Source organism: Chroicocephalus ridibundus, chromosome 1, assembly GCF_963924245.1.
Source record: "Chroicocephalus ridibundus chromosome 1, bChrRid1.1, whole genome shotgun sequence".
Taxonomy (NCBI): domain Eukaryota; kingdom Metazoa; phylum Chordata; class Aves; order Charadriiformes; family Laridae; genus Chroicocephalus; species Chroicocephalus ridibundus.
The window spans coordinates 36335126-36396073 of NC_086284.1; the positions used below are offsets into that span (position 1 = coordinate 36335126).

Consider the following 60948-nt stretch of genomic DNA (forward strand, 5'->3'; position numbering starts at 1 on the left):
AGCCATTATCCTATTTATGGTTTGTTGTTCAGACTCCCAGCCAGCAGCGCACCATCCTCTGTGAATATATACATTCTAATGATATGACGGGGCAGGACACAGATGTTAGGGGTTTGTCACACAGTCCTGCAGGGTCTGGCTTTGACCAGCGTGTAATCAGCGAGCATAAGAAGCATTTGCAACTTTTAACGACTGCCAGGCCAGCGTCTCCTAATTGCTGTAACATGATTGCACATGACAACAAGAGAGAGGGAGGAATAAGAAGGAAGAGATGGAGGGAAGTGTTCGGGGGACCAGTCCGAGGAACAGAAAAACTGAATTCAAAACAATGCAAGTTGAAACCACGTAGCAATTTTGTTCTGTTCTGTTAAAGCAGAACTGCGACGAATTTGATTGACTAAAGGGTAAAAGAAGAGTTTGATCTCAAACACTGTCAAAGACCACCCGCTGCTTTTCTCTGGGGATGGTCAGTGAATAGGAAGCCGTAAAGACTAGGATTATGTATCACTTTGCCTCTTCCCAGCAGAACCGCTGAGGTGCAGATGGGTTTCCGAATCACCGTTCTCATCCTCCTTTGCTTGTGTGCTTTTGTAGTCAAAGTTTTCAAAGATTTTAGAAATTTGGGCATTTTAAATATGGGTGCCTTGCCTCTCACACCCACCTAACATGTGACATCCTGAGCAATGCTATTAAAGGTGGTAACTATTTGCATTTCCCCTTGACTTTGATTGCAGATTCCTTTAAATTCTCGGTCTCTAGGCAGTCCTCCAAAGACAGGAGGCACTGAAAATTAGAGGCCATTGTTGTCAGTTGAGTTTTTCATGAATAGTCCAGGACTACACAACATGCCAAATCAGACAAATACTCAGAAGAGTTTGAGTAGAAGACAAAAGCTGAATTGTTGACACAGCACAAGTTGGGATTTGCTTGTATTTGGTGCTGGATTTCCAAAGAACATTGAGTTTTGCAACATTTGAATGTTAGATTCCCACCTCTTCTGTACAATTTTGTCTTGAGAGATAAATGAAGGAAGGCCAGGCGCCTGAACTGGGATCTGAGGTCCAGATAGGCCTTTGTCTGCACAAACCTAAGCCTTCTTTATGGCAGGTTTCCCCTGAGACAGCCTCTGAGGGATGTCCAAAACAGCGCTGGAGAGCAAGCCAACTCTTCAGCACCGTGGCTGGTTGGGGCTCAGAGCTCAAGCTCACTTCCCAGCTCTTTTTTATTTGGCAACATAGACATACCATTAGAATCTTTCCAGTGTCTGTAGAAACGGACAAGTACATCCGGAAGGCAATTCAAACTGGGAAAGTTGCCTCATCCTCTTTTGGAGATGCCTCTGTCCTTCCATTTGGTATAGAGGGAGACGAGGCAATTTGGTGATTAAATCCTCTTGTAAATCTAGTCATTTAAAAAAGAAAGGAACAAACTAAGATTCCTGTGTGATTTTAATCTTTTTTTTTTTCACGAATATTTGAAGAGCCAGCACATATTTATGAAGATGTTAAAAAGTTAATAACATTTCGAGCGCTTCAGAACACGTTAGCTCATCTGAAATTTTACATAGAAATACATTGTTTTCATTATTATCTAAGTGCTTCTAATCAGAAAAATAAACATTTGGTATGACTTTGATGACTAAATACATATTGTGAGAGTGGGAAAAATGAACAATTTTTCCAAAATCTGTAACCAGAAATGTCTTCATGCAAACAGCTACAACAGTACTTAGGAACACAGCTGAGCAAAAATAGGAATTTCTGTCTAGTGAGAAAACTGGATATGTCCAAATCTTTTCACGCTTCCAAACACGGGAAGAGGCTGAAAACTGGATTTTAGGGAACTTACAGCACAGGAAAGCATCTAGGCTATCAGGTCAGATTGTACCTGAATGCTGTGATGCATCTCATAGAGAAGACAAATTGCAGTATGTCATAAACCTTGAATGGCGATTGGAAAGTTCTGCCCTTTGAAAACAATGGGGCTTTAGGACTCAAAAAAGAATCTCTTTAGCACTTCAGAGGATATGGATTAACATTAATACTAAATTAATCTTTTTTTTTTTCAGTTGGGTTCTATCAAGCATCTTACCAAGCATCCTGGGTCCTCCCAATTCGAGGCAACAAATGCTACATGTTGATGGAAACACTTGAGGAAAAAAAAATTAAACCATTTTCCTGTGGTAAATTTTGATTTTTTATGAGAACCACATTTTCCATTTTTAAGATAGAATTTCCAAGCAACTCTTAACTATGGCTAACAAACATATCCATAATCATCAGGAATCGTTGGTTAGCAAACGGAAAGAAATCTCAGGTTCAAAATAAACAATGTGGGTTTGCAACCTTTTGTGGTTTCATCATAGGTATCACGATAACTAGCCTTTTTCCCCCCTAACACCCAACAGCATGAATTCATTCTCTGTCTCAAAATCTTACAAAGAAAACAAAAACGCGAGCCCTGAATGCTCAACCACCAGCAAGCAAATAAAAAAATATACAAGACACATTCTTTGTACGTCTCTCAGTTTTGACTGGTTGGGGTCCTGACTCATGAGTGTCGAAAGTCTGGGGTTGCCAAAACTGCTTTTGTTTGTCACTAATAATCACTCATCCCAAGGAACATGTGGTTTACTGTCTCATGCCAGGCCTCCAATGCTAGGGGCTGAGGTTCCTTGGTGAGACAGCCTCTCCCAGCTCCAAGACATGTTCTTCCGCATTATCGGAATACTTTTTTTTTTTTTTTTAAGCATCAAATGTAAAATAAATAGGTCTTTCCCTTGATAGACATTATAATTTTTTTTATTTTTTTTAAGATTAACTTTGTCAGCCACAGAAGTTTTGCAATACTTCAAGACCACTGATAAGTGAGCAAGATGGAAAAGAACACAAGTACAGCCAGTCCGCTGTTTGTTTGTTTTAATTATTTTCTCTGCTATGGCTAGAGACTTCTGGAATTGTGCTCTTGGTGGAAATAAAGTTTAGCAGTCGGGCTTTTCTATCAAAACACTTAGCTGAGTCATAAGGGTTGGGGAAAAAGTAATGCAGGATGAGCTGACAGTTGTATTGAGTTGTCTGGTAACCAAAGGTACATTCTTCAGAAGTGCCCAGATAAGTTGCATTTTCTAACGTGATTTCAGTCTCTACCCTCTCCTTGCTAGAAGAGCCCCAAGACTAGTCACTTGGTTTTCTATATTGCCTCTTGCAAGCGGATTCAGGCTGTCTATAAATACCACTTGCCCCGGAAAATGCAATGTAGAGTCCTTCTATGGCAGCCATTCTAGGAAGAAGGTCCCACAAGAAAAGACTCCAGTCCATTTTCTGCCTGACAATATCTCTGCACTAGCAAGTAAATCCACTTCAAGCACCGACCACAATCGATGTCCATTCCCTCCTACCAATTTCTGCCAGGAATATGGTCATCTCAGAACTGGCCTCAAAAATAACCCTACAAGCAGGTCGTATAGACAGAAACGTAGTGCCAATATCTTACTGAACTGAGCAATTGAGCCAAAGGGACGGGATGGCCAGAGTGGGATTCAATTCTACTAACATCAAACAACTACTATATAATCATCCCAATATAAGAAAGAACATCTTTACATTGACTAAAGTCATTCACTGGAACAACCTCCACAGGGACGTGGTAGAGTTCCCATTACTGGAGGTTTTCAAGATGAGACTGGACAGGGTGCTAGATAACTTCATTGAGGCCCCCCTTCCCATGAAAGGTTGGACCAGATGATCTTTTGAGGTCCCTTCCAACCTGGGCTATTCTATGATGCCTATCAACATATTAGTTAGCCATCAAGACTCATCAAGAAATAGATCCCAATTCATTTGACCTGTTTTCAAATGTCTACATGAAAATCAAATGAATCATGCCCTAGAAGAGACTTTTCTGTTTGTTTCCACTGTCTGCTACAGTGAACTTATGGCAACTGATTCCAACGCATGCTGCAGTCCTCTAGCAAGATTAATCATCCCTTACATGCCTACATTTCTCACAAACAACACTTCAGGTCTGACAGGACTTGGCTTTTCAAGTAGGAGTCCTTCATTACATTGCAGGTTTTATGGTCAGAGTCTCAGCTCTACCCTAAATCTCTGCTGCAATTCCAAACTGGAGAGGGAAGGGCTCCAAAACCTTCCTACATTCACTAAGGAGGCCAGATACAGTCTGGTTAAGCAATGCCTAAAGGACCTGGACTCATAGAGATCCTTTCAGAAGACAACTGAGATGCCCCTCGCTTTTCACATTGGTAGGAACATTGTTCCCAGAAAGCATATGTCTACTACAAGGCCTGTCTCATCTGAGGGGTGTTTAAATTGCGAAGGTCTTGAACTCCAAGAGGTGGTCTTCGCTGCTAGACTCTATACCAAAATTCAACTTTACAGTTTTAACCAAGCCTCATCTACTTGCTGCGAAATATCCTATGGATATCACAGAATAAGCAATAGAAATAGGAAGAGCAATCTGACTGTAACGCCATAAATCAGCATCTTCCCTAAAGACAGGGCATGTCTTGGCCTTTCCTCTAGGCTTATGCAATTTTACACTTTCCATTTAAGCTGCTTTGGAGAAAATGCACGAACTGTTGTAATAGGGCTGCCAACAGGCGGTCTCTGGCCCACTTCTGAAAATAAGACTTAAATTCTTTGGGAGATGTCTTTCCCTGTCCCTCTTAGCAAAAAGATCTTGGCCTAACTATTCATCAGGCTGGAACTTTACTGTAGTCAGCCATACCAACATGAATGAAGAGGAGACGTTACAAGAAAATTAAAATATCCAGCAGCAGAACAGGCGTTTCAGCCTCTCAGCCCTTCAGACGTTCACTGCAGAAGCTTTCAGTGGGGATACCTGTCTGGACTGGACTCACGGCAGATCCTCCTCTTGTCCAGCAGTGGCCTCAAGCTGCCCCCATACCTCAGGACAAATTAACCGACAGAGGTAGTCAGCGGTATGTCTTGGGCTGGGATATGTCTGCTTTCCTCTAATGGGCTGATAATGCCATCTTCAGCATGAAGCGGTGTGGGCTACTACATTGTCAAATACTGATATTTATACACAGGCTAAGGACATCGTCCCGCACGTTTCTGGAAAGTAAAAAGTGAAGTGCTGTAAAATTAGCCTCTAGCAGAAGAAACAGATTTTGTCTACATAAACATACTGCTTTTAAATTCTGCTAGTAATTTTTCAGTCTCATCAAATAAATCTGATTACATGTCTGTATGTTTATTTCTTACTCTGAACCTCAAAAAACAGCCAATAACCCAGTAAGGAGTCCTAGCTATTTATTTTCATCTGGATTCTCACCCATTAGCGTACCAAAGTGGCCATTTCCCAAACAGGCATTCATTTTGACAAATGCATTTTGCTGACCCCTTTTACAGAGGCCAGACATTGGAGGACATGTAGAAATTTCTGTAGAAAATTACCTTGCTCTTAAGTAGTAGGGACCCTGGACGTCTCTGTCTCAGCCATCCGTAAGTCATCTTGATTTGTCAGATGCGCTGGCTTTTAAAACAGCTCAAGATAAGAACATCCACTGGAAAAGCAAGCCTTCTCAGCTTCATTCTAATATGGTCTTAGCAACAGTCAATAACAAAGGTGTCATCTTCCCACAGGATTCCTGTACTTTCAAAAAATCTTCCTTTATTTACATAACGCCATCAGTCTTAAAAGATTTTCAAATAACTAAGAATGATCTCATAGTTTAAATAATTGCTAATTGGAAATCAGTACCAAAATTTTCAGCATCCTATTTTGGCTTTGAAATATGTAGACTGCGACCATCTGTGGTGCCTACACAAACGCATCTCTCCAAGTAACCCAAAAAGCTCTGTGAAACTGTGAACTTGAGAACTCTGTTTATCTTCTTTCTCTATCTAAAAAATCCTGCCAAAAGCTGGACCTTGCGACACTGCACATGTTCTCTAAAGAGCTATAAACTGTGGTCCACTAAGCTTCCAGCCGTAGAGTCTATGCCCTAGAGTGAGATATGCAGAACTGTGTTTATACTACGCACACATCTTAAGCTGGGCTTAAACCTGGGTATTTGCACATTTCTAACAATTCAGGTGTTCGACTAAACACGAGCTTACGCTCCTAGCCAATTTGAAGAACAAGCAGGCAGGCATACGGGAGACAATGCCAAATTTGATGACATAAATAAGCATGTTCATCTTTGAAAATCCATTACTACTATTGGGTTTTACTAGGCCTGTAGTTTTAACTTAAAACCTCTATCTGGACTTTTATTTCTGGTTCCACAAACTGTGACATTTTCTTCTTTAGTTGTACAGTGGCTAGAGGTGTGCATGTACAAGTTAAAAGATCCATACCTTTCTCCGAAGGTTCATGACCGAGCACTCAGCTTACAGCAAAGGTGCCTGGTTTCGTTTTTGCATTACGACTCTGACATGTTATATTGCCTATTTTTTTTCTGTCACTTAGATTTCCCCGGTTCCAACACCTCTTCGTTGTTCCAGTAATCTCCACCTTTTTGCTGACCCATATCCCCGCAATTCGACAATCGAGCCATACTGGGTGCACCACTGGTGCTTGTGGGTAACCTCATCCACCTCTCAGCCAACTGCTCTTCTCACCCTCTTGCAACACTAATCAAACTGGAAAACCCCCTTTGCAGGAACCCACCTCTGTCATCTTTGCAGCTGGGTAAATGTGCATTTTCTTTTAAATCCAGCATTGAAATCACAACCTTAATCATAACATTTGCAACAGTTTCCTATAATCTGGAATTGCCGCTCTTACTGTGGCGAGGAGAAAGGCGACAGGATTTTAAAACAAAGCAAGGATTTTAAAAGTAAACTCAGTTGTAAGCTAGGTTTTCCTGTCATTTCTAGAGCAAAGTGATTAAAAGGAGGTACAGAAGGACGTAAAGAACTAAAAATGGATCAGTATTTAGAGGCTATATGGTCCCTGAATATTGCTCAAGGGACGTTGCTGACGCTGAGTCTCTTTGATACTGTTTTCTTCAAGGTCAAGTGGAGTGTTTCTAATACAGGGTGGGAGGCAGGTGGAAGGCACGGAAGATCGCTTAAGGCTACTGAAAATAAAGATGCATCTCACAGATACAGTTCATGTGTAAGGATTTGCTTCTTAAGATGCCAAAAAGCACAACTTTACCTTAGACTTCCAAGGTTGTAAATTCACCCTTAATGTAAGAAACATGTACATTTGAAACTTCCAACCTACTAAGAGATTATAACTCCAAAGAAAAAAAAAAAATCTGAGTATAGACAATCTTTCTATAGCTTTAAAATAAGTCTTAGTTTTGTGCCATTCTTCTCCTTAAATGGCTGTTGGGATTGTCAGCGATTAGTGCAGAGATTAAAGCTGAAGCAGAAGAACTGGTATAAAACCATGTACAAGCTAGAGAGGTACAGACAAATGAAGTAATATTAAAACAATAAAAACTGGACCGGACGTACTCACTCATCACTAGACATGTTAGATGATTAATCACTTGTCCTCATTGTAGCAACGAAGCCAGGAAATCCACAAAACCTCAGTATGTATGTAATAGTGCATTTCTAGCTAACAAATTACAGCTATCAAGCTACAGAAAGAAGCATGCACTACATTTACTATAATTTAACATACTGGCCTTCCCTGAAAACCTGGCAAAGTTTGCCACCATGCAAGTCCATAGCATCAAAACTCCATATCTCAATGAGGGTAAAAATTCCGGTGTTTAGCATTTACGTGAGATTCAGCCAGAAAGACCAAGATGGCTCAGGGCAATTTGTATAAAGTACTTTGTCGTGAAGGTGCTTAACGATGGTCCAGCTAGGCCAACGCATCCATCGCCAACCATAAAAACAGAGCAAACGTTATAAACAGGTTGTGGTGGCGTTACCTGGAGCCAAAGCACAAGCCTGGCTGCGTTTCATGTCAAACCACTGACCAGCCCGACTGCCGTTTGGAAAGTATGGCTGACATCCGATTGCGGGCCGCCCCATGAGGTTGACCAAACCACCAGCAGTAGAGTGGTTATGCTGCTTTCTTCAAAACATTTCTGTGGCTTTCTTGAGAACACAGTATTCGTCAGGTGAGTAGCAGAGCCAGGATGGTTTTATCTCCTTGTTGCTATTATCTGTGCCTCAGTCGCCTTCCAAGGGCCCCCCTTCCGCTCAGCTGTGTACAGAGTGTATGAAGAACCATTCTCTGCAGGGGCCGCAGGCATCAGGACAAAATTTAAGGCTAACAAGGAGTATTTTCAGTCTGAACTCCCATACACCAAGCCAGAAATAGCACCCAGTTATTTATATAACTCTACTTACAGTATATTTTTTTTATTTCTTTCAAACATAACTTAAATAACACCTTTAAAGCTGCAATTTTGTGGCAATCCATAACCAATACTTTCTCAATGGGAGAGGACTGCAATCCTGAAATGGTTACCTTCAGGTCTCCTCAAGAGGTGGTTAATTAGCTGTTGAATTAGCTGTGTGCACCTCAATTAATCCATGACCAGCTCCTAACATGCCTGTTAACATCCATCTGCTGCACATCATCCTCTGCTCCTGACCCGAGGCTCCCTGGAGCCTCATCAATCAAATTCAGCTTGGCAGGAGAAGAGTCCTTCACATGGAGAGGAGAGGGAGACCATTCCCACCAGCTCACTGCACAAAGGGCAATTACAGTCAGCTTCACAAAATGAGAAACGAAGAAGCTTAAGGAAGGAGACTTACGCAAAAGACCTTCCAGGTGCCCCAGGTCAGAGCTGGGTAGGGACTTCCTTTATTCCAGCCAAGCACAGTCTTGTAGACATCACGCACCTTATCGCTGTCTTTACTGCTCTGGCTTTTATGCCAACATAATGCCCTTAGGAAAATGACACAAAGAGGGATAACATCATACGGAATTTCAGATCCTGGCATTTCTTGTGTTATCTTGGGGAACTCCTAGACTTTCTGGCCGTGTAGCCATGGGTTTGCTACCACCTTGAAAGTAAGTCATCATCTAGAACAGGGAGAGAGACATTTCACCCTTTACGGCTCACCACAGAAAGGTTTCCAAAACAGAGTCACGTACTTGCCTTACAATGTGATCAGATTCCAAATTATGAGGGCCTTTCTACACACAACCAGTTTGGGACTGTCTCTGAACGATTTCTGGATTTGCACACAATTTTCAAGCTTTATGAAAGAATCTCAAATTGTAAAATATTTAATTACATTTGGGAACATGAGAAAAATGCTAACTATTGGGGGATTTGGCAAATACAAGGATTATTCCTCATTTTGAAAGTTTGAAACTCTTCAGAAGAGCCCGGTTTCATTGTTCCATGTTACAGAGGGGAACATAGAAGGGCCTTCGAAGGGCACAAGTTGCCTCAGGTCAAAACAAGGCATCAGCAGAGGTAGGTATCAAACCCAGGCTCGCAGTCAAACTGAAAAGAGAGCCCCTCAAGTCTCACGTATCTTGTCTGTCTCTCCTCTGACACAGTAAGGTGTGATTTTTATCAGCCATGTGACAAAGTCTTGTTCGGTGGCAGTTCTCTGTGCACATTTCAAGAGAAAGGGAGAGGCTGAACAGTGGAGGGCTGGCTGTTTGTCTTCTCCTGTCTGCTACGCTCCCATCCAGCCTGACTCTTCCCAAAGGAGATTTCACCTTCTTCGAGGGTATCAGACCATCTTCAGGGTTGGAGAAGTGTTACGAGTATAGGACCTGAGGTTGGGAGACCCTTTAGGCGCAGCAGAGAGCAGCACTGAAGTCAAATCAGTGAAGCAAAAGGCAGAGAAATTCTAGGTCCCAGCATACGATGTGGGGTCAGTGCCATCTACAACCCCTGCTGAAAGGGAGGTGGGACTGGGAAGATGGACTGGAGAAAAAGTCCCACCCAGCAAGGACACCACAAGCAAGAAGAAAGAGAAATCTTTGCAACCTTTACTCTTCTCAGCATCCCAAGACTGTTGAAACTGCAAATGTAAAATCAGATGTTGAATTTGTGACATGTGCGTTTGAACATTGGACTTGCAAACATAAGGCAGTTGGTAGGCAATTAATTTCTGTTCAGATTAAATGAGCTGCCAGGGTCAAGACTGTGTTATGACCACAGTTCATTCTCTTTCTTTTTCTCCTTGTTAATTAGGTACAATTACATGAGCTTTAGCTTTAGCGGGCTTCCAGTCTAATTACCAAAAAAAGGTTCACATTTTAAGAAAGAGAATTAAAAATGAACAATGGTAACGACCAGCCTTCTCATTGCTGATGTGTATTCAGATTAATGTTTTTTTCCCTAATTAATCTAAATCACTCATCCAGTGTAATTTGGATGACCGCAGCGAGGATGATTTCTTTATGTACTTCAATTTTAACGGTTGCGGCAAGCTAATACACAGAGAAAATAAAATAAGACAAATTTTAAACACACAAACTTACAAGCTGGGCGTATGCCACAAGCAGTGGCATTCCAAGACTTCAAGAAGAAGAAAAAAAATCTTACAAAATAATTTTAAGCAGAAATTACCATTATTCCTTCTCTGAAACCCTGTCCCTAGGAGCCTCTCAAAAGCACTTTGATCATAACTGATGAGGGCCCTCCAGACTCCTTGGGGAATTTCCAACACCCACCTCTTTATTTTCTCAGGCAGTCACAGGAAAAGAGGTTTTGTTGAAGATGCCAGCGTGCACTGGGCTTGTCAGAAGGTCTCAGGCTTAACCCTTTGATGGCTCTGACCACCCCAAAGATACGATCTTCACAGCGTAGTTTACAGCATTAAATTAGGACACAAGTCAAGTCTCAAACCTCCTAAGCTAGCAGGATGAAAAACGTGTATCATCTGTTGCCGCAGAAATACTAGCTAAAGATCTCACGGTCCTGCAACAGTTAGCTTGGGACCTCTCCTATGCCCAGTGCCTTTTAATTCCCATACATTTGGTTGTGAACTCTAACTCTTCTCTGATACAGACTCCATAACATATCGTAAAGAGTTCAGTTCAACAGGACAGCTGGGTATTGCCGTTTCTCTTGACATAATTTCTCTAAACAACTGCATTCTGATGAACTTCTTTCACAGTTTGCTTTCCAGAGTCATATTCCAGTTTGCTAAAGAAACATTATGCAACTCCTCTAAATTCACGACTTCCAGCATGAGGAGATGGTTCTTTGTTGTATTTCTGTCCATACCGCGTTAGCGTTTTTGTAGCAGCATGAATAGTATGACTGATTTTGTGTGGTTAATCAATCCAGCCGCAACATCTGCTCAGAGCACCGTATTCCAGGGCAATAATTATGAAAACACGTTCTTCTCAGAAAGAGAGACACTATTTGTTATTAAAGGTTACTATCTACCTAAACAGAGACCTGATGTAAGTAAGGGAGACAACTAGGATTTTGCCATCAAAAAGAATTAGTTTTGCCCTGTCTGTGTCTGGAAGCTGCTGTTATGGAGCACATATGAATACACATCCACGTGAATAATGCAGTATTTTAGACTTACATTATATTTCAGTATCAGCTTAAAAGTTACTTTCAGATCAGCACAAAACCTAAGGGTTTTGCAAGCAGTAAGTTGGGTTCCAAACCAAAGCAACCACAGATTACTTTCCTACAGAAGTGAAAATCTCAGCCAAAAGCAAGTTTAGCTCTTCTTCACTGCTTGACGATTTCTGGTAGGCAAGCCTTATTCCATAGCCTCTCAGCTAAGAAGACTCCCCTTGCTGGTTTTTAACCACTTCCACCGGCCAAGAATGAGAAGGCCAGAAGTCACATCAGGACAACAGAGTAGGGTCAAGAAAGAAGCAGATGACAGCCATACTACAAGACTGGACAAGATTCCAAAAAAATAAGTAGACACCGGCAACAGCCACAACGAAAGTGTAGGAGGAGACTCGGAAATTATATGAGGTGGAGACCGTACAAAATAAGAGATCGGCAATAAGTGGGCTACAGAGACAGATGGCAGAAAAAAACCACCACATTATCACACCATTTCTTTTCTCGATATTCATCTGATTCCTGGACAAAGCACTAGAACTTCAGGAAACTAAGTCAAGTGATTTGTACAAGCGTTCTCTTTTGCCCATTCTTAATTAAAAACAAAAAAACCAACCAAACCAAAACCCCACACGCATACACCAAGCTCCTTCACAGTCCTAGAAGCAGCAGCAACTTTTGTAGGAATGAAAGCAGGCTACGTATTTTGACTATGAAGAGGCCCCAGTTTCAGTCCTTGCAATTCCTGTGCAAAGGTGTTGTGTGGTTAGGGACTAGATGGCCAGTACCTCGACCACAGACATGGTCTCATGCTTGTCATGGTTAGTTCCCTTGCCCCAAGTAGTCACACGCTTTGTGGTTTGCCTTAACAGTAGGGGAAGAGACAGCATTTGATTAATATGGTGCTCAATAACCAGTAAGGTTAGTACTCTGGGTACAGTTCTTCAGCCTTGGCATGACTCACTTTCCGTAGCCACCTTCCAACCAGAGGCTCGGAGCAGTAACCAGCATGGAATTCAGTCACACCAGAAGCTCAGGCTACGGAGCGAGAGGAAGGTCCGAGCAACAGCAGCGGGAGATGGAGTAGCACACATGCTGGGCGAAGACTACGGAATAACTGGAGACTTAACTCTCAATTTAACACACCGAGGTTAAACTAAGTGCATGGATACTGTTCTGTGGTTGAATAAAGCCAGCCAGAACCAGACTGCTAAAAGAAAGAAAAATAAAGCCCAGGCAGGAAGAAAAAAAGCTTAGACTAATCTTCCACATGAATATCCTCTTCTTTCCCTTTGCAAAAATCAGGTTTTTTTGTTCACAAACTCACCACCCGTCTTTTTTTTTGGCTGTATAATATTTTAAGTTAAATGTTTACTTGCTTCAGTTAATATATATTTTCTACATGACTGAACATGAGACATTACCCAAACAAAACAAAAAAATCTTTAAATAAATATGGTAATGAAACAAAAGAATGCTCCTTTTGTAAATAATCTCATAAATACTATAGAAGCCTCCTTTAAACAACCATTGCAAAAATAAAGAATCAAGGAGAGCTGTGATGCTTACTAGTTTAAAAGTAACTTCAGCAAAAGTTTCCTAATTCTTGAAATGAAACCCTGCTGAGATTATTAGAGTCACAATATATAATATAAGTGCTACAAAGATGATTAGGGGACTGGAACACCTCTCTTATGAAGAAAGACTGAGGGATTTGGGTCTCTTCAGTCTGGAAAAAAAGATGACTGAGGGGGGATCTTATCAACGCTTATAAATACTTAAAGGGTGGGTGTCAGGAGGATGGGGCCAGGCTCTTTTCAGTGGTGCCCAGTGACAGGACAAGAGGTAACGGGTACAAACTTGAGCATAGGAAGTTCCACCTAATCATGAGGAGGAACTTCTTGACTTTGAGGGTGGCAGAGCCCTGGAACAGGCTGCCCAGAGAGGTGGTGGAGTCTCCGTCTCTGGAGACATTCAAAACCCGCCTGGACGCGTTCCTGTGCAACCTGCTCTAGGTGACCCTGCTCTGGCAGGGGGGTTGGACTAGATGATCTCCAGAGGTCCCTTCCAACCCTATGGTTCTATGATTTCTATACCAAAAAACATTAAGACAGCTATTTACAACAGCAGCACTTTTAAGTCTTAGAAACCTTATCTGGGCATAACATCTCTGCCCAGCATTACTATTTTGGGGTACTTGACAATATGCTGTTTGGTAGATTTCACAAGATACCAAAACACTTGAGGATTCCGAATAAGCCTACAAAACTTCATGTTTCATACAACGTTTTCATAAGCAGTGTATCCTTGCATTTATCCAGAAGACTCTAAAGCTGGCTTTTACACCGATTCCCCAAATACTGTACAATGTGCCAAAGATAACCACAGTCCACATGGAAATATCAAGCCAACCTCCCTAACCCAGCTCCCAGGCAAGATGAGATTAAGGTAGATTGGTTATTACATATTACTTGTGTTGAGATATTAAGAGTGAATTTCTCGCCCGGTCTCTCCTCACAGAATCCATGCAATGCTTTACTTCATGTAAACAGAACTACGAGTTTACCTTTCTACCCAAAGACAGTAAAACAGTGTTCTTGCATTCTTCCTGGACACCAGTTTAATTCTGTAGGAAGTATGCCATCTACTGATGCACTGTTTACTGTACCATTCTTCAAGCGCCTTCACACAACCACTGACCAAGACCCATCTTAAGCTGCGTTAGCTGAAAAGAAAAAGAATATTCCATGAATTTACAAGAAATGAAGCTCTCAAAGCCAGTGAAATGTGTTTTATTTTAAGCCACTGCTAAAACAAGGACAAATTTAGTGCAACCTGGAGTTCATAATCTGAAAACTGAATATAGTTAAATTACTAAAATGGCAAAACTCGTCACCATTATACAGTACAAGACCTTCATATTCATTGAGTACAGTTACATAAACATTGATGGTTATTCAAACTGCTTTTGGTACACAATTGCATCACTAACTGGGCTGTGAATTACTGTAACACTGCACAAATAAGCAGCAGTTCCAGCAAATTATAATAAATTTCAGTATTAAATACTATTCAGACATTACAACAGAACAAAGGCCCTCTAAAACTACAACTCCAGCTATACAACAGGAATGTACAAAGATGGTACAAAATAAAGTGACTACAGTGGCTGGGCTCTGTACTTGCCTCTTCAGAGCTCAAGTACAGTAAATGCTCGACAGTAGTGGCTCTTGCTGAAAAGCCAAAATTCTTACACTAAAATCATTCCTGAATCTCGTATTTTGCTTTGCAAATCAACTGCGTAAAACTAGGGGGTTTTGCGCTGGTGACAGTGTTTACCACTTAACTGTGTTCCCATCTCCAACAATATGTGACTATAGAAAAGGTCCCGAAGTTACGCTAGTAAATGTAATGTTTAAAATCTGAAACCGTTTTTGAGAGACCTAATTAGTCTCGGAATGTGGTTTGCTTGGTTTTTTGGTTTTTATTTGTTTGGTTTTTTTGTTGGTTTTTTTTTCAAAAAGCTTACACAATCTTTTAAAAGTCAAGAACAAAGATACTACACAAATTGCATTCAAGTGCATCATCTTAGCGACTTTTTCACATCCTCATTTTGAGACAGCAAATCCTCTTTAATTTTAGCACATGACTTTGACTTTTGTTTGGTTTTTATTTTAAGGCTTTATGCATACTTCTGTATTATTTATGCATCCCGTTCTGAATGTTTAAACTTGTTTTAAATATGGCCACTTTTAATTGTTAATTTATAGAGGGACTATTTTCAAAGTGCTTTTTCTACAGAACCTTAGGAAACATCCAAACGCTTCCATTTTTCAGAACATCAAATGTATTTATGAAGTGTTTGAGTCAGGGTGTCTTATGGAACAGTATCACCATTGTATATATTTTCCTCAACTTAAAAATTAAATTACCAAGTCAGGTTTCCCATACAGAAAAAATGCAAGATGAAGCAGACTCTACCTTACTATGTTTGTTTATAAAGCAGAGTTGTCTGGTTTACATGGACCAAAACATGGTCCTTCATGTTTTTACAGTTTTCATTTACACATTTCTGTATTTGTGGTCAGGAGTTTTAAATATACTCAGTAATAGCACAACTTAAGACTCGCATTAGCAAAGAACAGCTTTCTCGCTAATATGCCAGACAGCATCAGTTAAATATAGTGAGAGTAAGGTTTCCCAAAGATTATTAAAATTGTTAAATTATAGTAATTTTGCCAGGCTAGTTTAATGCTTTCCCAATTTTGATACCCAAGGATAGAAGTCCAAAACAAATTTAAAACAATTTGTGTAGACAAAAAATCAAAACAGTTTTCTAAGTAAAAATTAAGTATTTCATAACATTTTTCTCATGTAAGTTTGGAAACTATACTACCTTCCCCAAAAGCTAATAAATCAATTTCTTCCTTAATATACCAACAATCAATAGTTACATAATGTATTTGATCGAGTCTGGAAACAAGATTCCATTCATAAAAATCATTTTTAGTGCAACTATTGTCTACTTCGCTTTTTGAACAGTTGTAAGCTTTGGGAATCTCACAATCTTTTGCCTTTCTCCAGAAAAGGTCCAGAAAAGAAAAACCACTTCACATCCAATATACTGAATAAATCAGTTAAAAATTGGCTGTTCCGTTTTGTTGTTTGGTTGGGGTTTCTTTTGGTTTTTTGTTTTTTTTTTTTTGTTTGTTTGTTTTTTTGTTTTTTTTGTTTTTTGTTTGTTTTTTTTTTTTAAATATATAGCTTTATACATTTATAATGCCTTCAATATCTTTATCAATTTGGTTTTGGACAGGTACAGAAACACTGTACTAGTACTACCGTATCCTTGCGTCCTGAAATTCCTCTTGGTGAGAATGCAAGGGTGCAAAACCCAGAGCAAAATTTCATCCTGAGGGCACTGTTTTTAGTATTTTATTTTCTTCACATTTCAATTTTATAGGCAAATTTGTACATTATTGTTGTGTTAAAGGGAAGATGTTACAGCCAAAGAATGGTTTCAAATTTTTGTCTGAAATAACTTCGAAAGTCAACCTTAAAAAAAAAAAAAAAAAAAAAGGAACAAAGAAGTACGGGGGCTGGGGCAGAAAAAAAAAAATCCTGATGACTTTTGTGCAACTCTTCAAAAATATTTGTTACTAGCCCCATCTTCCAAATACAGGAATTACGCTAACTTTCCCCCCTCGCTTTGGGTTCTAGAGAAAAAACAATTCCTGACGCTTGGCCTTATATTACCTATAACAAGACAAAAGACCTTGTAATGGCTGCTGGTCTTTTTGTCACATGGCATACATAGATCAATCAACGATACATGAAGTGAGGCAATAAACTATGAGCATAACAGAATTTTAACTTATTGGTAAAACTTTACATTGTAAGTTCATATTGGTGAGATCTCATATACACCGAGATGCATATACATATCTATTTGTGTATCCACATGTGTAAACACACCTATGTGCATGTACAAACATGTTAAAAAAAAATTTTTAACTCAGTGAGAAAGGTGAGCTTTGTGAGATCCAAGGCAGAAATCCAGGTGATAAATGAGGACTATATCCAGGTCTCTGTAAAAGGAGCAGTGGAATGCCTTCCTGAAACACAAAAGACGTTACAAGGAGCGTGCTCTTGAGTTACCAGTGTGACACCTCACAGTAATTTAGGGGGTAGGGGAAATCAGAATGGCACACATTCCAGTAAAATTCATTAATAAGTTTAGAGACTTTATCTCTCCTTGTTCGGGATCCGAAACTTGTGCACCATATCAACAGTGCATTTTTCTTTGAAAAAAAAAAAAAACTATTAAGATTCTTTTGTTCATCCAGAAGATGACTCCATGATGCTCCTGCAAGTGATATGAGTTTTGAGGTGCCAACCTTGTAATTACCAGCACATGGCTTTTTCTTTCAAAGGATGTATAAAAAAAAACCCAAAACCAAATCAAAATCCAAAAAGCACTTTCAAACCACAAGATACGTAAAGGTCCAGATTTCCCTTCAGAGGCAAGTCAGCAGCATTGGTGAGAAACTTGACCAGGCTGTTAAGACGACCTGATTAAAAGTGCCTTTAAAAAAAAAAAAAAATTCAGTGAAGGTAGTTCAGAAAAATGAAAAATCAATTTGCAAGAAATTTCCCCTTTATGTTTTAATTAGCTTTCTTTGTTAAAAGCTTAAGTGCTCACTGAGTAACAAAATTCTCTTTATTACTGAAAAGAAAGTTCATATATAGAGACTAAGAAATGAAGAATTAATCAAGAAGATGGCCAAAATCCTCAGAGGAACAAGTTTCAATCTGCTACTTTTAACACATTTACTGAGAGACTAACATACAAATTCTTCGACACAGAATTAATGTCATAGAAGTATTTGCATACAAAAAAGCTTCAGTAAGAAACTTAGCAATTTCAACTTGATTGGCAAGCTTCAGGAAACCTGGATGAAGAAGTATGTGTGAAATTATGCTCAGCTACCCACTCTGCCCTTCTACCAGCTCTATAGTAGTCAACAAAAGGGAACATGTATTTGCACCTCAACAATTTCGGAGCAGACTCTCACATCATCACATAAAGTTAAACTTGATAAAGGTGGCTGTGAAGCCAGACTGCATTAAGACTGCCACCATTTTCTGGCAACAGTGCCCTTGGGCACATAACACCTGGCCAACTTCGGTAATTTTTTTTTTTTCATTGTCTGAAGCAAGGTATTGCAGAACCGATTTTTGCAGAACGTCAGCGCTCTTACTCCCACAGCGAATATAGCACATATACAAGTGGGAAAAAGAGCTATCCTGGCACAGTGGGGATCCTGAATATCATGTCTGAGACTGTCTCCTCTGAACTACTATCACAGACAAGGGATTTTTTCATAAATATTTCAATGGTCTGAACACAGCAGTAAATACATGTTATGCGTGGGTGGACAATACCAATTACGGACTGAATAAACATACCATGTGCACAGTATCACAAAGCACAGCACAGCTATTTTGACGTTCACCTCAAAGTCTCTTAAATGCTGATAATTACTTGAACATTTATTAGTTGAATTTTACTTTACATATCCGTGTTCTTTCTATCTCCTTTCAAAAGAGGAATGAAGTGAAGAGAGTTGCATCTTTGGATTTTTCAGATGTTTTCCAGAAGCCAACCAACCAAAGACTTATTTAGAGCTTGCTCTCCATCAGACACCTTCTCCATCATTTCACAATATTTCAGCACTGCTTGCAAGAGATCTCCAACTTTCCAATTTCTTTCTCGCAGTCTTCTGGAAAGCTAAAGGGGAGACAGGAGAACACAAAACAAAACATTTTGACCAGCACATCCTGATTAACAGTTACATAAGTTATTCTTGAAACATTAGCTCATAAGAGATCAGTTGTAATGAGTTAATCGTTATTCCCACATCTATAAAAACAAAAACTTCCGCAAGAATCAGGCACTTCTCTTTAGGGCAGTTTTCACAAAATTTTCTTCTGGTGGGAGCGACATTTTCAAATGACGTGGTGCCACAGGTATGAGGGCTGTGGTTCATCAAGACTGCAAAAAACAGGAAATTCTGAACGCAAGATTAAGACATTTGCCACCCCTCCCATGCCAATAATGCACATATAAAAAGACAAAACTCAGTCTTAATAAAAGGATGTGGATTTTCCTTTCACAACTTATAGTGTGGTTTGGGTGGCACGGATGCTACCCTCAATGAAAACAGTGTCTTCAGAGTTGGGAAATTATAACAACTTGGGGAAGAGGAAAAGGTGAGGGTTAAGTTAAGCTACCACTTGGGAGCAGAGATCAGTGTAGCTGAAAACATTTATTTTCCACTCAGGATCCAAGCAAATAAAATCTTCCTTTGCTTATATGTCAAGCTCAGCTACATACGGAAAAAAGCCCACCCTAAGACAAGGATGAATTTACCAGTTCGCCCAGAAGTAAAAAAAAAATAAAAAAATCTTTTATTAAAAAAAAAAACAACAAACAAACAACCCCAAGCAAAACTCAACCCAACAAACTTTATTCCCTGTAACTTTCTGGACAACCGTCAGTGCTGCATTTAATAAATGCAATTTAGACACCCTACTTATTCGTTGGAACTGTAGAATTTTATTGCCTTTCACAGTCCCTACCATGACATTCTATGTGTTAAGTTCAAAAACAAAAAAGTCATAAATAGTGTGCAGTGAAATATCTGCCACAGATACAAAATTTAAAATTCATAATGTTTCTTCTACGAGACCTGTCAGATTGCAATACGAAATTCTATTAAAAAATGAAAAGGAAGACAATCTCTCTCTGCTTCTTTACCTAGATGATGGAACTGACAAAGAATGTGGGCATAAAAGCATATATAAAACAATTAATTTCTTGAGCAAGCAGTTAACTTGAACGAGCAAAAAAGATCGTCTCTAATTTCAAATACAATACATCCTGAACACTGAAACTTTTTTCAGTGAAAAAAAATATGGCTTTTCTACATAAAAAGAACTGAAATCTGTAGTTATTTCTGTGAATTTTAAAACAGAGGACAGGAAGCAAGAGTTTTACAGTCTACGGCAGGCAATTTTGTAAATACTGTTTGTTGGTTTATGAAATAGTCATTTTTCTTATACCAGAGGGAAGTTTTGCTAATGTTCAAAGACCTACTTCAGCAAATACAGTATAAAACCTTTGTCCAAAGAAAAAGATACCACCATTCTAAGACGACAGAGCCAACACCTGGCCTTCACTAATCTTTCTATTTTAATTTAGCATTCAAACTTCAATCCCACTATTCCTTTAGCAGACTGATCCGTTTCTTACTGTCAGACAAATGAAATATTGGAGTTTATTCAAAATAGACACCGGAAATCCTAACAGCGCTAGATAAGGGCTGATTAAAAATTGCATATATATCTGTTTTTTTTAATCCAGGCACCTGTAAAACCATGCCATCAGGCTTCGTGAGACCCCACCTGGAGTACTGCGTCCAGTTCTGGAGCTCCTTTTTAGGACTTTTTAGGATGTCGAGTAATGGTAGGACTAGAGGGAATGGATTAAAACTAGAGATGGGTCGATTCAGACTGGACGTTAGGAAGAAGCTCTTCACCATGAGGGTGGTGAGGCACTGGAACAGGTTGCCCAGAGAGGTGGTGGAAGCCCCATCCCTGGAAGTTTTTAAGGCCAGGCTGGACGGGGCTCTGAGCAACCCGGGCTAGTGGGAGATGTCCCTGCCCATGGCAGGGGGGTTGGAACTAGATGATCTTTAAGGTCCCTTCCAACCCTAACAGTTCTATGATTCTGTGATTCTCAAAGAAGTCAAGAACTATCAATTCTAATTAACTGGTTTCTTGTTCTAGCTCCTAACATGTATTTTCTTTCCTACATATGTATTTAACTTCTTTCTGCCTTGCTAAGCATAACATGTGTCCTTAAGTAAGAGTTCATACCCAGCTGCAGCAAGTAATACCTTGCTTGATACATGCTAGGAGTATTTTTGTCTTTTATACAGCCACATCACATCAGTGGCTCATTACCCTGCTGTGATCAGCTAACACAAGCCTTTCCTCCCTTCCAGAACCCACTAACTGCTTATAGAGAAAATTACTGTTTAATGTAATCTAAAGCCCACGTAACTGAGGTAACTTACCAAAGTACCTACGAGATGACCAAAACCCCAGAGCTGGCGAGTGAGCAGTATGTGGAGGTCAGTTTAGTTTTCTGCTGGGCTGCAGTGCCCTCTGGAGGTGCTTGTCTAGCTTTACTAGGGACAGAACTAAGAATGACTATTTATAATTTCAGAACCTCAGTTTGGGTCAGAGATCATTCCAATTAGGAAACGGGATGGAATTATGGAATTAAAAAAAAAAAAAAAAAGGTAATCCTACCCTGCCTCTGGCGGGGGGAAAGCAGGATTTCAATTCATTTTAACATAACTGCATTTAGAGAACTAAAAATTAATCTATACAATTACGTGAATCAATTAACTATCTTAACTTTTTCATGACTACTGCGTGCCTGAAGGTTTTACGTTTTATCTTTTGGTGTCAACTCAATGTCAATTTATGACTCAAGTGTCAATTAGAAAAATCTTACAGTTTCTTAGGAGTGCATACATAACAGACATTGCTATTTGCCAGAAGGGCTCTTCTCAGTATATTCTCTTATTAGGGTAGCTAGAGTCGTGTTCAGGTACACAGCCAGCTAATAATATCTTTCCTACGTTATTCTGTGTGTTGGCTCGAAGAGTAGCACCACAACTTTGAAATCTGCTAAGTCAGACCTGGCAGAAGAATGAGAAACTCGAGAAAAAATTGAAAGGAAAAAAAAAAAAAATAATGGCACCTGACATCTATTTTTGACTTACATGATTATGTTGCAGTGTAAGATGCAGGTGTGTCACACACACACACAAAGGAGAATACTAACAACACTTGTGGGTCCTACCAGTAGCCTGCCTGAGTATTTGCAACACTGCAATTCACATACAAGCAGCATGAAATAGATGGATTGATCTTCAAAAGATGGCAAAAATGGCTCCCGAGGTCAGAATGATTGTAGTCACTAAACCCAACTCATTCACATCAAAAGAACTTCAGAGAATGCTGAGGCAGGCATGTGAGAACAGAAGAAGTGAAGTACTTTCTTCTTCATATTAGGACACTTACAAGCTGTAACGGGGGAGGAGTATATGAATATAAGCATTAAACCCACCAGTTTAAAATAAAAACAGAAATAGAGAAAAGTACTCTCAAACTGCCTTCTAGTTTATGAAAGCTTGAAGTCCACTCTAAGTGTCAGAACTAATGTACAACAGAATCATGGAATGGTTTGGGTTGGAAGGGACCTTAAAGACAGTCTCGTTCCAACCCCCCTCTCCTGGGCAGGGACACCTCCCGCTAGACCAGGCTGCTCAAAGCCCCATCCAGCCTGGCCTTGAACACCTCCAGGGATGGGGCATCCACAGCTTTTCTGGGCAACCTGTTCCAGTGCCTCACCACCCTCATACTGAAGAAGTCTAGAGTAACTAAGCACCATAGGTGCCCACATTCATCTAAGTTTGGGAGACTATTTAGTCACACTGTCCTCTACTTCCTGGCCACCCCCCTTTTCTCCTGAAATGATGATTTTAACTTTGGAAAGCACCAAGTTGAAGACTCATTGCTAGATTTGGGAACTGAGAGCAAGCTTTTCCTTCCTTAATATACTGATATGCACATTAAGTTGTTTTTGCCAAGATCTTAATTACTAAAAACATACTAATGGTGTCATGTTAACACTTTTTCACGTTACCAAGTCACAACATAAAAATCTTTGATAATTTATCATTCATATCAACCTCATCATTAGAGACAATGCCTACATATCTGTTAGTTTAGCCTTTCAATAGCCAGGTAATGTAAAAATAATTCCTTGGAAGAAGATTAAAAAGAGAATAGGTCAAACGTAATAAATGCCAAATCACCACGTGCAGTTTGGTGCGTAGCCACAAAGGAATAATTTTTATGATTTTATAGGAATAAGAATTTTCACTTATATGTTTGTGATGGAAAAACTCAGGTCAGTGCATATACCAAAATTTTGACCGTTCCCTAAGAGATGCCAATTGCTAAAGCCTAACTTTTAAAACTTCCGCTTTCTATTTGGTCACATATTAAATTCAATCTATAAAACCAAAACAAAGGCACGTAAAAATGAAACAATCTTACTGAGCCTTCTTTCTTAATAGTTTTAGTTGCAGTTACTTACAGAATAAAAACATATTTAATATTTAATTAGAACCTAAACTTTCTTGTGATAAGAAAATGTACATTTGATAGCAAAAAAAAAAAAAATGAGGCAGAACATCAAAATATTGTTAGAAATTAATTTGTATGAGAAGTTCTCAGGAAGATTCAGTTTATAGATAATTAAATACTAAGTAAAAATGCTCGAAAAAATACATTTTTCACTAAATAAAAATGCTGTAATTGTGTCCTCTTTGGAGTAAAACAAGGAGAACAACTAGTGTAACAAGTTAACTCAGCTTTGATTAATACTGTTTTCTTTATTGTACATACACAGGCTAAACAGGCTGTTCCACTTTGACCTCTCAGGGTTTAAATAATGATTTTCCTCAACAGCAAATACCTCAGTATTATGGAGTGGCAAATGAGGCAGTAGCAGCTGGTGCATCACAGCAAATGGAAACAAAGCAAATCCTTTCCCTTCCTCACCACCCATCAAACCCAAGTACGTACCAAGACAAATTCCCTTGTAGCAGTGTCATGAAAGTGAAGATCAGACACCTCTGTTTCAGAAGCTGCCAGCCACTGGAGCGCTGCTCTGAGTTGGGGGTCCACTAGATTTGGTTCCAGATCGATATTCACTATTGCTAAAGTCTTCCGTATTCGCTCCGAACCTAACATTAAAAATACAAATCATCAAATACATAGCTTCAAATTGTTTCCAAAAAGTCTCTGTAGTTCACTGTTTAAACTATATTTTCTTAAAAACCTCAATTTAATACACACAGATAATATAAAAGGAAAAAATCATGCTGGTCTGAAGTGCTTCTGTACTTTCACATAAGGAAGCACTGTATATCCCATTTACAATTGTACGCGAATATAGCTGAATACTAAGAGACATCTAAGCTATAACATACATTCCAAACAACAAGGAATTTAACACAGGCTTTCATAAACTTTTTGAACAGCAATGGCTCTCACATTATCCATCAGTCATTTCTGTTTCCAAACTGCTATTTTTCACCATGCCTTCATCTACTAAATTTTTAAAAAGTGTGTATTTCAGAATTCTTTCCTGTACAGGCAGACTGATCAGATCGCCTCCAATTTTTTCCAAAATATAGTGCTGTTTTTACTGAGGTCTATCCAATTTTTCAAAACTTCCTTTACAGCATGGGTTCCAAAAATTAACATTAGTATCGAAAAAAGCAGTTGCATTAGAAACACATAGAAACTACAGCATTGTCATCTTCTGTTCCCACTCTGAATTTCTGTATCCAGCTGTCACAGTAATCCACTCTCAGAACCCACTAAGCATGTGTGTAGTCCTCTCCGAGTTGTTCTTGAAGTCTCTGCTTCCAGACTACTGGACTTAACTCCCTAGAAACATAGAATATATTTGCAATAAAAACATATGTTCATGTGCAGTTTACCTCAGCCTCACTACTCTTCCAATCAAGCTTATAAAAATTGAGGTACATAAGGTATTCATTCCTCACTGAAGAAGTTAAGGAAGATGAAATAGATCCCCCAGGAGGAAAAAGACAGAGAAAATTAACTAGTGGAACTGTCAACATAAATGTGCTATTGGTGGACAACAGAATACTTGTCAAGGAGCCCCAAAATCTAGTATCTTTATAGGAGAAAGTCCCAATTATAAAAAAAAAATATGACACTTAGTGGATAGAAAGCACTGTGGTAATGTATCACTGGGAGATTTCTATATATTGTTCAGTTTTATAAAATAGATGTACATTTGGTAATAACAAGGCTGTGTTTCAAATTCTTTGGTGAACCAGGTGCAGTCAGCTTCGAAAAATTCCTAGGTATGGCATGAACAGAACTTCCAAATGTATATGAGCAGGTACAAAGGTTTTCTACTTGGAATACTCAGTCAGTCTCACCTCCGTGCCTGGTAAGATTATAGAGCAGATCCTCCTGGAGGCACTGCTGAGGCAGAAGAATAATGAAGAGGTCATTGGGTACAATCAACACGGCTTCACCAAGGACAAATCATGCCTGACAAACCTGGTGGCCTTCTATGAGAAGGTCACAACATCAATAGACAAGGGGAGAGCAACTGACGTCATTTACCTGGACCTGAGCAAAGCCTTTGACACTGTCCCGCATGACATCCTGGTCTCCAAGCTGATAAAATATGGGTTTGATGGATGGACAATTCAGTGGATAAAGACCTGGCTTGATGGCCGCAACCAAAGAGTGGCTGTCAATGGGTCCATGTCCAAGTGGAGGCCAGTGACGAGTGGAGTCCCTCAAGGATCAGTACTGGGATCGGTCTTGTTTAACATCTTCGTCAGCGACATGGACAGTGGCACAGAGTGCACCCTCAGCAAGTTTGCCAACGACACCAAGCTGTGTGGGACGGCTGACATGCTGGAGGGAAGGGATGCCATCCAGAGGGACCTTGACAGGCTGGAGAAGTGGGCCCATGCCAACCTCATGAAACTCAACAAGACCAAGTGCAGAGTCCTCCATCTGGGTCGGGGCAATCCCAAGCACAGATATAGGCTGGGCAGTGACTGGCTTGAGAGCAGCCCTGAAGAAAAGGACTTGGGGGTGCTGGTGGACGAGAAGCTCAACATGAGCCGTCAGTGTGCACTAGCAGCCCAGAAAGCCAATCGTATCCTGGGCTGCACCAGAAGCGTGGACAGCAGGTCGAGGGAGGTGATTCTCCCCCTCTACTCCACTCTCGTGAGACCCCACCTGGAGTACTGCATCCAATTCTGGAGCTCCTACTACAAGAAAGATATGGACGTGCTGGAGCGTGTCCAGAGAAGGGCCACGAGGATGATCAGAAGGCTGGAGCACCTCTCCTATGAGGACAGACTGAGAGAGTTGGGGTTGTTCAGTCTGGAGAAAAGAAGGCTCCGAGGAGACCTTAGAGTGGCCTACAAGTATCTTAAGGGGGCCTACAAGAAAGCTGGTGAGGGACTTTTTAGGATGTCAGGTAATGGCAGGACTAGAGGGACTGGATTAAAACTAGAGATGGGTCGATTCAGACTGGACGTTAGGAAGAAGTTCTTCACCATGAGGGTGGTGAGACACTGGAACAGGTTGCCCAGGGAGGTGGTGGAAGCCCCATCCCTGGAAGTTTTTAAGGCCAGGCTGGATGGGGCTCTGAGCAACCCGGGCTAGTGGGAGATGTCCCTGCCCACGGCAGGGGGGTTGGAACTAGATGATCTTTAAGGTCCCTTCCAACCCTAACAATTCTATGATTCTATGAATACTATTTAAATGGTCCTACAATGAAAGTAACAGAAAGACTCTTTTCAAAACAACAGCGAAATGGTGAAGAAATTAAACTGGAAAAACTTCACCAGAAAATCCTTAATACACAATAAAGCAGTCTGTTGGACTCCCGGAGACACCAAAACTGTGTAAAGAAATAAAATCAAGCACTATTTTAACTGAGCAATTTGAGCATTTGAGATGCTTTTTTAAGTTGAGACCAAAAGAAAGCAATGGTATATTGGTAACCTAGATGAAACCTACAGAGCAGAAAATATTTTAATTATAATTATTTCCTAAGGAAAAAATACTCAATAATTTAGTTTAGTTTTATTTCCTTATAACCTTACAGTCAGATCTGATTTTTAAAAAAATAAATTTAAAAGATGTGGTTCACTTCCATATATTTTTCCAAGAGCTTAAAGAAAAAAAAAAGAAATGACCACACATCTTTCTGCTTACGTCAAGACTATTTGAAGATGTGTAACATGACTGAATATCCTCTGTAAGTGGGCAGCAGAGGTTTCTTGAAACACTTATTTCATCTTCAGAGTATACCCAACACAAAGAAAAGCTCCGTTACCACTTGCTCTAACATCAGCTCATCTTTAAATCCGCCTCACACACTGTGTATTCAGGCTGTCCTCATTTGAGTTAACAACCTTTGGCACTTCTATCAGACCGGAACCAGTGCAGAGATCTTCTAAGAACCATGAAGTTGTAACAAAATTTTGGATAGACCCTATTTTATATTTCACTAAGAAGAAAGAGATTACAGCAAACGTATTGAATCCAAGTTTTTTCACTGTTTCTCATGACTCCTCTTCCAAGGTTAGTATGGCCAATTTGAGTAACTTCTTCAGTATCTCAAACATAGCCATGCAGATGCATTGCCATGGCTCCTTATTTTACAAAGAAGTTATTCTATGCATACAAATGTATGCTTTCAACAAGCTCATCTGAGTTCACTACCTTACATTATTAAGTACATGTACGAGCATCAGAGACATCCCAAAGGCTGTAAATTTCAGTGGTGTACCAAGAGATGTATGTAGGGTACTAATCTAAGAATATATTCTGACACTTGATTGACATGCATTATGATGTATAAGGATAACAGGGCTGTCAGCTTGTTTTGCAGACTACAGAAGCAAAGAATTAACAAAAATAATTCATGTAGAGCGCACAGGTCAAGCACAATTCTATATGCTGGAACTGACATTACCTTCTACAGCATCCTTGGAGTCTTCATCTTTATCTTCTGTTCCATCACTGTATTTTAAAAATAAAACAAAAATATTAGTACAGTCCAATATATGCAAAATAAATGTAGTCAACCCTAAGACTGTAATGAAGGTTAAAGGACAGGAAGATCATAGAAGAATTATGAAGTGATCATGAAAAGAAGCTTTGCTTCTCACACCATTTCATGTTGGGAACAGATTTATTGTCAACTTCACAAGATTTGCTCTTAGGGAAAGAAGGGAGAAAAGAGAAACAAGAGAAGGGTGTTAAAAAGAAAGATTTTAATATGAAGACTTTGTAAAATAAGAAGAAAACTTGTTGATTTTAATTAAGGAAGACAGATTAGTTTTAATTCATATGTGAAAAGGCTGAGCCGTCTTATGTCACAAGTATGAACAGCTATAGATTATTCAAAGCTGTAAGTCATAAGCGTTCTAGAAAAACCAATTACCAAGCAATTTTGCAAGTTTCCACAAGCTAAAGGAAAAAACAGAAATCCTGTAGGAAGCAAGCTCTAGTTTGCATGAAAAAGTGAATCTAAAGACTTGTAAAACTGCAAGCAAGAACATGCACAAAAAGGACCTTCCATTTTGCAAGCAGAACACATTTGTCAGTTTAGCACAGCAAAATTTAACCATTCCGTATGGATTAATTAATGAAGAAATCATATTGTGATTAAATGAGAAGAGTGCGAATAAAGTACCAGCATAAAAAAAAAAGCACGTATTTTTATTTTCCAAAATGATGATTTCATGCATTAATTATGAGGAACCCATCTGGTTTATATTTCTCAACTCAACCAACCTGTCTGATGTTGGAAAGGATAAATTCTCCTCATACATATCCCCTTCTAAACCAAGACTGCTCCAGCTACTGCTGTTACCATTACTGCCAGGAGAAGAAGAGAACACAGCTGAACTAGAAAAGAACAATACCTCAAACTAGAACCTTCATTTTCCTTAGAGCTGTTTTATCAAGACATTTAATGCGAGAGCATTGAAACTTCCTAAACAGGTTTGCTGGAACCGAGTACAAACCCGATTGTCAGTGCTATTCACAGCGGCTACGTGCACAACAATGCAAAACTGCTAAAGTTTCAGTACGCAGGTGAAAGTATTAATTTTTACTCATTAATTTTCCATATCAGTGCTAGCAGTAATTCTGTCCTCAGGTCTAAGCACATTGCTCGTTATTTATACAAGCTCAACAATTTCAATATGATTACTCACAGGAATATGGTTCCAACTATAATATTTGCTTAAGGACTAGCTAGGAGTTATTAAAATTATACATTGTGAAGACAACTGCACAAATAAAATCCTTCCAACTCACTCCAAAAATCCAGCAATGATCGCCAACATCTGATGAAACAGAATTCTTAGAGCAAATAAAAAAATCTTTTTAAAAAAATTCTGAATATTGTTCTACAAGCTCATTTTTTAAAAATGGGGAGGGGGTTATAGATCAGTGAAAACAATACTAAAAAGATGAATTCACTCACAGTTCATAAACATACTACTTTTATTCCATGACTACATTCAAGCCAATGCAAAGAACTGAAAAAACTGAGCATGTCCTTACACTGGTACATTTCAGGCAAGATAATTAGCAGAGTTTGTTAAGTCTGTGCTTATGTACACGACTGAGCCACTCATATGATTAAATCTCCTGTTCCTCAACTTTATACCTCCCCCAGAGTATATCCGGAAGCTTTCCAAAATAGGATTTCAAGATAACCAGCATTCTTTGAGAAAGCTAGATTGTCTACTATAGATGCTGTATGACGAGCCATGAAGCAACTCCAGAGAACAACTGCTGCAAGAAGATGCCTTCTTCACTTAAGTTTTGCGTGACTGTTAAAGCTCTTCTTTTCCACTCATTCCACTCAAGGTAAATACTAAAATTTAAAACCATGAATGGTGTAAAGAAACATTTCAAGAGACAGTCATTAATCTATTTCAAGAGTCTGCCAGTAACATCACAACCTATCAGTGTCCCTTGCTTTCCAGTATGCCAGCTTGGATCCTAATTTCAAAACAGTAACAGCAGGTTAGCAAGCCTGTAATATGAACACACCCTAGCAGACAAATATATATGTGTGTGTGTGTGCAAAGAATAATCAAACAGTTCTCTCGTTATGCAAAAAAGAAAAAAAGAAAATTAAAGAGCAGCAGCTTCCAAATCAACCAACTTGATCTGCACAGAGAATGCAAACCTGGTCTTAAGAACATGTCTCAAGCTACTGTGTGAGACTATCCGAAGTATTAAGTTTGGTTTGAATTACGTGGATAGAAGAGATTTAACATAGCCTATCGATACCAATACTTTGCACTCAAACAGCCTCTTTCACTTAAAGTTATAGATGCATAACGTAAGTGGAAGTAAAAGCTGGCCCAATTCTCCGATCGAAGGAAAAAAAGTATTTGCAACCTAACAGAATGACCTCACACATACTACTATTCTGATTAGATAAGAGATTAATGTATTTTTAAGATGTCAAACTTAGTCTGAAATAATCATATATTTAATCATATGATTATAATGCATAGCAATGTATAAGACTTTTTTGTATAGTGATCTTTATTTTGTTTTAAGATGGCAAACTAACAGTCTTAAAAGTAAAGTCCTGCAACCACAGAACAAGCAATAGACAAAGGCATTATAATGCTTCTGTAATGCTTCATGCAGTTCTTCAACATGAGCCAGCAGAAGAATCAAAAGAAAAGCTTTCCACTTTGGGAAACATATGACAACTATAACTCAGATCATCTGCTTTGAGATTCTGCATTATGTACATACAGCCAAAGGCAAGAGACTTCTGCTCTGAATTATAACCTAACCTGGATGCTCCGATTCATGCCCTGGAAAAGCCTACATCTATGCCTATACCTATACATTAACTATAGAGAAAGCCTAACACTATTTTATTTCTCAATTAAAGTAACTAACATTAGGCACGCAAAGCAGAAGATACAAGAACTCCCCTGCATAACTAACTTTACCAAATCTGGTAAAGAACTTTCATTCCTATTTCCATTCAAATGGAACTGCAATGACTGTGCTTTGATAATTCTTTCCAAGTTGTCTCGCTGCCTTGTTTACAGATAGTTTAATCCTCTGTGAAGTACTGAAGTATAATTTTTATATTGATCTGAGACACAAACAGCATATACCATTTCAACAGAGCCACTACAAAAAATGTTGTGGGTTTTTTTTTCCCCCTGAAGTAAAGCAACTCAAGGTAAACTGAACTAGACCACTGCAGCTTGTACTGTTGTGTTGTTTTCTGGAGATTGCGATCCTGTGTTCCAAAAAAATTTCAACTACCGTAAATAGAATCTCTGGGTTTATCATTACGAAGATAATTTCCAAAGTGTCAGCTAAAGGAGTCTCAAGTATGAGCACTTTTGAGTGCTCACTTTTGAGCACTCACTTTTGAGTGCTCAATACTTTTAAGTATTGAACACTGCAAACAGCTTGGAAAATACTGGGGGAAGGGAGATGTCCTCTCTCACCAAGTAAAACTTGTCTAACGTTCACTATGCCACTTAATTATATTGTACCAACACTACTAAAAAATTGGTATAACGATATCTAGTACCTCAAAGATAGTACAACAAGACTGCTGACAGCTGCTTAGACACAAGGAAGCCACCTGCATTAAGAAACAGCTGCCAGGGGAGCAATGTTACCTGATAGTACATTTAAATGTTTCAAATTGACATGGTTTACATATAACCATCCCTAACTATAAGGAAAAAAACCAAAACCAACCAAACAAAAGAAACCCCAAAACGTCAAAGTTTCAACTGTTGTAACTGCATAATGAATGCCCCTTCTATGACTGAATGGCATTTTCCTGTTTAATAAAACAGTTTATACTAAAAAGAGAAAATGAAAGCAATAAGTTTTCATCAGTGCCATGCAATTTTTTATTTCTTTAGAAGACGATAACACTGTTCTAGAAACAGTGTTATTACTGAACCTTGTTTTGTTACAGAAGGTCTCCCCCCAAATATATTTTTACTCAGGGCAATAACCCCAGGTCCTGTCACTTCCACCTGCTAAACCTCAGCAACACAAATGAACACATGTGCTGCTACCAGTCCACAGCTGGCTTTGTAAAACTAGCTCATCAATTTGTGCATGCCAGTTTCTTCTGCCAACACCTTGCTGTCCAAATCATGCCTCCCCTTCTCTGAGTAAAATGCTAATTTAGTTCACTCCTCTTATGAGCCACAGATTTTCTTGCAAGTTATAGAAATTACCTTTTTTTCATTTAAATCTGTTTTGGGGATGATAAACACACAACAAATACAACATGAGCACTTCAGGTACAGCAATATTCTTAAACGTTTTTTTTCTAGCATCAACTAACCTATATTTTATTCACTATTTGTAACTGCCAGTATACTGAATACTATTCCTTATACTCTGGATTTCGTCATGTAAGTCTGAACTCATTTTCACTCATTCAACAACAGATGATATTTCATTAAAATAACTTTAAGGCAATGTATTCTCTTACAAAATTATTCAGTTGTATGAGTGATAAATCATAGTAGTGGTTTGATTAAATTAGTTCAGCAAAACATGAAGAATATCGTACACATTTAAGCAAGAAGTTTCACTTTGATACCAAATAACCCATCTGTACATTACATAAGGAAGTATATCCCCCATATTTTCTCTAATCTCAGTGATGCTGTAAGCACTAACTAAAAAGAAAAAAAATATTTCTCCCCCGTTTCTGCTGTTCTTCAACAGAAATGCTGATCTTTCTGCATTAACGTAAGTGGTATATCAATCATAAAAAACTAACCTTACTCATTCCTCATATATTCCTTATATAGAAGCTTGGGCCACAACTCTCAATATAATTTTCCCTGGCAACAGGCAGAGACATTGCATATCTTTAAAATTCCCATTCTAATATTTGTTAGTTATCAATCAGCCGGGGTAAGTGTTGTGAGAAGCTCCATGGAAAATGTTACTACCCTGAACAGGTAAGTTACAATATTACAGACCTGTAAGCTCATGGCTAGTAGTACATAAATATTCCACCAACATCAGTTAGAACAGCTTATAAATTCAACTCCCAAAAGAGATAAAAATTGCTGTTAAAGCTCCTCATGCAAAGTCTTCAAGAACAGATGATACTTAATGATTAAGTTTTAGTATTTCAGAGCAAAACTAAAAAACAATACTTTCCAGTTGTATTTTATGCATCGTGGTTGTTTTTAAAAGGTCTGTATCTTTCACTAATATTTAAATTATATATGTACAGTTTTACTTGATGTGACTTCCTGATATCAATGCACACTCCACACATTTACAGAGTGTATAATTTGAACATTCCCGGGCAACAACATTTTGTAAGAACACACAAGCATAATATCAGAGCCCTATATAATAAAAGGGTCATTGTGAAGAAAAAATAAGCTCTTCTCCCCCAGCCCCCAGGAGAAAACCACTTGATGCCAAGTAATTTGACATCAACGTAACAGTTTAACTATACTAACGTGTTTATAATTACCTGTCACTGAGGTGAAGAAAACTGCTGCTCTCATCAGGATGTTCATCTTCAAAACTTAGATTGGACCAGCTGCCCGTGCTATCATCACCAATACTAAGACTCATCTGCTGGCTAACAATAGATTCAACGGAGTGAAATCCTTCTCTTCCACCAGAGCTAAACAAAAATTTAAGACAAAAACATCACTGCATTTCATGCTGATCTGTGTTAGTTCATTTACAGCAATTTAACATCATTTCAAAGACACTGAAGTCCAAGGGGAAAAAAAAAGAGGGGGGGGGGCATTAATTTGTACCCTATTCTCAACGTAAGAAATGGACCACCCAAATGAATTTGAAGTTTCATTGCTATTTGAAATTTCATTGCTATTTGGAATTCTTCCACAGAGGGAGTGGCACAAATAATTCTCTCATTTGGAAGATTATTTGCTATAAAACACAGAAGGCATTTTAGTCTTACAGACTGCCTTACAGAAACTTTTTAAGCAAAAGACTTAACATTTTTGAACTTGTTCACCATAGCAGTTTGGCTGCTTCTCCTCCCTGCTTTCAGGACAACCACCTACATGGTCTGCTATTGTAGGCAAAGTGCTGAAGTACCCACTTGTGTTTAAAACATTAGGATTCCGTTTTTTAAAAAGGCCTTTCTGTAGATAAAGATTTGTCTTTCTGCTTCAAGGAAGTGTAGCAACACATGACCCATACAGAATTTTTCCCTCAGGAAACAAATTTAAAATCTTACCCAAAAAACAATCAAGCAAGTATGCTCAATAGAAGGTAGCCTTTAAAAGGCAATTCAAAAGATCTAAAAAGGTTACAACGTGAGAACATGCAAACTGTGATTACCTACATAGAAATTAAATGGTAGAAAGTTCAAGAAAAATTATCATCCTACTACCACCATAGCAAGGAGCCACTATTTAAAAAGCTACCCTTAACCACATCACAGGCAACACCTTGCTCCAGCGAGCATGATTTTTTGCAGACAAACATGTAGCTTCGAATAAATAGTTTAACTGTTTGAACTAGAACCCATTTGGGCAATAAAAAGGTGGTTTTCCCCCATTTTTAGTTACAGTTATGCCAGCACTAGCAACGGTTCTTTTCTCCACATAAGGCAGCTTCTCAAGAAACATGTGCATTACACACCATATATTAGATGATGATGTAAGAAACAAATTTTGTCATGTTAAAACTGTAATATCGCCTCTTTGCCACAGATAAAATAATAAACAGCATCTCTTTGAAACCTGTATTTTATTGCTGTTATATTCTAACTAGAAATTTTAAATAATATTTTAAGTAGTCATTCAGAAAAAGTATCTTTGATACTGCAGGTATAGAAAACCAGCACCACATTACTACTATTTTTTTGGTCACACACTAAGGACTCCACTCTGTTGTACAGAGAGACACAATATACATCTTATTACCATTTTTACGCTGCTAGAATTTTTACTTGAATGCTTTCATTGAAAGGTCATAGAAGTTAAAACAGATCTTGTAGTTTTCTGCAAAAGTTACCCCCACACACAAAACAAAAACTTTCATTCGCATGTATGGAGCACAAGCTAGCACGTATGGGTTTCATATCAAACCCCGAAAAATTTAATTCGTTCCCACTGTGGCCATTCATCTACTGAACATGTAAAAAATAATTTTATTATTCATCATGATGCCCCTTCTAGAAACCAGGAAAAGAAAACTTTAGCTATTGTGAGGAATTCCAGCACAAAAATCATAGGAAAACAAACATTACTATAAATTGGAAAAGACAACATGGTAAAGACTGCTTTTGGACCTGAAGAGACGGAATTTCAAGTCATTCTGATCACTGCAGTCTGTTTTAAGAAACAGTTGCCGTTTGCCCCAAAGTCACTGTGGCACATATTTCCTATTTATAGGCCTATTAAAGGAAACAGTATATTAGCGTTTGCTAAATACACGAGAATGTGAAAGTCAGTTCCTTGTCTGCTGTATTACTATCGTATAAGCTAAAGTGTGTTTTAGTAAGTTGTTTTTTCTTTAAGTAAGAGGGGCTTTTTTTCCCCAATAAGGACACTGTCATCACACAGCCATAATCAAAATAAAGCCTTCATACTATAAAGCAATGGCTAGTTTGGACAGTACCAGATGTTGGTCTTAGTGACAAATGCAAAAATAAACTTTTTAGAACAGAAGAGGAAATACAGGTAGGGAACAAACCTGGATTCTGTCATGGCTCACAGATCAATAAAACACTTAAGGGGTACTATTCTCTACTGTAGGTAAAAATAACAGCATTTCAAGTTGAAATAACAAGTTCCACTTATTAGTCACCTACTGGAATATATGCACACTGATATACACAGAAACCTTGGTTTCAAGCTCACACAGGTAGAAAAAAGACTTTTTTTTTTTTCTAGTTCTGAATCATTTAAACATCACCAGAGGAATAAAAAGAAAACATGCAGAACATAAAGTGTAAATTTCTAAAAAAAAATAATTAAAAAAAATTCCTTCTGAGCACATATTGGTATGAACAATCCTTCTTTTTCTGGTACAGAATGCAACAAGTAAGAGAAAATTAATATTACCTTATGTTAACCGCCTGACCAATATTAGTCATAGCTGATGTCATTATTTCAGTAGTAAGGCTTTCAGCAAAACTGACTCCATCTTGTCCAATACCACTGTCAGCTGTCAGACTTGTGTAACTCAGCTCTCCTTCTGCTTTCTCTACGGCTGCAGTAGCCCCCTTGTCAGAAAACACTATCTTCTGTTCTACATCAACGTGAATTTTAGGAATATCAAGCTGAAACACTCTTGATTTTTGACAGGCACCACCTAATCCAGAATGAAGAAAATGCCTCACTGGAATGGAGGATTCTTGCGCAGGCAGGTGACGAGATGTACTTTCTGTACAGTACCGATGTTCCTTCATGCTGCAGCATCTACAGACAGTTCCAGAAAAAGGAGACAGTTTCTCAGTATATGAGAGCCTATCCCCATTTTTTCTGTTTTCCGCCACATGGAGAACAGCCGACTCTAAACCCATTTCTAAAGTATCATCTGCTACTTTCCTAGCATATTGTTCTATAGTTTGAATTATGCCTTCGCTGTAGCCACTTTCATTTAAACTGCCTGTACTATGATACAGTTTATGATCTGGGGAGAAAGGAAGAAATGTCCTAGAAAATCTTGTTTTAATAAGATCCCCTGTGACTTCATCAAATTCAGTCTTTTTATATAGACAGGAATCTGTCAGAGACTTTGGTAAACACGTTCCCGACGTTTTCAATTTCTTCCTGACATCATAAGTGATACTGCGAGCAAGGGATTCTGAAAAATCTAACAAGTCCATGCATTCTGTTCTCTGTGTGCCGATACTCCTTTCGCACGTTTGGTCTTCACAGCGATGAATGCTGCTTTTCGTTAGCTGTACTGCATCTTTATTCACCATTTTGATCAGCTCCAGCTTACCATTTACCTGTGCGTTTTGCCCAGGAAGTATCTTTCTGTTGTATCTCCATTTGGTTTTTCTAGCAGCTTGCTGTAAGCCCGATTTGATAGACCTGTAAACCAGTCTGCTAGCATACTGATCCATCAACAGTTCAGCATTACCGCCTTCTCTTTTCAAAACTCGAATAATATGATCCGCGTATTCGTCAGTCACACTTTCACAGCTTGGGTATTTGGAAGTCAAACCTGTCATGCCTGAACCTTGCGGTAAAGGAAGTACAGATGCATCTCTCTCCGCCAGCCACTGGTCCCCGCACCGTTCGTTTGAACTACGCTCTTTATCACCTTTCCTCAGATAAAGGCAATCCACCTGACAGTTAACCCGCTTCAACCTCAACAGTTTACAATGCCTTGATTTCACCATCTTCTTGGCCTCGTTGATGACTTTTCCTGCCATATCACCTGCATAATTCCACAAAGAAGTGCACGTCTCTTCTGGGATGTTTATAAATGCAGTATATCCACATCTTTTGTTTTGCATACCTAACTGAACCTGCCTATCAGCTTCTCTTTTGTTGGTTTTACCATCTAAATGGGAAGCAGCCATTTCAGTCGCTATTGAAATTATATGACTAGCTAAGCAATCTGCATACTGAATGGTTTTTTCTGAACACTCCTCTTTCTCAATGGGCATTTCAGAATGATCTTCATCTTCACTACTTTCCACTTCTTCAGAAAGCGACCGCATGAGTTTCAGCATAAATTCCTCATTTTCCAAAGAGTCACGTTCAGTTTCAGACAAACCACCAACGGATGGATTGTACGGTGTAGAAGGTGGTGTTGCAGGTGCAAATTCCTTTGCTAATTCTCCCTTGAGTTTCTTAGATAGTTTTCTTAGGTTTCTTTCAGAACTACTTTGACATGGTACTAAAGGGGTTGGTGGGGGTGTACCAGGCATTACACAGGTATTTCCATCCTTGAGACTTGATTTATCTTCCATCTGCAAAGCATCTTCACTGCCAAACATTACTGAAGAAAAGCTATTTGCATGCAAAAAACAATCAGCCTGCCTGTAAGTCAAAGGTCCTGAGGATGGTTTCTGAGTATCGTGCTTTTTTGAGGGCTTGTTTAAGTGTGTTATTGAGCAGCTTCCTGTGTCAGTGAAGTCCTCTAGAACATGCCTAGCAAAAGTCACAGTGGAACAAGACGGTGGTGATTTTGAAGAAAATCTGTGTCCTTTTTGTTCCTGCAAATAATCTTTAGGTTCTGAAAAACACTGAACAGAATGAGTTGGAGTAAGAAATTTACACGGATTATTCAAAGGCATCTGCTGTTGTTCCACAATTACAGAAACATTACTTTGTTTCTCAGCCTCTTGCTTCTTTATTACAAATTGTTCTTTTCTGCTGATACCTGTGTAAGTCTGTGAGCTCACATTACATGCTAAATTCTCACTAGTGTTGCATAACGCAGTTTTACTTTCATCCACAGATTGTTTTATGACGTACTTGGCCAACTGATCTGCAAACACACTCTTGGGGAAATCTTCACCAACACATTGCACATAAGGTTTTTTATCTATTATTTTTCTTGTTAAAAAATCTGTATACTCTTCTACTGCTTTTGTTACTCTAGATGAGGTTATGGCTTCATAAGCTTCATTTACTATCATATCTACCATAGTTCCAGAAAAAGTATTAATGCCTTTCGACCCACTTGTTAATTCTGAATTATTGTTCATTCCAGATCTGTTATTTGTTTGTTTGGTATCGTTTTGGTTATGTAGGAGTGATGGAGTACTTTCAGTACTTTGACTGTGATCTGAAGTTAGGTATATATTTCTGTAAGAAGCAACTTCCTCCTCTCTCTTTTTGCTTGTGAAAAATGGATGAGTGGAGTCTTTGTATACTTTCATACCGTCATCGGAATTCGGAGCAGTAGATACTTTTGCTTTATAAGCATCAGAGGAAACCTGATGTTGATAAAGAGCTCTTCCAGCTAAGGGCACAGGTATTGAACTTACAACACCAGAGGTGCAAAACAGAGCTTGCTGTACTGTATATTCCTTCTTGGAATCTTGGATGGGCTTCAGTGCTACCCTATCATTAAAATTAGGAAAAACTGTGGAAGTCCGTGTTGACTCTAACATACTTTCTGCACTCACATATTTGATGTTGTCCATGGAAACGCTAATGGCTGCTTGTGTTGTGAAGGTCACATCAACCTGAGACAGTTCAATAAAAGCCTCCTGAATGACAGATTCAGACAAATCTCTGGCATAGGATCTTACCACTTTGTCTTCATAATCAAAAGATGAAGGCTGTGCAGCTGTAGGTGTCGATGGATACGAAAACTGGCATACTTCCATTATTCCTTCAAACACAAGTTCTTCAGCAAGGTCTGCTGCAAACCGGGCAACGGTGTTGGTAAATATTTGTTTCTTTACATGCCGCAGTTCTTTCAAAGCACCAGTTATGGCTTCACTCACCAAAAAGTTTGCTATCCCATTAATGGCACGCTCCTTCAGGGAGATTGCTCTACGTCTTCCAATCTCATAAAAGGCCATTTGAAAGACAGAAGAAGTCAACCTAGCAGCCAAATGACAAAGGGCACTGGTGCACGAAGAAACGCCTTTTTGCAGGTCTTTAAATGCACTGCCAAAACTTTTTTCAACTAATTCAGTTGCAAATTTCTGAATGCTATCTCTAATCATTAATGACTTATGTTTAGATTTGGCTTGTTTATCTGGCTCTTTACTAGTTTTCATTCTGAGATCTGCAGCTTGACCTTTTTTCTCTTTCAAACCAATCCCTTTGTGTTTTGAATCATTTCCTGCATGTACTTGTTCCAATGAGGACTCAGACTGAAAAACAGAACCCAGTATTTCAAATGAAACACTATCAGCGTATGCTGAATAACTATTGTAGAGTGCATCACGGTGATTTTGACCTGTCCCATCTCCACCAAGATTAATTCGACATAAACATTCAGAAGAACCACAGCTCCCTAGTGGACTGAAAGCTGATGATCTAATAGGGCTGAACAAGCCTCCATTCTCTTCTCCTGATGTTTTAACTGGGCGAGGGGAATCCGGGACATCAAAGACGCTGCTATATGGCGATTCTGGTTTACGAGGAGTTGGTTTCTTTACATTGGCTGGGAGAGTGGGACGATCAAACTTGAACTTCTGAGGATTCATTGTAATGCTTGCAGAAGACAACTGTTCATGTGCAGCCCTCCTTTTCTGTGAGGGATTTCCTACAATGGGATCCCTAATAACTTTGCAAGAGTTTTCCAAGGCTTGTTCCAGCTCATCAAACTGATCAAAACTATCAAAAAATTCACTTACTTCTGAATCTGAATCCTCTATACCATCTTTCACTACTGGAATTTTTGGCAGCTGAAGTTTTGCCTTCAAGCTTTTTTGATACCCTTCTTCATCTAAGAAGATGATGGGGCTTGGGCTAGAGCAATCTGACTCTGAGGATTCAGCTGGAGAGGAAGAAAATAACGTTTTACGTAAAAAATTAACACCTTGATCAGAAGGATTATATGGCTTATAGAAACTCCTTTGTATCCAAGGATCAGAAATTGAAGTTGTAACTGAATTTTTTACTGAGGACAGTTCCTTAAGTCCCAAAATATCAATCAAAGTAGAAGATCTGGCAGATGACTTTCGACGTGCAGAACCCACAAGGACCTTTGAGTCAACAGCTTCTAAACATTGAGCAGGGATGGTCTGCGAAGCAGCATCTCGATGGTTTCGAGAAGTAAAGCCACATGCACCTGAAGAGGGGAGAAAAAAAAACAAAAAAGGGAAAGAAGAAAAGAAAAAAAGTTTGCACCAAACTGCAGAGAACTGGAGACGGATTTTGATGGCAACTGCTGTGCTTGTTTTTGTTGCAAAATGCTAGCTGATCTTTCATGATTAAAGCAATCTTTCATTTTTTTCAAATCCTATTATACTAATCTAATCACTGGCAAATTAATGTGTTCTTTAGCACACAAAGTAGAACAATATTCTACTTGATCTGCATCCGGCATTGAGATTAAAATCTTTGGTTTATGAGTTGATAAACTGTTGTGAGAAGAACAGGAAAAAAAAATTGAAATTCAATTGCATAATACCCCTTTACAAAACATGATTAATGTAAGAAAATACTATTTATTTACATTTATTTTCTCATGAAATCCCAAAAGCCTAAATTTCAAATAACAATTTCTACAAATCAACAGCATGCAAGAACTTACCAGTACTTTGTATCTTTGAAGGCTCATCTTCATCTAAGTGTTCGAAAGCAGTGACAAAATCATCCTCAATTGAAGAAACTGACTGATTAGTGTCATCGTCTTCTCCATGGGATGTCTCTGTTTGATGTTTTTGCGATGAGTTTATTTCCACTGCATATCTTATGCCTGTGGTATACTTGCCCAGCAAGGTAAATATATAATCAACTTTGATCCTTGGGAATGAAGGAGACAGTCTCATCACACAAACCACTTCAGGAAGTTGATTCTTGAAGAAGAGAGCAACAAGAAAGCAAACACGACAATCTTAGAATGATCTGAGCTGTCAGGAGTAGCAAGGGATTCCTTCAATGCTTTATTACGAACAGTAAACAATTTACAAGTATTTTAAAGATAAGAAAATGACTGGAACAGTTTGAGTAGAGTGACAGTTAAAATCACTTACTCATTTTCATAACTTCCATGCTCTGAATAAATCATTGCAATAAAACAAACAAAAAAAGGTTGCATAATACAACCCTGATAATGTGTACTCAAGAATCTATTAAAGAATGAATGTTAAAAATCTGTAGAGGAAGACAATATTTCAAAGCATGTTTATGCTGAACAGTACATCAGTTTACAGGATATTTATTTCTTCAAGGTATTTTTTATCTTATATGCAACATAATTAAACCTATCATGCATGATTAGTCAATATAACTTTAAGAAACTTGCTTTAACAACATTTATAATTGGAAATAATATAACTAACATCATAATAACATTGGAAATAATACTGAAACAAAAATAATGGAAATTATATCATTAACAGCATTTGTAATTTAAAATAATTTTTAGTACAAAAAGAGCCCACTGAGTTTTACGAACACCTGACATTCTCAAAATTTTTAGCACCTCTGTTTCAAGAAGAAAAGTCTGCCAAGGATGAAAGCTGTATCTGAGCACAGATCGGTAACTTCACAAGTTTCATCTTCTTTACTAATTGACAATAAAAGGGCCTATAGCCTAGCAGAAGCATGGGATCAGCACCATAATTAAATATTTATTAAATATTTTCTGTTCATAATACAGCACTTGAAAGCAGAAAGTTTGAAATTTTTCTAACATTCATTTTAAAGAAATCACAGAATATAACCATATTAATAACAATACTAATACCACTGTGGCTAAGATGGCCCAAAACCAAAAGCAAGACAAGGTGTGATATGACTAAACTCTTTATGAGGCCAAATACAATGCTTGTGTAATTAAGACATGCAAGAATACACAAAATTTTTACCTGAGGTTTCATGACATAAGGTTTTGCCAAGGTTTTCTTTACATCTTTTAGAAATATAACCTCATTTTCTTTTAGTTTGCACAACTGGAGCGATTTCAGAACATCTGGAAGCTCTACAGAAACAGCTGCCAACTCCTGATTTAAATATACAAACACATTGAGAATATAAAGTGAAAAAAATAACATGTAAATGATAACAGTTTTGATCTCTCATTGCCCCTAAATAGTAACAGCTGCTTATTTTGGTAAAGCTCTTTTCTGCCCTATTTCTTGCCCCATCTCATACTCTCAAACTGTGGTGTAAAGCGTCTGTAAACAAGCTTTAATTCAGTCCACACTCATCTCCAGCTCACGCTCCTACCAAAAGAAATTCCACTGTCACAAAGGAGAATTTTGTAAGCTCTGAAAAGCAGTTGTACATCCTACAAGGTAAGCAACTACAAAGAGAACGCTGCACTCAGCTAATAATGGTTCTCAATGGATCTCTACATGGTCTGAGTGCGCTTTATTGAAATAGTGTTTTAGCCCCTTATTACAAAAACAAGGACAAGGCACTTCTTTAAGCATGATCTTGGATAACTTTTAGATTTACCTAATGTAGAAAAGGTCTATGAAAAACTTACGTTTTTTTTACAGACTAAACACTACTGATTCACCCGGTACAAAGCAAGTCTCCATAACGGTATTCAGCCCAAATTTCTCTAAATTCCACCTAATTCTAGACAAATAGTTCTTACCTATACTTGAAAGAATGTCTAGCATTATTATAATTTGATTAATTAGCAACATTGATATAACATTGAACGCAAAGGGATTCAGAGTTTCCATTTTTCATTTTTAAACATCATCAAATTACTACAGCAATCTCTATCTATTAAGATCTAGACAGAGTAGAAGTATGGAACAGCACTGTAAACATGTATGTTATGGATTATACTGATGTGTAAACTGCACAGGAAGATTAAATCCTTAACTTCTTAAAATGGCAGAGCACAAGCCCACTAGTTTGCTACACTTCCCCTTTTAAAATAACATGGCGTAGAATCACAGAACGGCTATGTTAGAAGGGATCCTAAAGATCATCTAGTTCCAATCCCCTGCCATGGGCAGGGACACCTCCCACTAGACCAGGCTGCTCAAAGCCCCATCCAGCCTGGCCTTGAACACTTCCAGGGATGGGGCAGCCACAGCTTCCCTGGGCAACCTGTTCCAGTGCCTCACCACCCTCACAGTAAAGAATTTCTTCCTAATATCTATTCTAAACCTACCCTCTTTCAGTTAAAAAACATTACCCCTCGTCCTATCACTACACTCCCTGATCAAGAGTCCCTCCCCATCTTTCCTGTAGGCCCCCTTTATGTACTGGAAGGCCACTATAAGGTCTCCCTGGGCTTTCTCTTCTCTAGGCTGAACACCCCCAACACTCTCAGCCTGTCTTCATAGCATAGGTGCTCCAGCCCTCTCATCTTGGTGGCCCTCCTCTGGACTTGCTCCAACAGGTCCGTGTCAGACTTCCTCATCTAACTCTCCAGAATAATGTCTTAAGGCATAACCATAATATTGACTCCTGATCCCCCACCAGCAATTACCAGCTAGCAGTCAATTCGGTAAAGTTTTAGCTTTGCACATGACAACTGTACCATAGCAATAAGCACAACTCTACTAAAGAGAAGGTTACAAGCCAAACTAGTGATACATATAGGTTTTTAAGAAAAAAAAAAAATCAAAAACAACAAACCAAAAATAAAACAAAAAAAACCAACCAAACAAACAAAAAAATACAACCAACACCTCCCCCCCTTCAAACACCACACACACACAACAAATCCCCCTCCCAATTTAAGTAAGCTGTTCCAGGTCATTCTAATACAAAGAGTGACCCAAGTAATATTTTAAATACATATAAAACACTGATGATCATATTAAAATAATTATTTTCAACCTTTCAATAATATTTAAAACTTAGGATTTTAAATGCTCAAGATACATATATTTCATTTCTCAAAACACCAAAATTCCTCCATCTGAAAAAACTCAGAAATCACCAGTGCTAAAGAACATTATTTTCCAATAAATATAGATATATACCATACCTGCAAATAAGCAGTACCCATCTCCTCAGCAAAACCTATAAATGTAATCTGTAAAATAAATACATGAACATATTGAGTACAGAAAGAACTTTTTTGTTTTCTGCAGATACTTAAGAGTTAAAATTCTGCAGGATTTACCACAAAGCTTCATTCTACGGCCATGAAAACAATACATTGGGGTAGGATAGCATGGTCAAACAGTAGCACGTGTTCTTATATAAAGAATAGGAACGCTATACTATTTGAATTGTGAAAGGTCAGATCAGACTAAAGAGCATATACACCATTCAAAACACAGCACATATAAATTTTTCTAGTGGCCTATTGGCTGGTATACACTGAGAAAAACATACAGGCCCCACTACATCTGTTAAAATAAACATGATTTTGCAAAGATCAGTGCTCATCTGTCCTTGCTTCAGGCTGGACTCATATAAAAGAGTTCCAGTCTGAAATCTGTCCATGCTAACAAACTTTGATACATTTGCATATACTGAAGAGAGCATAATGCCAACACATTATACAATTTACCATGTAAATTGATCAGCCTAAAGCCAAAACACAACAGATTACTTAAGCCACATGTTTGCATGCAATATCCAAGCAGACAAACCTCTAAAGTAAAAGAATTAAAGTATTCAACCTCGAAAAAAAAGGTCTTGTCAGTCTCACAAACGTGGAATATGTCAGAAATGACAGCTTTTCCTCAGGTTTTTTGTGCTTGTGGACCCAAGGGGAGTTATTTTATCACATACTGTCCCTCTCTTCTGTCTACAGGTAGGTGTCTTGTATCATTCAACATGAACAGACCAGAAAGGCAGTATTTTGTCTTACCTTTATTCTTCAGCGTCAGATCATCATCTATATTACATCCACTATTCAAACTTTATTTCAAACACCAGATTTCCTCTGTTCTCATTTAATATTTCCCTAATGACAAATCAATAGGGTATCTGCATGCTCAAAAAAAAATCCCAAGGCATTTATTTTCAAAACAAGGTTGTAAGAAAATAAATTTGCTTACATTTTGTAGATATGTAATAAAGCACAAAGATTAAATACTTCCATTGACATTTGAACTTAAGTTTGATATGGCTTGGATTCAATTATTGCAAGGCACTATGCAATAGACTGAATGTTACGTATTCAAGCCACAGCTCATAGTAAACTAGTAGCAGCTACTCCCTGGTTACTCTAAGGTAGTCATTTGGTTCTCAAGTTTAAAAACAGCAAAGAACATCACTATGTTTATAATAATTTATTAGTAACTGGTTCAGCTACTTGCTTGTGCATACACAGAATCTCTGAAAGGGATGGAGCTAGAAAAACAAATGGCTGAAGAACAATTCTGTTTTGAACTGTATTTGAGTTTTTAATACGTTATTTCAATGCTGCACCAAGAAAACCCTCAAACTTTCTTTTAAACTGAATTAATACTAAACTATGAAAAATTATGACTTGTTTATTTCAGGGGGTCTCATGCTGGGAAGCTACTATGCCCTCAGAAAAGATCTTCCTGTTTACATCCACTTATCCTTATTTCAGTTATGACAACATCATAAATGAAACAATGCTTCGCAGTAGCATTCTAAACAGCTCCAGACAAATTACAGGTCTCCAGCACCATATTCACTGTGTTAACTATGAAAGGATTCTGTTTGAGCAACATGCCCTACATCTTTCATCTGTGCTACACCTTTCAACTTCGACATCATCTTATCTGTACATACCTACATTTTGAACCGAATTCCTCCACAGAAAAGGCAAAATAGCAAACAATTTAAAGGACTTGGAAAAAACCTAGTTCTTTGAAGAACGTTTTGGGAGGCTTTAGCGTTTGTTGCTGTTGGGGTTTTTTTGGTAGTTTGTTGCTGGCTTTTTTTTAGTGGGTGTTTGCACTTTTCTCTTCTTGCATGCCCTTTCCTCTTCCTCAAGATAATCATTCCAACCCTTTCCTTCTCCCTTGGGATAAATCATTGTGCAAGATAGGGCAGTATGCCAGCCAGTCCATATGTACACAGACGGGCCAGGGGACTGCTGTCAAAGAGACCACACCGCTGCCAAGTCTGTCTGTTTTTGCCTCAATGACAACACTAATTTGGATTTCTTTATTGCGTCCAAACTCCAGTTCTCACAGAAAAATAATCACCTTTTAATATCTCAAACATGTCTGAAGCTAGTATACCAGTTCAAAAGTTGTTGGGAAGTAGGTCAGGGAGATGGAAAGGCCAACAGTCAGTAACACAAGAGGGATCTGGACGGGCTGGATCGATGGGCCACGGCCAATTGTATGAGGTTCAAGAAGGCCAAGAGCTGGGTCCTGCACTTGTGTCACAACAACCCCATGCAGCGCTACAGGACTGGGGAAGTGTGGTTGGAGAGCTGCCTGGCAGAAAAAGACTTGGGGTGTTTGCCAACAGCCGACTAAATATGAGCCAACAGTGTGCCCAGGTGGCCAAGAATGTCAACAGCATCCTGGCCTGCATCAGGAGTAGCGTGGCCAGCAGGACTAGGGAAGTGATTGTCCCCCTGTACTCAGCACTGGCGAGGCTGTACTTCAAATACCATGTTCAGCTCACAGAAAGACACTGAGGTGCTGGAGAGTGTCCAAAGAAGAGCAACAAAGCTGGAGAAGGGTTTAGAGCACAAGTCTTATGAGGAGCAGCTGAGGAAACTGGGGTTGTTTAGTCTTGAGAAAAGGAGGCTGAGGGGAGACCCTATCGCTCTCTACAACTACCTGAAAGGAGGGTGTCAGTCTCTTCTCCCAAGTAACAAGTGATAGGATGAGAGGAAACAGCCTCAAGGGAGGTTTAGATTGGATATTAAAAAAAAATTTGTTCTCCAAAAGGGTTGTCAAGCATTGGAACAGGCTGCCCAGGGAAGTGGTGGGATCACCATCCCCGAAAGTATTTAAAAGATGTGTAGATGTGGTGCTTAGGGACATGGTTTAGTGGTGGGCTTGGCAGTGCTAGGTTGATTGTTTGACTTCATGACCTTAAAGGTCTTTTCCAACCTAAACGATTCTATGATACCATTCTTTAAACTAAAAATAGTGCATGAGACACTGTATTTTAAGGTTATCATAACCCACGGGTACAGAGGAAATGAATTAAAATGGTACAGAAAAACCTAAATTCTGGTTTTCATAAGTCTGAGTAATTATCTTTGCAGTCCTAATAATGTTCTTTTAATGTTATTCCGCATATAGGTGTCTTTCCCTATATTTGCATAAGAAAAAAAAAATATTCTGTGGCAGGATATTGACCTCTTACATTTCAATGAGAGAGCACTTAATTGCTGAGCTAATAAGGTAACTAAATATAGTCAGCTATCTTTCTCCATAGGGACCATCATTACAGCCACATAAAACACACTGCCAGCTATGCATCAGGTATTTGCTACAAGACAAAAAGTGGGGGCGGGGGTGGGGTGGGGGGGGAGCGGAACACTTGAGGGGTTTTGTAGATTCTAGAACATGGTCTGTCTGAACAGACAGACAAGATTTCGCCCACTCCTCCACTGCTTAGCTCTTCTTCCATACCTCTAATCTGTCACAGCTCTTCATCTTTTACAAATTCAGCTCCTTGCCTGCTCCCCAAATGTTTCATACAGTCACCACACCTCACCATCCAGCCAGACCCAAGAAACCTGATGTTATCCAGGCAATCCTAACTCATCTCTGCTGGTCACACAATCTGCCTCTTCCCTTCCTCCTGCTACTTCTTATCCAATTAGCAACCTTCCCTAGCCACTTCCTTAGTCTTTTTTTGCTTCACTTCTCCCTGTCTCAGCTCCTCTGCCTGGCCAGTGCAGGTCATCCTCTCCTCTAAGCTCCTTGTCAGGTCTGTCAACTATTACTTAGTTCTAAGACACTTAATAGGAAATAGATGGTATTTATTGCTTCTTGCTTTTTTCTTTTCCCTTTGGAGAAACTGCTGTTAGTCTTGTAACTCAAACAGCTCTAGTCATTCCTCCTCACAGCTTGAGATTTACCTAGACAGCCCTGCATTCTGTCAAAGTCTACCTTCTTTTCTCTCCAGACCTTCTCCAGCTTTTGGCTCATCTGTAGTAATGTAAAAGAATTCTAGACCTGCAATGTCGAGGCTTCAGGTTTTAGTGCTGAGCACAAGGCAAACAAGAGCAATCACTTTAACTTTTATGTTCAGACCTGGATCAAAACGTTGTGCTACTTTGTTAGGATATCATCCATACAATCTCAATCACAGGAGCGCTCACAAATCTAGTACACCCAGTTATACAATTCTTACAAAATCTTCTATCTACATATTTTGGTTTTTTGTTTCACAAATCCTACAAAGCAGAGAAATGTCATCTGGAAATGTCACAGCTCTTTTCAAGACTACAGTAACTGAATTCAAGAATGACAACAGGGGGTACAGATTTTACAGCCAGTAACTTGAAGCACTGTTCAGATTTACTATCCTGCAACTTCCCATACTGCTACGCTCTAAGTCATTTTCTATCATAGCCACAAAATAGATATAAATGGTCAGGTTATGCCAAACCTCAATAAAATTGTCTTGTTCTTCCCGATTTAGACATTCCTCTGCTGACACATTGCATAACTCTTTCCTGCTGTGTAGCAGTGACTTCATAGAGTGCAGTACACCTTCACCAAAACTCTGAAAAACAATGAAAAAATGTAAGACAAAGAAAATGTATTTTCAGTTTTCATCTATCCCCTGCCCCCCATAGGTTTCCCTACTCTAAGAACTGTTCCAAATTACTTTTTATACAAATCATCAGGTTTCAAGTTTAAATTTACTTCAGGGCATGGAACTGAAACAGTAAGTTTTCTTCTTAAGCAAAACTTTTATTCCAAAAGAAGGTGACAATTCTGTATTAAAAAAAAAAAGTTGAGAACGTGCAAACTTTGAAAAAAGAAACAGATGAATCCAAGAAGACATGGAAGTCCCACCTACTCCTTGCATCAAAGCCTTTATATGGAACTTTTCCATCAACTTTTCCTTAAAAAGGATGAAAAGAAAATTCAGCCAAGAAAAGTAATGGAGGTGGCTTCAGAAGTCAAAGGGGAAGAAAACAAACAAACAAACAAAGGAAACCACCATGAAAATCCACACACCTTCTCCTTCCCTGTTCCTTGAAGGATATGGAAGAACTGTAACTTAATCTCATGCGATCAATTCTTGTAACATTTCTTTTATTTGCACTTATGGTGACATGCAAGCACCCACAGATGTCTAAAAAAGGCTTAAGAATCTAAGAATTTCTCCCAGTGTAACAAAGCACAGCAGAACAAAAGAATTATCTTTACTGGTATCTGAAGTCAAATAAAACAAGACGACAGAACAACAACAAAAACTGGTTCACTTAGCTTGTAAAAAAGACAACATCCTCTCACTTTTTTTAGGAAGTTAACAACCTTTTTTCTTTATTTTTTATTTTAAAATTGTCATCTTCTCTAGCAAGTGGTAAGGTCAAGAAGAAAAATAAGACTGCCATGTGGTTATAAATTGTTAATCCAGTTATTTATTCTCTGTATGATTGCCCTGTTAAAAATGAAGTGAGAAATCAGTGTGTCCAATTTATGACACATTCAAACTTACATCGTTCCTTAAACAATAGTAGAAGTGCTAGAAGCCAAAGTGAGTCAGAGAATATTTTGTATTTCTGATACACCCACAGCACAACCAATCTGTTTACAACAAAAAGCAATTTGTGTATTACAGTTAAACCTCAAGAAAGATCCCCCCCCCCCCCCCCGTAGAAAAAATTGATATCAAGTATTACTGCATGGGAAGCCAAATTATTCTAGCATGGCCACTGTCACCATGCTTGCGTTCATGGTGATACAGAATTAGGAAAACATTTCTAGAATGCATAGACAAAAGCAAAATAGAAACTGCACTTCAGGATCTTTGAAATTACCAAAATATATTTCAGAATGTTAGCAAACAAGGCCCAGACTACCACCCTTACAGCCAAGGTCAAGTCACTTTAAAGCAGTCAAACAGTCATTTTTGTGGAAAAGTAACAGCTGAACTATTTTAAAAATGCATTTAAGGCAGTTATTGGGTCATACAAAACAAATTAATGAAGCATTCATCTAATTTCCACTTTTCATCTATTCCTTTTTTACGACATGTTTAGTTGCAATTTACCTCCGCAGTTTAGTAACGTATCCTTGCACTTTCCAAAGTATGCTTACTGTGTCTTTCTCTTTGATTCTCTGTATCTTCCAGATTTACAGGTGGCTGCAATATCAATACTGCTTAAAGACTCTCCCCCAGCAGTTCCCCCATTCATCTCAGACAAAAGTAATTTGTGAAGTCAAGCAAGTGTGCTAAAATGTCTCATTTTCAGCTTCTACAATAACTTAATCAGTCACAGACTCAAAATACTAATTAAAAAAATAAAAGGTCATACAACACGACCTGCTAGTTTTCTGCAGACCAACGATGATCCAGTTTGAGAAGGACTTATCATTATTCTCTAGTAGTTAGGTTTTCTAAGTCTACAAACTACTACATATACCTTATTTATAAGCAAGTTTTTTTTCCTAGTTTAATACCATGAAAGAAAAGGCAGGACGAATAACTAGAACAGAAGTATGGTCGTAAGAGCTACTACAGTTGAGATGAAGGAAAATTTAAGGTTTTGGAGAATTTGAAGTGGAAGAATAAGAAAGACACAACAATTGGAAAAATCTCCTTCAGGTCTGGAAGAATCAGCATACAAGACCATACGTAGGTCTGTAAGTACACTGATGGTGGCACTAGGTAACTCAAGAGATAAAATAACCGTATTTTAAAAAGGAGGAGGATGGAAGTGATGCATGTTTTTAGGATCATATTAATGAATATAAGAGTTCAGAACATGGAAAGAATAAAAATATGGAAATTAACAGGCACAATACAGACCTAGAGGAAAGATCTCAGCTATCTGGACTTCCACAGATTATTTACACTGCAATATATGAAGAGTTACAAAACCAGAAAAAGACAGAGTTTACTAAAAGAGCTGCTTCTGGAAAGAAGAATTTGCCTGCATAGAGTTAGCAAAGGATTTTTCTTGAGGATAAGAGTAGATGTAGGTCAGTAACCAACTTCCTCAAAATTTATCTTGAGAGTGAAGTCAAGCATCATCATCATTAATAAATTAAATTGGGGGGGGGGGGGGGGAGAAGGAGGGAAGTAAATATGTAGATGAAATCTGATAATAATTCAAAGTAAGCAGGTGTCATCAGTCAAGAGGAAGAATAGCACATCATCCAGGAAGAACTTGCTCAACGTGAGAGTATTTTAAAATGCAATCGTAGGAAGTACAACATTATGTCCTTAAAAACTAAAAGCAAGCTTTAAAATAGAATTGCGAATTTACAAGCTGGGAAATAAGAGACCTGAGTTGACTTCTTGATCGTGGTATAGCAATGAGTGGTCAATACGATACAGCACTGAAAATAGCAAACGTGACCTAGTACGCATCCTTTAATGCAAGAACTGATATCATCAGAATCACTGAGAAGGACATCCCATATAATTGCACGTACAGTATCATCCACATGTAAAAAGAAGATTAACTCACAACCAGCACAGAAAGTAGGACTATGAAGGATAATCACTGGAATGCAGAGGCTGTCATACAAAAGCAGACTAAAACCTTAGTTTACACAGTTTCCAAAAACCAAGGCTAACAGAGGACAGATCACCAACTGTAAAAACATCACGAGAGTGAACATAGGCAAAAAAAAAAATAAAACTATTTAAGCCAAAGAATAATGACATCCATGAAAAATGGGTATAAACTTCCTGTGAATAGCTTCAGCTGGAATTCATAAGATTCTTAGCTATTACAGCAGTGTGGTTCAAAAAGACAAAAAACAGCAGCACGTTGTGGTGGTTTTCGGGGTTTTTTTGTGAGACTATATTTAACAACTTTTTCATGTTCTTATCAAAATTGTGCTTGTGACAGCAAAGGACTGTACTCACTTTTGCCAATTTGACAACAAAAGCAAGTTCTCTCACAACCCTAGTCTAGGAGACATGCAACTACCTTAAAAACTGAAAACTAGCAAATTCCCAAGAATATAAGCTCAGTTTAGGTAAGGACAAGAGGTCATCTTCAACATTTGTTTTTATAAATAGTACAACTACTTCCAATTTACATAGACATATGGGCAAAAAATCCCAAGCAACCTATAAAGCTCTAACTTGCTAGGCCTGCGTACTACTCCTTTACAGAAATTCCAGTCCCGTGTCTCAAAGAAATCCTATTTCAATTGTGAGCACAGACATCAAACTTACTAAGTCATGCGAGGGGAAAAACACAAATATCCTCAAAGGTGTGCAGAGCAAGACAGACGCAAACATCTGAAAACCCTTGTCATGCCTCTAGCTCAAATGAGCAATTCAAGGTTTTGCACTGTCCCTTTTGTGGCCAGCAAATCAAGAAGTCATTATCTGTAGATCCTTCAGAATACACTGAAGGAAATTCTATACTAATTGGTCTCATGAACTATTTCAAACAATCCAGAAACCTGTAAGATGCCACGATCTGCAGAAAAATCAAGTCCAGTGTTGGAGAGTCATGTTTACTCTGCTCTTAAGTAACAAAGCAGCTCTTCCTGATTTCATGTCCTGTAAGATTTAAATGGACTGAATATTTTGAAATAATTTTGTAAAAAATGGAAACTTAAGACTTTAAATGTGCATACCACAACCACGCACTGATTTTTAAGAACTACTACTGCAACAATTCCTGCTAAGTATCACAAAGACGACATGAATCAGATTGCAAGATTCAATCAACAGAAGATGAAACAGTGTGATTCTGACCACCTTACTGCCTGGCTCTGAGAGAAAGAATGAAAGTTCCACACTATGATCTAAGTAGCCACCTCTCAGGGAAACATCAAGAGGAAGCAGACACAGATCAAAACATTGGAGTCTGGCTGTACGAAAATGTAGAGTTTAGCAAGACACTCAAGAAAGGTTGAATTCATGTTCCTAGAACCACACAGTCCAGAACGCTCAATGGCAACTAAGAGAGCAGTTCACACAGCTAGTATTTTAGGCAACCATTAGAATTAGTGAGGAATCACTGCTCATTGTCATTATTAGAAAGATGTTTCTGCAACCCAGAGGTTTAAAAACCTGGTCAGGGGTTGTTGGTTTGTTTTGTTTGATTTTTTAATTGAAGTGAAAAAAAACAAATAAAGGGCAGACTAAAAAGTCCTCTAAAATGCAGTTTATGTTCAGGTTAAGAATGCAAAATGACTTGACTGTTGTTAAAGAACTGTTTGAGCTGGAGATTGTTCATAAATCAATACAATAAAAGTTTTGATACCATGTGTCTTAAAGTGAAAGAATATCACCCATAATTACAAAGTGCTTAATGTATGGCAGTTAAGCTTCCATATCAGGACCTGGAACAACTAATTACGTGCCTGGCAGTCCCATAGTGCTTACCTTCACTTTAAAGCAGCTTCTATAGGTCCTATACCACAGACACTGTTTCCTTAAAACAACAAAATCTGCTTATGGAATAAAATAATGCAATTTTCATGCAACAAGATACTTCCTTGCTCAGTTTCTCCTCTTAAACGTTGCACACACTAGCAAGTAAAGAATTTATTAGTAACCAGGAAAGACCTGGAAAAATATTCATCTGTATTCAACTACTTTGAGAAATATGATTTGGTAAAAAAATTTGTTCCTTCAGGGTAAACTGCAATTTTCATTGAGTAAATGCTTATGGAAGTTGCAAGAAAGTTTAAGGAAAAGTATTTATGCTCTCCAAGCTAAAGTGACAACATTTAAAAGAATAAATAAACAAACAAATACTGTTAAAAAACCCCAATACCTTTCATAATTGCTAGACATATTTTCTTTTTCACCAAAACACTGCCTAGAAGTTCACGTAAACAGAAGGATAAGCCAGTCAAGAAACCAAAATCTAAAGATAAAGCCATTACAGTAAGCCCTAACACAGACTTCACAGAACAGTTTTCAATGAACACTACATATTTATATTTTTATTACATATTATTTTATTACATATAAACTTGAAAAATCTGTGTTCAAAATAAGTTATACTCCAATAAACAAGGGAAATTTTAGCAAATAAATGCAAAATTTTAGCAAATAAAATTTCATATTACTTTAAAACAAAAGGCAAAAGCATACACCCCCCTTCTTTAAATTGTTCTGTCTCACTGTTCAACAATGCTAAATATGCCAAAGCATAAAGCAAAAACAGTTTCTTTGCCTTCTTGATTAGACAATTACCAAAATTAAAACACGTAAAGAAAAAAAAAACCCACTCAAAAAAGCCCTAACCAAATCTATCAGTTCACTTGGTTCATTATTAGACTGTTGCAATAAAGACTGAAAAGCTCTGAATTTTTTTTTTTTGTTTAAATACAGGTAATTACCTTTTTCACAGATATTCTTGGCTTCATTCGATTGCCCTGAGCCCTGGCGTACATATCCATGATTTTACCAATCTTAGTATTCGATGAAAGAAGTCAGCTCAAAAATACCTATGAAAAACATTTACACTTGATTATTTTATGTTTCTCCATTTAGTTTGTATACATTTTGAAAATGCAAGTAGACAAAACAAGAACCAATAAAAACAATTAAAAGGCATTTTACAACTGAGAAAAATTAAACAGCACACCATCCATACTGATTGTTGACTTAATAAAAGGTACTACCATACTTATTTTTAAAACAATGCACAAATGTAAAAAACCTCTTACAGGTAGTTCCAACATTTTTCTTTCAAGGATGCGTTGAGGGGGCAGGGGGGAAGGAACATTGCATTAAATATTGTTCCACTACTGCTGATATCTGGTGAAGTTTATCAGCAGATTCCTGTACCATACCACGCACTGGAACTACCCTTCAACAATCTCCAGAAGAAAACGTACTACTTACCCACTCAACCAACTGGCCTATTTATTTCTGTCAACTCTTAAGTACTACAGACGAACACATGTGACTCCTGTTCAGGCTAACACGTATCAACAATCTCGTTCTCTGGCATTGCTCTGGGCTGTCCTGTCTCTGCTGGCAAAACACAGGACAATAGGATGCATTTCCCAGCACCCTTACTTTACCAAAGTAGGTCAGAAGAGCTCTTGCTCAAGTCAGCTACCCTTATTGATCTTAAATCTAACAACAACGAAAAAAAAGCAATGAAATCAAAACAAGTTTTTCAAGTTTCCCTGCTTAACCAGCAGCAATGAAAAGAAATAGAACAATCTAGTCTGTTTCATTCACCTCCACGTCCCCCAAAACAGGCAATAAATGTAGGGTATTAATAAAGACAGAAAGCTTGTGTTGGGCTTTTAAATTCTATGGAAGTTTTAATACTTCATCTTTTCCCAGGGTCACACAACTTCGCCAGGAAAAAGAACTCCTAGACTATCCAAAATAAACCAGGTAAGGAGCAAATGCATGTAAAGATGACTGCAAAATAAAAAAATAAACACCAAGACATCAGAGTATAGGTCTCCTTTGCACAACTGACTGGCTAGATTTTCTCAATCTCATCTCAAGCACATATTTAACCTTTATACGGGAAAGAAATTTTTATATGGGTTTGTTCTTCAGTATATGTAATTTAAATAATACGATGAGTAGTGGCATCAAGTAATTGCACTCTTCATCCCCCCCTCAGCACCTATAAAAGTAACACCTCCTCAAAAATAAAACAGCAAGAGATTATTAGATATTATTAGATACATCTATTCACATTCCACCTCAATTTCTGCTTTCCTTCATGAAGATGAACTTGCTAGAACCTTAGAAGAAAAGTTACACTTATGTAAATAAACTGCAACATTTTAATCTCTGGAGCACAGCATCTCTCTTAACAGGATGTCTGAAGTTTGGATAATTAAGACAATGACATGAAGCAGCTAGGTACGTGTTAGACACATTATATATATATTATATATAAATATAATAAATACAAATAGAAAAATCATAGCAAACTTCTGTGGATGGAAGATTAAAAAAACCAACGATGCTTCTGTTGAGACTCAAGAGTTTAAAAAAAAGAAACAAAAAAACAACAAAAGCCACGAAACAACAGCAAGCAAGAAAAATAAATCCAACTCACTTGTCCCTACTGCTCTATCTTAAGCAGCTAATCCATTCTGTTAATCTAATCACATTAGGGAAATACTCTTGGACGCATCCTTGTCCTAAGAAGAGCCATCTACAGGAAAAGCTGGTTTCTCACACAGGGTCAAGTCAATTCCTTGAGCTCTGCATTTTTGGACTGATCACTCCTTGCAGCAAAAGCCCGGCATAGCAAAATCATGGAGATGACTTTATAACCATGTTGTGTCCCACAGTATTTGCTCAGACGCAGTAGTCTACAGTTACACTGCCTTCAGGCCGTACGTTCAGTAGTTTCCTGTGGCATCAGCTAGTAAACTCTGGAGACATGAGCATCATCACAGAGCCACCTGCAGTGTCACCTACCTCATGAAACCAACAGTCTCATAAATCACAGTACAAACTCTGAAAGATGCTGGACAGAAACTGTACTGGTTTATCAACACACCACCATAACCATTTTGTTGTGCCTGCATCCTGTCCTTCCGTACTTGAGTTACGCAGGTTGTCCCCACCACCTACAGCATCACAGCTCTCCATCTTCCATTTCAGAGAAATCTGAAGGGTCCCACTTGTTCAACAGCACAATGAAATCTGAAAGTGTTCCTTTTAATATATAAAATTATTATCAATTTTCAAAGGAACAAATGGCCAATCATCTGTGAAGTACCAAAACTTTAACTGGAAAGGAAGTGAAAGCACTGGCAAACAAAACAGCCTGGAAATAGCTTGTTTCTTGTGCAAATAAAACCTACCCTTTAAAATTATTTTTATTTCTGCATATTGTATTTGACTATGAAAATTCATTTCCTCCTACTGTAAACTCAAAAAAAAAAGAGGAATAAATGGCATTAAGTATCAGATGCAGGAGGACAAGGACTTTGCTGTTACTGAATAACTATCAGTAGATGCGGAAAAAAAGAAAAAATTGATCATGCGAACAACTGATAAATACCCACACAAACTTTAACCATCTCTACCTTTCCAAAAAGGTGGATCATCTTAAGTCCATTTTTATGGCGATTTGTTGAGAAATACCTTTCTCACCAGACCACGTAATAAGCATTTAGTTATCTTGTCCAGTCTTGTTTGAATGTACGTTAAGGATCAAAATTAAATAGCGAAATCAGCTTAAGGGAATCCAACAGGAGTTTTGCCATAAATTTCATCTCTTTGTATAAATTTATCCTATGCCTAAATTTGTTAGAAGCCAGTGTGTACTGACAACAGTTAGCTGACAGAAAGGAAGAAAACTTATTTTTGGCTGTAAAGTGCAAATGTGCTGAGTATATCTAAGAGATTAATTTAATATTAATATTATTAATCTAATAGCTAGAGAAGCGTATATGTACATGTACACATCTATGTGAAAGTCATACAAGGACATGAGGAATTTGAACCATATAGGCAATAAATCTCAACTATATGTAATATGTTCTTATTTTATGAGACCCCACCTGGAGTACTGCATCCAGCTCTAGGGCCCCCAACGTAATAAGGACATGGACCTGTTGGAGCAGGTCCAGAGGAGGGCCACCAAGATGATCAGAGGGCTCAAGAACCTCTCTTAAGAGGACAGGCTGAGAGTGTTGGGGTTGTTCAGCCTGGAGAAGAGAAGGCTCCAGGGAGACCTTATTGTGGCCTTCCAGTACATAAAGGTGGACTACAGGAAAGATGGGGAGGGACTCTTCATCAGGGAGTGTAGCAATGGGGAGGGGTAATGGTTTTTAACTCAAAGAGGGTAGATTTAGATTAGATATTAGGAAAAAATTCTTGACTGTGAGGGTGGTGAGACACTGGAACAGGTTGCCCAGAGAAGTTGTGGATGCCCCATCCCTGGAAGTGTTCAAGGCCAGGCTGGATGGGGCTTTGAGCAGCCTGGTCTAGCGGGAGGTGTCCCTGCCCATGGCAGGGGGGTTGGAACTACATGATCTTTAAGGTCCCTTCCAACCCAAACCATTCAATGACTCTACAGTTACATTTCCAATAAAAGATTCTAGCTGAGGACAACAATATATCTGTGATTATGTTTCAAAAAAGTATTTTTTGCCGTAGTACTGTTAAAAAAAAAAAAATCTTTCTTTTAAAGCCTAAGTATTTTTTTTTTATCTTCAACACAATGATCTGAAGCAGCCAAAAGAACTTTGCTGATGCTTTGCAAATCCAGGTTTAATTGAATACTGAGCTGTGAAAGATTCATCCCAAATATCAAATTTAAAAATACCTTAGAAATAAGACGCACCCTTTTGTAACGTTAGCAAAACAATTGCTATTGAAATCCAAATGAAACAAGCCTATACTGACAAGCGGGCAGAATAGTCTAATGGATCCTTTTCTTTTTCTCATTTTTAATGATTTATCACTTTCACTAATTGGGTTGGCAGTCTTGAAAAATTCTGTTTTATAAAATGACAAGTTGTCTTTACCACAGCCACAGCAACACTAAGAGAAGAGGGCAGGAGGGAATATATCTCTGTTAGACAGCACAATTATGAAAGGCTGAATTTTCTTTTTCTTGTTTGGTTCTAACTGTTTTACATTGTATTCTTGTTACATAGAGGCATGACATGAATACCAAGCTTCACCAATTTCAAAAGAATCCTTCATTTTCTCTGCCTAGATCAACACTAAAAATCATTGCCCCCACCTTCCCCCCAGTCCTGGGTCTGGATCCTCAAACACGGCTTGAGAAAAAAAATTACTACTCATTCTACCACAAATATCTATCATTCTAGATTTTGTGCTTTGTGCAAATAACTTTTAGTTTCTGTACTTTATTTCATTGTGTATTTCATACATAACATAACTAAACCAATTAAGTTGGGGGGTATATTAATTTCTAAGCAGTAGCATTTCCTCACACAATCTTATTTCCCCTTAGATAGAACTTCACCAAAGAATACCTTCTTTAGGAGGTATTTAAAAATACTAAAAATATAAAAATACTTTATTTTTTTTTTACCCATATTATGCCATCAACCAAGATGGCATAATTGAATTACCATGCCTTAAAAAAAAAAAAAACCTCGTCTTGCCTGTAAACCAAGAAACTCACCTGGACAAATGTGACAAAAATTGTTTTAAAATATTTGATTTCTCAAGAATGAATTAAATATTGGCAGTATCTGTCACAAAAGGCTAACAGTACAATTCTGAAATAATCTTGCAAATATGAAGCACCTTAAGGCTCTTCCCAAGTGCAACACGGATAAATTAAGTGTATTGTATTACCATTGATTTTAGTACCACTGATCCTTCCCAAATACAATGTAACTCCTTTTTTGCGTCCCTATCTCACTCTGCTAATATCCCAGATGCTTCAGTAAGAAGGTTATAATACCAGATCCACAGTTCGTAACTCCCCGCCCGCCCCCCCCCCCCACCTTTGGATAGTGGGGGGAAATCAGAGAACGCTGCTTCAGTCATAAAGAATGCCCCTCAAAAGAACCAAGAAAGTAAACGAGGGATACACATTGTTCCTCCTCCCCTCGGGGAGGAGGAACGTGGGGAGGGAGGGGGAGGAGACACTTTTAAAAAGCGAAATATTGAGAATGGGGTGAACTTATTTAACCCGTGTGCATCAACCGCGAGACACCCAACGCAGGAGGCAACGCGAACTTACTTCAGCCGCCGTGCAGCAACCACGGCAACACGGGCACGACCCAGGCTCCAGCCGGGACGGCGGACAACCCCTGCCGAGGGGGACTGCCCACCCAGCCGCTCCCACCAGCAGGCCTCCGGCGCAGGCCGCCGCGCCTACCGAGGGGCTCTCCGGGAAGGAAGGAGGCATGCTGCCAACACCTCACCCCCCGCCCGGCTCCGCGGGTCTCGGGGCCAAACCGCTGCGTTACCCCCCTCCCTGTGTCCCACCCCCGCCTCCGCACCCTCCCCTCAGGTGCGTGTGGCCCGTCCGGGGCTGCACCGCCCCAGGCCACACGGAGCCGGCTGGGGAGGTGCCAGCAGCGCCTCCTCCCCGCAGGGAAGGGCGGCTGGGTAGTGGGGGATGCTCTGCTCCTCCTCCGCCGCCACCTGTGGGAGCGATCCCCAGCCTGACAGGCCGGGAGGCTGCCCCCCGGCCCTGCGCGGGGAAGGGAAGCGGCGGTCCCCCCTCAGCAGGCCAGCGGGGGGTGGGGGAGAGGGAAGAGCGGACGCCCCGTACCTGACCGCCTCCTCAGTACCCGGCTCCCGCAGCCATTTCACTGCCAAAAGCCACTGGAGCCGATCCCGGCCCCGCCGGCCCCGGCCCCGGCCCCGTCAGCGCCGCCGCGGCGCAGCGCCCCTCCGCCGCCCGGTCCGGCCCGGCCCCTCCCCCTCCGGGCCCCGCCCCCGCTCTCGCGACGCTTCCCACCCCCACGCAGACTCGCGCGCCTCCGGGAGGGGGGGGGCGGGGCCAGACGTCACGTGGCGGCCGGTGGCCGGCGCCCCCATTGGCGGGAATTGGGAGAACCCCGCGGGAGGGGCGGGGCCGGGTCGTTGCGCGCGTCCCCCCGCTGTCCGCTCGCGCCCGCCGCCGGGGTCGCGCGCGTCCGGCGAGGGCGTTAGGGCCGTTACGGG

At 38.9% G+C, this 60948-nt stretch overlaps 1 protein-coding gene across 3 annotated transcripts; it reads right to left on the reverse strand.

Moving 5' to 3' along the window:
* Window positions 1-16177: 16177 nt before the first annotated feature.
* AKAP11 (A-kinase anchoring protein 11) lies at window positions 16178-60684 on the reverse strand. 3 transcript variants are annotated; one of them, XM_063334961.1, is made up of 12 exons: window positions 60554-60684; window positions 54696-54803; window positions 48808-48924; window positions 44282-44329; window positions 42189-42323; window positions 40910-41174; window positions 35794-40444; window positions 33219-33374; window positions 28487-28570; window positions 27663-27709; window positions 23699-23859; window positions 16178-18758 (listed from the first exon to the last, which is right to left on the reverse strand). In XM_063334961.1, exons 2-12 carry the CDS (start codon window positions 54753-54755, stop codon window positions 18612-18614), a joined length of 5871 nt encoding a protein of 1956 aa, XP_063191031.1. In that variant the 5' UTR covers window positions 54756-54803; window positions 60554-60684; the 3' UTR covers window positions 16178-18611. The 3 variants fall into 3 exon arrangements, with proteins under 3 accessions (XP_063191031.1, XP_063191021.1, XP_063191042.1); XM_063334951.1 differs by having other exon boundaries at window positions 28487-28600; XM_063334972.1 differs by lacking the exon at window positions 28487-28570.
* Window positions 60685-60948: the final 264 nt, after the last annotated feature.

Coding starts and splice junctions, on each gene's coding strand:
- AKAP11 (XM_063334951.1), bottom strand. CDS start 54,755: ATGGATATGTACGCCAGGGCTCAGGGCAATCGAATGAAGCCAAGAATA. Junction 42,324..44,281: donor TGGGTACTGCTTATTTGCAG/GTATGGTATATA, acceptor TATTTAAATCAG/GAGTTGGCAGCTGTTTCTGT. Junction 28,601..33,218: donor TTTCTTCACCTCAGTGACAG/GTAATTATAAAC, acceptor GTTCTTTTCTAG/TTCAGCTGTGTTCTCTTCTT.